Source organism: Rhinolophus ferrumequinum, chromosome 5 (genome assembly GCF_004115265.2).
Source record: "Rhinolophus ferrumequinum isolate MPI-CBG mRhiFer1 chromosome 5, mRhiFer1_v1.p, whole genome shotgun sequence".
NCBI classification, from domain to species: Eukaryota; Metazoa; Chordata; class Mammalia; order Chiroptera; family Rhinolophidae; genus Rhinolophus; species Rhinolophus ferrumequinum.
In genome coordinates this window covers 28,345,114-28,417,202 of record NC_046288.1, presented here as the reverse complement: position 1 = coordinate 28,417,202, position 72,089 = coordinate 28,345,114, and the positions used below count along the sequence as shown (strand labels likewise).

General features: G+C 35.6%; 1 protein-coding gene and 1 pseudogene across 1 annotated transcript; one reads left to right on the top strand and one right to left on the bottom strand.

Moving 5' to 3' along the window:
• Positions 1-41,432: 41,432 nt before the first annotated feature.
• On the top strand, positions 41,433-41,588 carry LOC117021964 (60S ribosomal protein L39-like; annotated as a pseudogene).
• Positions 41,589-48,640: 7,052 nt separating this feature from the next.
• On the bottom strand, positions 48,641-55,369 carry MUC7 (mucin 7, secreted). Its single transcript, XM_033106655.1, has 2 exons — positions 55,311-55,369; positions 48,641-49,951 (listed from the first exon to the last, which is right to left on the bottom strand). The coding sequence occupies exons 1-2, from the start codon at positions 55,365-55,367 to the stop codon at positions 49,262-49,264; spliced, it is 747 nt and encodes a 248-aa protein (XP_032962546.1). The 5' UTR covers positions 55,368-55,369; the 3' UTR covers positions 48,641-49,261.
• Between the last annotated feature and the right edge of the window lie 16,720 nt (positions 55,370-72,089).

The window sequence follows — 72,089 nt, the reverse complement described above, 5'->3', positions numbered from 1 at the left end:
AATTCACTTTTCTCCCCATATGTCCGTGGCACTTTTCAAGCTGCTGGCCCAGCACTAGAGCTCAGAGTGAGTGAGTTTGTCAGTGAGTACATCTGTGTGTGGTCCCTTTAAGAGGAGTATCTGGAAGTCCAGCCACTCTCTGTCTCACTCAACCACAATCTCTGCTGACTTTCACAACCATAAGTTATGGAGACTTTTCTCCCCAGCACTGGAACCCTGGGCTGGTTAGCCTGGTATGGGACTGAGACCCCTTGCTCCTCTGGGGGATACCACTGCAGCTGAAATATCCCTCCTGATTTTTAGTGGTACACATGCGTGTGGGACATGGCCGTTCCACATCTCTGCCCCTCCTGTCAGTTTTGAGATGGCTTCTTTTGTATGTCCATAGTTGTAGAGCTTTGGTTCAGCTAGACTTCTAGTGATTCTCAGTGATGGTTGTTCTGTAGTTGAGTTGTAATTTTGATGTGATCCTGAGAGGAGGTGAGCACAGCATGTACCTACTCCACCATCTTGACCAGAAATCTTCAATTTTAAATGACAGCTTTGCTGGGTAGAGTAGTCTTTGTTGTAGCTCCTTGCTTTTCATCACTTTGAATATTTTGTGCCAGTCCCTTCTGGGCTGCAAAGTTTCTGTTGATAAATAAGCTGACAGTCTTATGGGAGCTCTCTTGTAGGTAACAAACTGCTTTTCTCTTGCTACTTTTAAGATTCTCGCTTTGTCTTTAACCTTTGTCATTTTAATTATAATGTATTTTAGTGTGGGCTCTTTGGGTTCACTTTGTTGGGGCTCTGCAATTCCTGGGTTTGTATGTCTATTTCCTTTGCCGGGTTAGGGAAGTTTTCCATCATTATTTCTTCAAATAGGTTTTCAGTTTCTTGTTTTCTCTTTTATTCTTCTGGTACTCCTAAGTTATGAATGTTGTTGGTATACTTGATGTTGTCTCAGAGGCCCATTAAACTATTCTCATTTTTTTTCTTTTTTCCCCTTCTTCCTCCTCCCCCCCACTCTGGTTCAAGCTTTTGTTTCTCAGTCTGGTTGTGTAGGACGCAACTCCCTGGCCCATGCTGGTATTATGAGCCTTGTGATCTCCCCAGCTGAGGCAGTCGGTTGCCGGTCGTTGGTTGGTTGGCCGCTCACAGCAGCTCACAGCAGCTCTCGCCTGCTGCCGGCTGCTCACGCTGGCTGCCGGCCACTCATGTTGACCTCTGGTTGCTCATGGCAGCCCAGCTCCAGGGAGAGCCATTGTTCACAATCTTAGCTAGAGAGGGCAGAGCTCACTGGCCCATGTGGGAATCAAACTGGCGACCTCGCTGTTAGGAGCATGGTTCTCCTTACCACCTGAGCTACCGAGCCAGACCCTTTTGGTTTTTTTTAGTCTTTTTTTGTTGTTGTTCTTATTGGGTGTTTTCTGCTACCTTATCTTCTAATTTGCTGATTGCACCTCTGCATCATGTAATTTATCGTTGTTTCCCTCTAATGTATTCAGCATTTCAGTTATGGTAGTCTTCATTTATGATTAAATCATTTTATGTTTCCTGTCTCCATTTTTATGCTTCTTAACTCTTGATGTTCTTTCTGAGGTGACTGAGCATCCTGATAACCAGTGTTTTGAACTATGGTTCTGGTAGATTGCTTGTCTCCATTTCTTTAGTTCTTTTTTTGGAGCTTTGTTCTGTTCATTTGGGACATTTTTCTTTGTCTCCCCATTTTGGCTGACGCTCTGTGTTTGTTTCTATGTATTAGGTTGCTGTGCCTCCCAGTGTTAGAAGAGTGACCTTACAAAGTAGGTGTCTTATGAGGCCCAGTGGCACAGTTTCCCTGGTCACCTGAGCCATGTGTTCCAGATGTGTCTCTTGTATGGGTTGTGTGTGCCCTTCTTTTATAGCTGAGACTTTGTTGTTGTTTACATGTCAGTGTGATGGAGTGATGCTCAGGCTGATTGCTTCTGAGGACTGATCATGACTACGGTGGTGGAGCTTCTGTGTAGGGGATGGCCCTACACAGCAAGATTTGCTTTAGCAGGGCTCTGGTGCCTGCCCACTCTGCCCTTTGGGTATGTTGTCCCTGTAGGCTACTGGGTGGTGCTCCATCTCTGTCAGAAGGTGGACACTGGGTATGCTAGCCACAGGCCCTTCTGTTAGAGGACCCAGTGCAGGACAAGTTCAGCAGCAGACTGTGCCCTGCCCAGGGCCACCTGTCATGAGCCACAAAGCAATCCACAGGTGCCTGCCACCTGCAATGGGCTTGAAGTTGCCTTGAGAGGCCAAGCCACAAATCAAACCTGGCTATCACTAGCGCCAGGCTTCAGGTTGCTCAGCCAGATATACCAGACATGCCAAAGCCAGATACTGCTTGTTTGGGTTTTGTGAACCTTTGAGAGATTTCAGGAAAATCTGTCACATGAGCCAAGACAGGTTGTTTGCAGCTTGAGCCAAGCCACTGGAAGCAGTTTGGATGTGCCCAAAAGTTGGGAGGGGCAGGATCTCAAAGAATCACTAGAGCAGGGTGAACGAATGGTCTCAGACAGGTTGATGGAGACTCAGATATGGTGGCCACTGGATCTGCATTCTGGGAGGGGGGATGACGCAACAAAGAAGCAATGGCTTCTGCCAGCTTCTCCGTCCAGGACAAAACTGCCCCTCCAGAACTCCCCCTGAAGCTAGTCAATTCAGTCCCTCCCTGTATGTCCCTGGAGCCTTTGAGCTGCTGCTCCTGTGCTGGAGCTCAGAGTAAATTTGTCAGTAAGTAGGTCAGTAAGCATGTGCCCGTTAAGAGGATCTCCTGGGACAGCAGCCACTCTCTGTCTTACTCAGCCAGAATCTTCACTGGTTTTCACAGCCCGAAATTGTGGGGACTTCTCTCCCTGGCACTGGAACCCTGGGCTGGGGATGCTGGTGTAGGGCTGGGATCCCTCACTCCTCAGGGGGAGGATCTCCATAGCTGAGATATCCCTCCTGATTTTGAAATGTCACATGTAATTTTGAGACCAGTTTGTTCCACATCTCTGCCTCTCCTACCAGTCTTGAGGTGGCTTCTTTTGTATGTCCTTAGTTGTAGAACTTTGATTCAACTAGACTTCAGGTGATTCTGAATGATGGTTGTTCTGGAGTTTAGTTGTAATTTTGATGTGGTCATGAGAGGAGATGAGCACAGTGTTTATCCACGCCACTATTTTGACCAGAAATCTCACTGTCTTCTTTCTCAATCTGTGGCAGCCTGGCTTCTATCCTCATCACTCTGTTGATGTATCTCTGGAATAAGTCCCTCACGCCCTCTGTATTACCATATCCAATATAAATATACTCTTATCTTTTTGGACTTCTCTGCTCTATTAGCTGAGTTGAATACTCTTTTTTTTTTTTTCCCCTGAAAAATTGTCTCCTCCACAGGTTGTGAGATTTGGAGGCTAGAAAGTGTGTTGTATTCGCTGTTTGCATTTATTCTTTCTATTTTTAGTGTTTGACACATAATAGGTACAAAATAAAGGTTTGTGGGACTTTTGAGTATGTCTGCAGCAAAGGGTGTGTATTTAGGAGTGGAGGGAGGTTAGGCAGGGACAAATGATATAACAAAGTATTGAAGATTTGAAAACCACACAAGTACGGAGAATATAGACTGTGAATTAATATAGTGGGCTGGGTGGGGGTGATTGTAGATAAGAGAGCATACAGTTTGTCTAAAGAGATGAGGTGCTATTAAAACTAACTAATGGCTGCTCAGCAGGACGTGTGGTCCAGTGTTGTCAAATCTTATCATGGACCTATGCTTATCATAAACCATGGATCTTATCATCAGACCTATGGACTGATGCTTATGTGATATCGTCTGATGATTACCTGTTGGCTATCACTTAAAAAGCCAATTGAAAATATCATGTAGGCCAAACAAAGCATATATGTAGACTGTATTTGCCCATGGGCTTCTAGTTTTCTATTTTGAGAGTATTCTCAAAGCTAAAGGAAGCCAGAGATGGGTTTTAAGAAAGAAAGTATTATGTTCAAAGTTATATTTCAGAAAGACCACACTGAGAAACAGACCATAGCATTTGTTGAAATGATAATAGTGCGATTTCAAATAAATGTTGACAGGACGTATTTTTTCCATTTAATTAAAGCCATTGGGTTAACTTATAATTATCAGGAAAAAAAGGTTAGCTTTTCCATCATACAATATACAAAAATTTTACAATGCATTATTTGAATATGAAAAACAGAAACATAAGATATCAAGAAGATATAGCTACATATTTCATCTAAGAGTGAAAAAGTTCTTTTAAAGTAAATACGTAAAGACAAACACCAGAGAGAAAGTAATGTAATATCTTCCTTAAATAAAACTGAAAGGCGAAAAAAAAAAAAAAAAGAAAAGAAAGGAAAGAAAAAAAACAGAAAGCAACTCTAAGAGGAAAAGTACAATAAGAAAAGAAAAATATTTATCATATTTATCACAAATGGATCATGTATATATAACTAGCTCTTTTATTATCAGTAAGAAAAATATTGAATAGGAAAGCGAGCAAAAGTTAAACACTAACAATCATCAAATAAAAAATACAAATAGTGAATTAACATATAGACACGTTTCAATATCCTAGTAATCAAAGCGGTACATATTAAACTGTAATAATAAAATGTTTTTTTGTCATAAAGTTTAAAAAAATGATGATGATATAACAACTAATGTCAGTGAGTGTGGGAAAGTGGGAGATTTCACTCAGGTGGGTATGAGGATAAACTGGCACAGTTTTTCTAGAGGGCTATTTGATAATGTGTATCTAAAGCTTTTAACCCAGCAATTTCCCTTCTGGAACTTTAGCCTGTTGAAGTAATAATGTGTCAAAAGACTTATGAAGGACATCCATTGTTTATCATATTGAAAAACAAAAACAGTATCTCCTGGGAATTAGTTAATAAATTGAACATACGAGGTCTGACAATTAAGTTCATGAACTTGTTGCAACGATGTTGCTAACCTTTTATAGCATCAGTGGGATTATTTATTATGAATTTGTACCAACTGGACAGTTAACCAAACTTACTGTTAACCAAACTTACAGCTGAAAAGGCTGTGTGAACAAGTTAGACAAACTTTTCGCCAATTCATGGCTCTTGCATCACGACAATGCACCAGCTCACATGGCACTGTCTGTAAAGGAGTTTTTAGTCAGTCAAATAACTGTATTGGAACACCCACCCTAATCATGTGATCTGGCCCCAATGACTTCTTTCTTTACCCAAAGAGAAAGGAAATATTGAAAGGAAGGCATTTTGATGACATTCAGGACATCAAGGGTAATACGACGATAGCTCTGATGGCCATTCCAGAAAAAGAGTTCCAAAAATGCTTTGAAGAATGGACTAGGCGCTAGCATTGGTGCATAGCTTCCCAAGGGGAGTACTTTGAAGGTGACTGTAGTAATATTCAGCAATGAGGTATGTAGCACTTTTTCTAGGATGAGTTTGTGAACATAATTGGCAGACCTTGTATACACAAACAAAATAAAATGCAACAATTACAAATTATGTTGTAAAAGAAAATTAGATGACCATGGAAATTGTTGTTTACATATTGGTAAATGGACAAAGCAAATTCCAAACTCTGCTGTAGTAATCTCACGTCTGTTAAAATATGTATGTCTGTGCTGAACAAGCACTGGAAGTGCAGATAAGATCATATTATCAATGGTTATCTCTGTGCCTCAGGAATTTTCACATTTTCCTCATTTTTACAATGGTCATGTGTATTCTTTTGCTAGGGTGACCATTGCAAACTTCCCCAGACTGAGTGGTTTAAACAACAGAAATTTATTTTCTCAAAGTATTGGAGACTGGAATTTCAAGATCAGGTGTTGGCAGATTCAGTTTCTCCTTAAGCCTCTCTTCTGGGCCTGAAGATAACTGTCTTCTTATTGTGTCCTCACATGGCCTTTTATCAGTGTGTGTACATTCCTCATGTCTCTCTTCTTATAAGGACACCAGTCATGGGGATTAGAGCCCCACCGTAATGGCCTCATTTTAACTAAATCACCTCTTTAAAGACTATTTCCAAATAGGTTTACATTCTGAGATACTAGGGATTGGGTCTTCAACATATCAGTATTTTGGGGGGCATAATTCAGCCCACATTACCATATATTTGTTTTGTAATCACAGTTATTCGGTACATGAAAGTGCCAATAATATTAGGGACTTATGGGGATAGGAAGATTTTTAATGAAAACATCTTTCATTGTTTACAAATAAGAAAAATATTTTTCCCTTGTAGGAAAAATTGACTTCAGTTTATATGAGAAGGCAAAAATATATCCATTTAAATTATGTTTGGAAGATTGACACACATAGCTTTTGATCTGGCTACAGTGGACGTTATTTGTCAGGCTATAAAGGGAAAGAGAGAGCTCTAATATTTAATGAGTACTTTGTGAGTACTACTATGAGAGTTTAATGCTAATGAATACTACTATGTACTAGACTCTGCATTTTACAAACATCTTGTTTAGCCCTCCCAAACAGGTGAGATAATTTGCACACAGTGACACACATATGAGGACCACAGATAGGTAGTGGGGTTTCATGGAACTTAGGACTGCCTGACTCTGAGCCTGTTGCCCTTACTTGCTGCACTGCAACCACCTATCTAGTTTTGTGATATACTCTATTAATTCAGCACCAATCACTCTTTATTCGAGTATTAAGACTGATTTTCTTCCTTAAAATTTTTTTCATGAAAATTTTAAGTACTGCACTTAGTTTATTGCATTGATTTTTCTCTAAGAGCTCAGAGGACTTTGGGCAAAGAGTTTGATATGTCATTTAGAGATATTATTATTCCTTTTGTTCATTGTTTTGAATTTACCAATCTCAACACACACACACACACACGCACACACACACGATTCTTTTAAAGAATTTATTATCTAGAGAACAATTAAAACAGATTTGCAGAGCTGTCAGAAGTGCTTACAGAAAAGAATGACTACACATTCTTCAGCGTCATGCTGTCTTTGTCATATCAGAGGAAGAGTACATTTATTCTTCAAAGATATATAATTTAAAGTTAGCTTTTTGGAGGGTTGATGGCATGCTGAAATTATAGAAGTGCATTTTTTGGATTGGTGAAGATTTGTGAGAAAGGATGTATAAAGAAAATTTTAGTTACTAGAGCCACATGTTTCTGAGAAGAATACCAATTTCTTTTGCTTGACATTTTAATTTTGTAGATAGAATTTGTTATTAATTGATAAATTGTTTTATAGCATCATGTTAACAGTTCATGGAAATTTACATGGTAATAGTTTTCAACGTAACCAACATCAACTGTTTTGGTTAAAAAAAATACATGATTATAATTTGATTTGTGATTAATGAAGCTTCGCCTATGAACAACATACACCTCTGAGTTTTTACTAACTTCTTCCACGATTAGGATGTCATGAAGCTACTCATTGACAGATTTCTATTTCTTTCTACAGGCATGTTCCATTTTTTAAATGTTAATTGAACATTCCAACCTTATTAACAGATTGCTAGAGGTCTTTGTTATTTATCATTGAACTTATAGAAAAACATATAAAAATACTCAAGAGAGAATTCACTAATATTTCTAATGGTATATGGATCATTCCAGGAATTTGGAGGACAGAGGGATTTCCTCCAGAGTGGCTCCTTTGGCTTGGTGTCATCCACATTCCTATGTGATGACTCAAAGTTTCATTTTTGAAATTTAGCCCAATAGTTTTCTACTGCAGGAATATGTTTGATTTTTCTGGAAAGAAGTTACTCAATTGTGATTGTAGGTAATATAGTTTGGGGGTACAGTAATTACAGCAGGTAAATAAGGACATTATTCTATGTTGTGAGTGGTTATTGTTTTAGTCATTGTGATAGATGGATACTTAACTTTCATGATTGGTTATGATAGAAGTAGTAGAAATTGTAGCTTGCCCTTTGTATTTACGTATCTTTTCTACTAAAAGCTCAAAGCAAATTACAACTATACATTTAACCCAGGAAATTTAACAGCAATGCTTTAAGCTGGGAAAAAGAAAAAGATTTTGAAAGCTTATATTCCACAGTTGGAGTGTGTGCTTGTCTGTATGGATTGACTGAAGAAGTGATAGAGATAGTTAAAGTAGTAAGATCTGGAGCTGTGTTTGTTGTGGTAGCAGGGAATATAATTAGAGAAGTGGTTATGGCTAGTTCAGTTGTGGTCAAGGTAATTATAGTTCGGGGAGTGGATGTTTCAGTTCTAGCACTGGTCATTTCTAGTTTGACATTGGGGCTGGAATTGTTTTGTGTTCAAGTTTGTCAATGAAGTGATTTCAGGTACAGTGATGTGCTCTGGAGTGATTTTGAGTACAGCAGTGATTGCTGGGGTTTCAGGTTGAGTGATTGTTAATGGGTTTTGTTAATGGTTTTGGATTCAGTGGTAGTCTCAAGGGTGATTTCATGTTCAGTAGAGATTTCTGGGGTGTTTGTGGGTTAAGCAGAGGTTGCCAGGGTGGATTGGAATTTGGTGATTATTCTTGGGATAATTTCAGATTCATTAGTGGTCTCTGAGGTGGTTTTTCCATTTGCTGGAGGTTTCTGTAGTAGTTCCATATTAAGATGTGTTTTCTGGTGTGGTTTCATGATCAGAACTCTTCTAGGCACGGGTTTGGATATGGCAATATTTCTTGACTGGTTTCAAGTTTGGCTGTGGTCATTGGGATGGTTTTAGGCTGAGTGGTGACCTCAAAAACCCAAAACCTTGGGTTCAGTGATGGTCTCTTAAATGTATTCATGTTGATCAGTTGTTTCTGGAGTGGTTTTGGGTTCAGCAATAGTTTCTGGGGATGGTGTAGTTTCAGGTTTGGTGTTTTTTTTTTCTTCTTTTTTTAAGGAGATCAAGTTTAGTGATGGTCATTGGCGAGGTTTCAAGTTCAGTTCTCTCAGGGGTTGTTTTGGATTCACTGGTGGTTCCTTGAGTGGTTTTAACTTCAGCAGTGATCGCTGGGGGTAGTTTCAGTTTCTGGAGTGATCTCTGAGATGGATTAGGATTCAGCAGTGTTTTCTGGGGTAGTTCAGTTTCAGCAGTGCTCTCAGAATGTTTTTGTGTTTAACAGTAATCTAAGGAGGTGGTTTCAAATGTAATGACAGTTTCAGGGTTTTTTTCCTGTTTAGGGATGTTTTCCATAGTGATTGTGGGTTCAGTGGTGATTTCTTTGTTGATTGCATGTTCAGCAGTCATTTCTGGAGAGGACACAGACTTAATAGTGGTTTTTTGAATGGTTTCAGGTTCAGCAGTGGTTTCAGGTGTGGTTTCTGGGGTGGTTTTCAATTTGGTGTTGGTCAATGTAGTTACTTTGGGTTCAGTAGTGAACACCGTGTTGGTTTTGGGTTCAGTGGCAGCCTCTTCTGGGGTTTCAAGTACATCAGTGGTCTCTGAAGGGGTTTTGAGTTGATCAGTCATTTCTGGGATAATTTCCAGCTGAGTAGTGGATTCTGGAATAGCTTCAGAAACTTGTATGGCCTCTGCAGTGATTTTAGGTTGAGCAGTGTTTTTTACAATGTTTTGGGGCTCAAGTATGGTTTCTGTGGTGATTTTAGGTTGAGCAGTGTTTTTTACAATGTTTTGGGGCTCAAGTATGGTTTCTGTGGTGATTTTAGGTTGAGCAGTGTTTTTTGCAATGTTTTGGGGCTCAAGTATGGTTTCTGTGGTGATTTTAGGTTGAGCAGTGTTTTTTGCAATGTTTTGGGGCTCAAGTATGGTTTCTGTGGTGATTTTAGGTTGAGCAGTGTTTTTTACAATGTTTTGGGGCTCAAGTATGGTTTCTGTGGTGATTTTAGGTTGAGCAGTGTTTTTTACAATGTTTTGGGGCTCAAGTATGGTTTCTGTGGTGATTTTAGGTTGAGCAGTGTTTTTTGCAATGTTTTGGGGCTCAAGTATGGTTTCTGTGGTGATTTTAGGTTGAGCAGTGTTTTTTACAATGTTTTGGGGCTCAAGTATGGTTTCTGTGGTGATTGTAGGTTGAGCAGTGTTTTTTACAATGTTTTGGGGCTCAAGTATGGTTTCTGTGGTGATTTTAGGTTGAGCAGTGTTTTTTACAATGTTTTGGGGCTCAAGTATGGTTTCTGTGGTGATTTTAGGTTGAGCAGTGTTTTTTACAATGTTTTGGGGCTCAAGTATGGTTTCTGTGGTGATTTTAGGTTGAGCAGTGTTTTTTACAATGTTTTGGGGCTCAAGTATGGTTTCTGTGGTGATTTTAGGTTGAGCAGTGTTTTTTACAATGTTTTGGGGCTCAAGTGTGGTTTCTGTGGTGATTTTAGGTTGAGCAGTGTTTTTTACAATGTTTTGGGGCTCAAGTGTGGTTTCTGTGGTGATTTTAAGTTGAGCAGTGTTTTTTACAATGTTTTGGGGCTCAAGTATGGTTTCTGTGGTGATTTTAGGTTGAGCAGTGTTTTTTACAATGTTTTGGGGCTCAAGTATGGTTTCTGTGGTGATTTTAGGTTGAGCAGTGTTTTTTACAATGTTTTGGGGCTCAGGTATGGTTTCTGTGGTGTTTTTAAGTTTGGTGGTGGTAACTGATGTTGTTTCGTGGTCAGCAGTATATTTTGAATTAGGTTTGGGTTCATTGTCAGTTCCTTGTATGATTTCATGTTGGATTGTGGTCTCAGAGATTGTTTTCAATTCTGCAGGGTTCTGTACAGTGGCCTCTGGGGTGGTTTCAAGTTGAGAAATGTTTTCTTTTGTTGTTTTAGTTTCAGTTGTGGTCTCGGGGGTGCTTTTGTTTTCAGCAGTGATTTTTGATGGACTTTCAAGTTTAATGGTGGTTGTTTGGATTGCTTCTGGTTGAAGGGTGTTATGTGTGGTACTTTTGGGTTTAATGGTGACGCCTTGGTTGGTTTCATGTTCAGTAGTGTTTTCTGGGCTTACTTTAAGTTTGGCGGTGGTCACTGAAAGTACACTGGGTTCAGCAGTAAACTCTGTGTTGGTTTTGAGTGTACTGGCATGTTCTTGTATGGATGCATGTTTACGTGTACTCTCAGTGATGGTTTTCTGTACACCAAATATGTCTGGGACACTTTTCAGTTGATTAGGGGACTGTAGGATGATATTATAAACTTTTGTGACTGCTGGGATGGTTTTATGTTCAGTAGTGTCTTCTATAGTAGTGTGTTTGGTTTTAAGTGTGTTTTCTGTAGTGGTTTTGAATTCGTTGGTGGTTACTGATGTTGCTTTGTGTTCACCAATGTTCTCTGGATTGGGTTTGAGCTCTGTGACAGTCTCATGTGTGCTTTTGTGTTTAGCAATATTTTCTGGGTTGGTTTCAGATTCGACAGTGGTGTCTTTTGTTGTTTCAAGTTTAGTGACGGTATTTTGTGTTGTTGCACGTTCAAGGATATTGTTTTTGGTGGTTTTGGATTCAGTGGTGAACTTTTTGTGGTGGTCATATTCAACATTCAATTCTGGAGGGATTTCAGATCTAATAGTCATTCCTTGTGTAGCTGCAGGTTCATCCGTGATTTCTAGAGTGGGTTTGCTTTCAAGTGTAATTTCTGGGATCATTTTTATTTTGTTAGTGGTCACTGATGTTGCTTTGTATTCAGCAGTATTTTCTAACTTGGTTTTGGGTTCAGTGGCAATCTCTTGTGTGACTTTGTATTCATCCGAAGTTTGGAGTTTGTCAGTGTTTTTTGAGGTGGTTTCAGTACCTGGGGTGGCCACTGTGATGCTTTCAATTTCAGCAGTTATTTCTGGGAAAGTTTCAGTTCCAGCAGTGGTGTCAGGCATGGTTTTATATCTACCAGTGTTTTTCAGGATGGTTCCAAGCTTGGTGGTGGTTTTTGGGATGGTTTTTTGTACATTGGTTGTCTCAGGAGTTGGTTTGTGTTCAGTGTTGATTTTTGGAGTGGCTTTAGATTGGGAAGTGGTTTCTAGGTTAGGTTTGGTTTCAAAGGCAGGCTCTGGAATCGTTTTGATTTTCATGGTGGACACTGAGATTGTTTTTATTTGAGAAGTATTCTCTGTGTTGGTGATTGTTTTAGCATTTGTTTTTGGTGTGGTACTAAGGTTAATAGTGGTGTCTGGGGTGGTTTCAATTTCATCCATGGTTTGTAGATTCTGTTTGCGTTCAAAGGTAGTTTCTGGGGTGGTTGTGAGTTTTATGGTACCCACTAAGGTTGTTTTGGGTGCTGAATTCTTTTTTGGTTTGCATTTTTTTGTAGTCTTTCTTGTGGTCTGTTTTTCAGCATTGGTGTGTGAGGTGGTTTGGGGTTCAGCAGTGTTTTGGGGGGTGGCTGTATGTTTAGAGATGATTGAAGAAACTTCAGTAATAATTCGAGTGCCAGTAGATTCATCTATAGTGCTAATATCCAGTTTCTTGGGCAGAAATGAGGTGATCGGTGCTTCTGAAGGAATTTTTGAAAGGATTGTTGTAAATTGATTTTGAAATACAGAGCTAGAAAGACAAATTACACGACCTGAAGATAGTGTTCGATATGGCCCCTTACATTTATTTTTAGGTCTAAGTTTCTTTCTTTGTGCCAATATAGGTTTTGTATTATTATATATAGTCATTGTGTGTGGGATTATGTGAAAGTGAACAGAGTTATTTTTTGGAAGAAAACCTTGTTTGGGGGCAGGTAAAATACTTTCCTGGCCAACTTTCCATTGAATGAGTACTCTGTTTTCTTTCTCAGTCTTAGTTTGCTGAAAAAAGAGAGGAGAGATTATTATTCATAAATAACACAATTATTAAAGCTTAGATGAATCAAACATCTATATTTGAAAGTCTTTTTATTTTTATTTTTTGGTGAACTACAGCACACATACATAAAATATAATGTATAGTTCAATGAATTAAGAAGGCAAACATCTATGTAACCACACACAGATAAATAAATAAATAGAATATTGCTATTATACCAGTAGACCCTTTTGGCCCCTCCCCCATTTTTACCCTTCCTTTCTGTTAAAAGTAAATCACTTTCTTAACTGCTAACACTTGTGTAGACCTCTTTTGAATTTTCTCTTTGTGGAATCATGCAATATATAATGATTTGTGTCCAGCTTTGTTTATTTGTTTTATTAAATTTATTGGGGTGATATTGGTTAATAAAATTATATAGGTGTCATGTATACAATTCTATAATACATCATCTATATATCGCATTGTGTGTTCACCACCAAAAGTCAAATCTCCTTCTGTCGCTATATATTTGACCCTCTTTACCCTCTCCTATCTTCCTCTCTTCCCGTTCCCTCTGGTAAACACTAAGCCGTTGTCTTTGTCAATGAGGTTTTGCTTGTTTGTTCATCTTGTTCACTTTTTCCTTTCAGCTTTATATCCCACATCTGAGTGAAATCATATGGTTCTCAACTTTTTCTGTCTGACTTATTTCACTTAGCATGATAATCTCAAGCCCCATCCATGCTGTCACAAATAGTAGTATTTCACCTCTTCTTATGATTGAATAATATTCCATTGTATATATGTACTACATCTTTATCCAATCATCTATTGAAGGACACTTCAGGTGATTTCATGTCTTGGCTACCATGAATAATGATACAATGAACATAGGGGTACATATATCTTTAGGGATACATTTTTTTCAGAATTTTTTGGTAGATACCCAGGAGAGGGATTTCTAGGTCATATGGTAATTTTATTAATTTTTTGAGGAACCTCGACACTGCCTTCCATAGTGGCTGCACCAATCTACATTCCCATCAACAGTGTATGAGTGTTCCTTTTTCTCCATAGCCTCTCTAACACCTGTTATTATTTGTCTTGTTGATAATAGGTCTTCTAATAGGTGTGAGGTGATATCTCATTGTGGTTTTGATTTGTATTTCCCTAATAGCTAGTGAAGTTGAGAATCTTTTCATGTATCTGTTGGTCATTTGTATGTCTTCTTGGGAGAAGTGTCTGTTCAGGTTCTCTGCCCATGTTTCAATTGGATTGTTTATTTTTTGTTGTGTTATATGAATTCTTTATATATTTTGGATATTAGCTCCTTCTCAGAAATGTTGTTTGCAAATATCTTCTTCCATTTGTTGGTTGCCTCTTTGTTTTTTTGATGGTTTCTTTTGCAGTGCAGAGGCTTTTTAGTTTGACATAGTCCCATTCAGTTCATTTGGCTTTTACTTCCCTTGCCTTTGAGGTCAAATTCATGAAATCATTTGAATCCAAATCCATACACTTATTACCTATGTATTCCTCTATGAAATTTATTGTTTCAGGTCTTATGTTTAGGCCTTTGATCCATTTTGAGTTCATTTTGATGCAGGGTGACAGCAGTCTAGTTTCTTTCTTTTGCATGTGGCTTTCCAATTTTCCCAGCACCATTTATTAAAGAGGCTTTTTTTCCTGCATTGTGTGCTTTTGGCTCCTTTGTAAAAAAATATTTGCCCGTATATATGTGGGTTTATTTCTAGGTTCTCAATTCTGTTCCATTGGCCTGTGTGTGTGTTTTTCTGCCAATACCACATTCTTTTTTTATTATTAAAATTTATTGGGGTGACAATAGTCAACAAAATTACATAAGTTGCAGGTGTACAATTCTGTAAAACATCATCTATATATTGCATTGTGTGTTCACCACCCAGAGTCAGTTCTCTTTCCATCGCCATATATTTGACCACCTTTACCCTCCATGAAGTACTGCCATTTGCAACAATATGGATTATTAAGCTAAGTGAAATTAGTCAGACAGAAAAAGTCAAGAACCATATGACCACATATATGTGGGATATAAAATTGAAGCCAATAAAGAAACAAGACAAACAAAGAAATGTTTTGATTATTGCCACTTTATAGTATAAACTGAAGTCAGGGAGTGTGATACCTCTGCTTATGTTTTTTTTTCTCAGGATTGCTTTGGCTATTTGGGGTCTTCTGTGATTTCACACAGATCTGATGATGTTTTGCTCTATTTCCTTTAAAAATGTCATTGGGATTTTGATGGGGATTGCATTAAATCTGTATATTGCCTCGGGTAATATGGCTATTTTAACTGTGTTGATTCTTCTAATCCATGAACACAGTATATCTTTCCATTTCTTTTTGTCTTCTTCCATTTCTTTTAATAATGTCTTGTAGTTTTCAGTGTATAGGTCTTTCACATCCTCTGTTAAATTTATTCCTAAGTATTTTGTTCTTTTTGTTGCAATTGCAAAAGTAATTTTTTTTTATTTCTGTTTTCTGCAATATCATTGTTAGTATATAGGGATGTAATGAAATTTTGTACGTTGATTTTGTATCCTGCAACTTTACTGTTTTTTGCTTATTGTTTCTAATGGGTTTTTTGGTGGAGTCTTTAAGGTTTTCTATGGAAGGAATCATGACATCTGCAAAAAATGACAATTTGACTTTTTCATTTCCAATTTGGATACCTTTGTCTTGCCTGATTGCTCTGGCTAAGACTTCTAATACTATGCTGAGTAATAGTGGTGAGAGGGGACATCTTTTTCTTGTTCCTGATTTTGCATCTAGCTTTTTTTCCCAATATAATGTTTGTGAGATTATTCGTATTCTTGTGTGTAACTGTAATTAATTTTTAAAAGTCATCATAGAGTAGTCTCTCATATAAATTCACCACACATATATCCATTGTGCACTTTATGGACCTTTAGGATATTTTCTGTGTTTGGTTATTAGAAATGATGTTACTCTGAACTCCCTTGTACATATCTGTTGGTATAGATTTTTATCAACACTTGCTATAGAAATTCTTTTTAATTATAATCATATAATTTTAATCATTCTGATTAATGTGAAGTATTATTATGCTTTGTATTAGCATTTCCCATAACATATGAAGGTGAATTCTTTTACAGATATTTATTGGCTACTTGAATATAACCACGGTCTTGAAAATATTTTATTATCTTATAGACACTTTAATGTATTATCTTTTACTTTGAGGTCGACAGTTAACTCGTTTTTTTTGGGGGGGAGAATGAGACAGGTGTCATGATATGAATTTGGGATCAGGCTTCATTTTTTGTCTCATTTTCCCCCCCAATTTGCATTCTAATTTACTCAGTACCTTTACTGAAAAGTATATCCTTTCTCCATTGATCTGTAATATCATCTTTGTTATAAATTAGTTGTCCATACATTTATTGGTCTGTATCTGGGCTTTCTATTTTGTTCCAGTGGTATCTTTGTTTAGCCTTTGCCAAAACCATACTTCATAATTATTGTGGCTTTATATCATCGTAATAATCAGTAGAGAAATTCCGTGAAGAAACATTTTCCTTTCCTTTCCTTCCTTCCTTCCTTCCTTCCTTCCTTCCTTCCTTCCTTCCTTCCTTCCTTCCTTCCTTCCTTCCTTCCTTCCTTCTTTCGTCCTTCCTTTTCCCCTCCCTCTCTCCTTCCTTCCATCCCTTTGATGCTGTTTGCATGCCAGGGGGAGGGATTGACCTTCAGGCTGATCGGTTGTGAAGACTTGCTATGACTATAGTGGAAGAGCTGTTGTGCAGGGGCTGATCCTACAGAGCAGGATGTGCTTTATCAGGGCTCTGGTGCCTGCTGAGTCTGTCCTTTGGATATGTCATTTGTGGACATGGTTGGGTGGTCTGAAGATGGCCACTGTGTGTGTTGGTTATGGTGCCTCTTGAAAGGCTGTCTGTTGTGGGCCAGGGTCAGTTGTGCCTTGACTTGGCCACTTGGTCTAAAAGTGATCTGCAGGTGGCTGTCCCTTTTTCTGGAATTGGAAGCTGAGCTGTGAATTGAGGCTAGACGTTGCTAGTGCCAGGCTTGGGGCTGCTTAGGAAAAGGTACCAGGCAAGCTTAGGCCAGATGTTGCTTGTTTGGAGTTTGTAAACCTTGGAGAGATTTTAGGAAACTCTGCAGCATGAGCCAAGACAGGCCATTTGTATGGAACAGCCACTGGAAGCAGCTTGGGTGGGCTAAAATGTTGGGTGAGGTGGGGTCTTAGGGAATCACCAGGGCAGGGAAAACAGTGTTAGCCAGGTTGATGGAAACTCAGATATGGAGCCTACCTATTTGTGCAGGCTGGGTTGGGGGAGGGTTCAACAAAGGAACGATGGATTCTGCGAGAACTTTTGTTTAGGAAAAAGCTGCCCCTCCAGCCCTTGCCATGAAATCAGACAATTCAGTTCCTCCCCAAATGACCCTGGTGTCTTTCAAACCACTGTCCCAGTTCATCAGCAATTAGTCCATCTGCATTTCATTTAAGAGGTGTGTCTTGTACTCCAGCTGCCCTTTGTCTCACTCAGCCACAATCTCTGCTGGATTTCACAGCCAGAAGATATGAGGACTTCTCTCCTGGCATTAGAACCCTGGGCTGGGAGTCTGGCATGAGGCCTGGACCCCTTATTCCTCAGGGGGGATATCCCTCTGACTGAGATATCCCTCTCTATTTTTAACCACTACATATGTGTGTGGGACTAGCCTATTCTATGTCTCTGCCCCTTCTACCAGTCTCTATGTGGCTTCTTCTGTATATCTTTAGTTATAGGGCTTGTGTTTAGCTAGAATTCAGGTTAGTCTTGTTAATGGTTGTTCTGTAGTTTAGTTGTATTTTTGAGGTGCTTTGGGAGGAGGCAAGCACAGTCTTTACCTACTCCACCATCTTCTGCTCTATAATTTATTTTTTTGGGTAAATCTTTGTTAGTTTGGGGACTTAATATTATACTCATTTAATAAAATAAACTTGCAATATTATTTTCTGTGCTGTCAGATACTTTAAGAAGCTTTGAAATTTCTAATCTTTTAAGGTATAGATTTTCCTTGTGAAATCATTGGGACTAAGTGTTTTATGTAGGAGAGCTCTTTAATGCATTTTGTGTATTTTCTATGTTAACTTATCTGTTTAAACATTGTCTCTATAGGGGCAAATTTTGATAAGTTGTATTCGTCATGAAGTATCTGTTTAATCCATTATTTATTTATATAAAATGGCCTATTAATTAAAAGATGGTTTTTTTATCCTTGTTATTTTTAATTTTGTGTAATTGTTTCCTTCCCTCTATTATAAATGAGATTTAAAAATTTATCTTTTTAAATACATTTTTTCAAAGAACCCATTTTTGGACTTTATAATATTAGTTTTTATTTTATTGTATTGTATACTAACTCATTAATGCCTGATTTTATCTTTTATAATTCTTTCTTTATGCTTTCTTTTAAGTTGTTCTTTTTCTAACTTTTCAAGTTGGTTGTTTAGTTCATTATTTTAATTTTTTCAGTTTAATTACTATTTAGGGCTATAAATTTTCCTTTGAGCATTACTTATGTTTTATTTCATTTATTTTAATGTTTGTGTTTCATTATTTTATTTTCTGGAAACCTGAGATTTCAGCTTGTATTTCCTCTTTGATTCCACAGATGTTTATTAAAGTATATTTCTTTTCTTCTTTCCACGCTGAAGGTCCTTTTTGTTTGTTACTTATTTTTAGGTTTATTGCATTGTGGTCAGGTTAGTCAGTTTTGTATTATGTTTAGTCTCTGAAGTGTTTTGTTTTAGAATTTCTTGTGGCCTAAGATATGCTCAATTTTGGGAAACATTTTTTTGGGTACTCGAAATGAAGTTATATTGTGTTATTATCAAGATTTAGATTTAAATATATACCTAAGAGATCTACTTTAGTAATTAAATTACTTAGTAATAAAGTTACTGTTTAAGCCTTTTTATCTACTTGATCTGTCTTAAATGAAGAGAGATTTCTTTAATTTTTCTATTATTGATGTGTTTTTTTTTTCAATTTTATCCTTGAATCTCCTCTAGTTTCTGATTTATGGAAGTTCTTACAAAAATATTAATAATATATTTTTGCTGATAATTATAACTTTTAGCATTATAATGTGTCTTCCTTCGTCTCTCTTATCTTCTTTTTGGTTGCATTCTACCTCATTATATAGCAGTATTGTGACCCCTTCTTTTCTTTTATTTGCATTTACCAGGTATATTTTGCATATTCTTTTATTTGTCAACCTTTCTGCATATCTTTGTTTCAGGTATCCCTTGTTTATAGTATCGTCGCTGGGTTTTGCTTTGTTAGGCAATCTGAAAATCTTTTTCTTTTTATAGGTGAGTTAAACTCATTTTCACTTATTGATATGATTCACATATTTGGACAAATGTTGATTTAGATTGACATATTTAGAATTTTTATTGTAATAGTTATCTGTTAGTTTTATACTGATTCCTTATACAATATACTTAATCTCATTTTTTGAATATGGTCTATTATTTCACTACTATGAACAATATTGAAATAAGCTAGTAAAGTTTTCTTTTCCAACCCTTTTCCTCTGACCTAGAATCTAATTTGAAATATTTTTTTTATTCTCCAATAATATCTAGAAGGCAACCAATGAGCTTATTTTACTTTCTGTGTGATCTTCTATGATTGACTACATAATATTGAAAGTTGTACTGTACCCACATTATGAGAGCATATAACCATTGCATACTATATCTTCTCCCTTATAAGCATAATTAAATCTTAGTTATATAGGTAAATACATATCCAATGCTCACCATGAACCCTTTTTTGTATCTTTCCTGGTATTGTGTTTTTCTTTTATTTTTAAATTGAGATATAATTGACATATAACATTGTGTTATGTATACAACATAATGATTTGACATATGTATATATTGTGAATTTATTACCAAGACAGTTTAGTTAACATCCATCAGCGCATATAGTTATGAAATTTTTTATTACTATGAGAACTTTAAAGATATACTTTCAGCAACTTTTAAATATACAATACAATACTTCTAACTATAGTCACCATGCTGTACGTTACACCTCCAGAGCTTATTTGTCTTAGTATTGGAAGTTTGTACCTTTTGATCATCTTCACATTTTTTACCACCCTATAACCTGTATCTGTTCTCTGTTCCAACCACCATTCTGATTTGTTCGTTGTACCTATGAGTTCAGGTTACTTTTAGATTTCATATAATAGTGATATCATATAGTATTTGTCTTTCTTTTTCTGTCTGATTTATTTCACTTAGCATAATGCCCTCAAGGTCCATCTATATCGTTGCAAATGGTAGAATTTCCTTCTTTTTTATGGCTTAATAATATTCCATTATATCAAAGTCTATGTTTATATCTATATATCTATCATCTATATCTTATCTTAGCTCATCTATCTAATCTCTCTCTCTATACATATCACATTTTCTTTATCCATTCATCCATCAATGGACACTTAGGTTGTTTCCATGTCTTAGCTACTATAAATAATCCTGCTATGTACATGGGGGTGCAGATAACTTTTCTTTTTCTAAAGACCCTAGTACAAGATCCAGAGACCTCAACCTAAAATAGTTACAGAGGTGTGACAAAAGAAAAAAAACTAAATTAATCATTAAAATTTCTCCAATATGTATAAATAATGTGAATATGAGAGGTGTGTATGTGCAGATATGTAAAGAAAAGGAAAAAACAAGAGGAAAGAGAGGAAGTTTCTGTTCCAACTTCACCTGATTGCTTGTAATTCCATGTCACTGAAATGAGCAAATAAAATTTGCCAAGCAAGAAGGTGGAAGTTAAGGATATAAATGTAATATTTAGTTTTTTAGTGCTTTGCAAAAGCACAAAGACTTTATAGCATATGCTCAACAAGTTCTACATTGTCATGCTGGGTTCAAGTTGTGGTGAATTTGGCCACTTTGGATATTTTTCATGGCTAGATTCTTAGCATCTAGTGAAAAGGGGGACATATTCTGATACACTCAATCTCCACTTATACAATAAGTGTTATTTCTTATTTAATTATATGATCCATTCTACTGTACCAGGTGTTGGCAAACTTTTCTGAGCACCATTTTAATGCTTTATGATATAATTCTTTTATGATTTAACATGTGTCACTTTATATGCATGTGCGTATGGAGAATCTATAATGCCCTGTGACTACTACAGAGGACAGGCACTATCGGTAGCCATGACTCAGTACAACTCTAGCTGTAGGCAACGACAGTTTGCTATCATTAAACTTTGCATTATCACTCCATAAAAACACTTTCGATAATGTACATACTAACCAAAAGTCCCCAAATCAGGTTTCTGAAATCAGGGCTTCTTTCAATCAACCGGAACACTTGTAGCTATCTATTCTAGAATGAGAGAGATGCTGGGGGAAAAAATCACTGACTGCCACTTGTAAGTTGTTTTGCCAGAAACAACTTAAGAAGGCTATTATAGACTCACACCTGTAAGCTAACTAAGGGATTTAGTCACTTAAAATGTTTCTAGATTTTTTAGCTAAAGACAAGGGAGTTTTGATTGCACTCTTGAGTTATGATCTGAGATAGTCCTCATTCTTGACCAGGGCCCAGATCCAAATACACTTGTACCTCAGTTAACTGATCGTCACAACGATACAATGTAGGTGTTGGGCAAGAGCGACAGGCAGTGATGGTTGCAGGGACAAGGGAGTATGGTCAGCCTAAGTTCACTGTCTAGGACTGGGTTTGAGGCCCAGCCGTGTCATTTAGTATGTTCCTGAGAAGTGAGATAGAGACCATTCCACCATCTGGAAAGTGGGGAATGATATTTGCCACATCGTAATACACATATTGTATTCTGCAAAGTGCTCAGTGAAATTTTCTGTTCTCAAAGTGTGTCAGTTCTTTCTCTTTCTCTCTTCTCCTTTCAGCAATTCCAGCTATATTAGTACACCAGCTTTCAAACAGTGCACAGAATGTCCTATTTCAAGAGGAAGCACAGTTGGGTAGAAATAGCTTAAGAAGTTTAAGAGGAAGAGAAATCCTTGTTCTCATAGATAATATGACCGTATTAATTTAGGAAATGTGCTTTATACAGCAATTTTGAGGAGCATAGGAGAACTGCCCTTTGCTGATGGTAATTTCTTTAAAAATATGTATAACTTTGTAGAGGTAGATTGAGATTATAGGAGGATATTTCTTTGGATGCCACTTCTACAAGTGGCTTGATTTCTATCAGGTAGGACAGAGATTGAGGGGGAGGGATAAGGCTGCTGAATATGAAAGGCAAAATTCATTGAAATTTTATTAACATTAGGTGACTATAGCCTGTTTAGAACCCACATATTAGAGAGATGACATGTTCAGTCCTAAGATTGCACACTGCATTGTATCACATTTATAAAACGTTTTTAGATTGTATATGTACACTTCTTTATTTCATCTTCATTTCTTGAACGACAACACTAGACTACAAAAGTTCTGTGTCCTACTCTATTAATAAAACTTAAACCATCTAGAAAGAATGTTCTATTATATAGAATAGAATAAATAGCTCATATTTATATGTCTTAATTCCTCTCTTTTTGTACAGTGCATTTTTACTAGTGAGCCAGGATGACCAGCTCATGAATCTGTGTTTAAAGGTCATTGAAAGCAGGAGTTAGTCCAATTTTTCAGAGCACCCCAAGCCAATTCTTTCTTTTTTTCTGGATCTGTGTATTCCATTCCATTTGTTACCAGGTTCATACCTCGTGCTACTGCTCTTTGTGCTTTGGAATGATCTTGATTTCCCCATTTTCATCCCCTGTGCCCTCTAAAAGACTATGGCTTGGGTCTAACCCTGTGGATCTTTGGATTCCAGGCTACTTTGGGTGGGATATATCACTCTGGCACCTAAGACCCAACCAACTCTCCTTGTACTCCAGCCTCTCTCAAGAAAACGCAGCCCTCAGATATTATATTTCTGCCATATTGATACAAATCAAAGAGCCACATTAAATAAGTTTTTATTGTTCTAATCAGTGGCTAGTAACCATATTTTTAAAGGTGATTATAAGCATCAAATTTATACTAAAGGGTTTTACAGTAAAAATTGAAGTTACAAAATCCAACTTTAATAACTAACAAATATTTCAGAGAAAAATTAAAGTATCTAAAATTTTAAATATTAGAGCTACTAAAATCACTGGGGAAAAACAATACTGATGTAAGATTTAACCACGGACATCACAGAGATGGCAGAATGAGGAATGATTCTTGAAATCTCCCCTGAAAGTTACAACAAATTGAACAGCTATAATTCAACAAAGGATTCCCTCCCTGTGTAACACCATCACGTCTGAGAAATCCACACATCAAATCACCTGAAGATGGGCAAATCAGGTGAGCAGGGGAGGAGGGAAGGGAGAAGTACAGAGACAAGGGCCATGGGCCTTAGGATGCAGACCTGAGCTCACTGCAATTCAGAGCTCACTTCAGTCCCAGAAGAAGAAAGAATTCAGGCTGCAGGTGCACCCCTGTGGCGCACAGTCCTGCCTGAGGGCTCAGCATATAATACGGTTATTTGGGGCAGAGACCTCAGGTGAGAACCGTGGTTTAAGCTTTCATTGCCAGACAGAAACAGAAAACAAAGACACAGAGCCTGGCCACGTCCCCCCTACCCTCCCAGAACTCACCCCATCCCCACCATCTCAGTGTTAGAAGTGGGCTCCAGAGGAAATGGAAGCAGTGTCAGATTAAAGAACAGAATATCTATAGCCCTGAGAATGCGGGCGATGGTCCCGCAGCCACAGATTCACAGTGCAACTAATTCTGGTGAAAGGGAAGGAACTATAGGAGTAAGACAGCGGTGGGCTGACAGTTGCTGTTGCTCAAAGTCACAAACACACCAGCCACCTCTCACAGCTCACCCGGCCCCACCTTTCTGAATGGATCCCTGCGGGGGCAACCAGAGCCACTGAGACACACAGGCTTTACATTGGGCTGCAGGGCATCATTGAGATTTCAGAAGCTCAGAACTCTGTCACCCTCCACATCCTCTCATGGAGGTGGTGACCTGAGACCCAGGAGACCTGCTCACAGAGGAGAAGCCCACCTTCCAGGGAAACCCCCCCATTGTGTGAGAAGCCGGAACATTGCAGAGAAAATGAAAAGCTACAGTCTGAGAGAAAATAAAAGGATGCAGCAGAAGAGAAAAATAAAATATTCTAGTCACACCTACTGGAAAGCAAAAGAAAGACCTCTTTATATCAACCTGCTGCAGAAGCCACTCCAGGAAGAGAAATAATAATTCATTAATTGCCATGAAGAACCAAGGTTACAAGGCAGCTCAGAAAGAAAATGAAAAATCTCCAGAAAATGAACTTAAAGACATGGAAATATATGACTTAAATGACAGAGAATTCAAGATTGCAGGTCTGAAAGTACTCCACAAGATGCAAGAAAACACAGATAGGCAGTTTAATAAACTCAGAAACACAATCAAAGAACAAAACGAACATTTCACCAAGGAGATTGAAATTTTATAAAGGAACCAAATAGAAATTCTGGAGAAGAACTCAATAAAAGTAATGAAGAATGAAATAGCCAGCTTAGGTAATATTGCTTACCAGATGGAGGAAAGAATTAGTGATATCAAAGATAGAAATGTGGAAATGACGTTTCCATATTTGGAAGAGAGAGACTTGAGAGTTTAAGAACTTTCTGACTCCATCAGAAAACACACTATAAAAATAATGGATATACCAGAAGGAGAAAAGAGGGAGAAGGGAACAGAGAGTATATTCAAACAAATAGTTGATGAGAACTTCCCAAACCTATGGAAAGAACTGGATCCTTGAATCCAAAAAGCAAATAGAACATCTAATTACCTCAATCCCAACAAGCCTTCTCCAAGGCACATTGTATTGAAGCTGTCAAAAATTAATGACAAAGGAAGAATTCTCAAGGCTCCCAGAAAAAAAGACATTAGTAACCTAGAAAGAAAGGCCCTTAGATTATCATCAGATTTTTCAGCAGAAACTCTACAAGCCAGGAGTGAGTGGAATCAAGAATTCAAACTATTGAAAGAGAGAAATTATGAGCCAAGAATAATATATCCAGCAAAGATATCCTTTAGATATGAAGAAGGAATAAAGAGCTTTCCAGACATAGAGAAGCTGAGGGAATTTTCTGACACATGACCTGCATTACAAGAAATACTGAAGAAGTCTATATGTCCTGAAACAAACAAACAAACAAACAAACAAACAAACAAACAAACAAACAAAATGAAAAGAATACAAACCATGAGCAATATTGTAAACAGACAGACAGAAGTAGAAAATGGCAACCCCTACACAAAACAGGATACTGTCCACTTAAACATAACATAAAGGGTAAAGAAGAAAACACATTGGAAAAAAAGGAAAAAGAAAAGAAAAAGACAAGTTTCTACTGCAACTCAGAAATCAACTCATAGCATAACTAGGGGTAACTTGTGACAACAAAGAAGGGGAGCGAGTAAAGGTCTGAATCTGCAAAGGGGAATGGAGATAAGAAGCATGCTGAAAAAAAAAAAGGGACTACTGTATATATGAAACTTTCTTTTACACAAACTTAATGGTAACCACTCAAAAAAAAAAAGAACTGAGATATATAACATAAAATAAAGAAGGAACAGAGGGAAAAATCGTAGAATACCACCACACTGAAATAACAGACAACAACAAAAAGGCAAAGAAACAATGGAGACACCATGCTACTAGAAAACAAAAGACAGAATGATAGGAAATCCTTATATATCAATAATCACCCTAAACATAAAAGGACTGAACTCACCAATAAAAGACACAGAATAGCAGATTGGATCAAAAAACAAAACCTAACCATATCTTGCCACCAAGAGATGCATGTTAGCTACAAGGGCAAATATAGACTGAAAGTGAAAGGTGGAAATTGATACTCCAAGTAAATGGTATTCAGAGAAAATCAGGTGCAATCATACTTATATCAGATGAAACAGACTTCAGGATAAAAAAATGTAACAAGAGACAAAGATGGACATTTCATAATAGCAAAGGGGACAATACAACAAGAAGACATAATACTCATCATACGTATGTCCCCAATCCAGGAGCACCAAAATATACAAAGCAACTACTAACAAAAGCAACTAATAAAGGAAGAAATTGACCGAAACACAATTATAGCAGGGAATCTAAATACATAATTGACAGCTATGGATATATCATCCAAACAGAAAATCAGTAAGGAAATATCGGCCATAAATGACACATTAGACCAAATGGACATAATTGACATTTATAGATCATTTCATCCTAAAACATGAGACTATACATTCTTTTCCAGGATACATGGAACATTCTCAAGGATAGACCATATATTGGGACATAAAACTAGCCTCAGCAAATTTAAAAGGACTGAAATTATACCAAGCATATTCTCTGATCACACAGCTTTGAAATTGGATATCAAATGCAAAAAGAAAGAAAGAGAAACGACAAATATGTGGATGTTAAACAACATGCTTTTAAGGAACGACTAGGTGGAGAAGAAATAAGAGGAGATCTCAAAGGATACATAGACACAAATGAAAATGAAAATACAACCTACCAAATTATTGCAAAAGCAGTTATAAGAGGGAAATTTATATCATTATAGGCCTAGGTTAACAAACAACAAAAGTCCCAGATAACCTAACATTACACTTAACATTAAAGCACTGGAAAAAGAAGAAAAAAATCAAACCCAAAGTCAACAGAAGGAAGGAAATAATAAAAATTAGAGCAGAACTAAATGAAATAGAGAAAAAAAAGATAATAGAAAAAATTAATGCAACAAAGAGCTGTTTTTTTGAAAAGATTAATAAAATTAGCAAACCCTTGGCTAGACTAAGATAAAAAGAAAAAAGACATAAATAAACAAATCATAAATGAAAGAGAAGTTACCACAATACTACAGAAATACAAAGAATCAGCCAAGAATACTATGAAGGACTAAATGCCAACAAATTCAATAATCTAGAAGAAATGGACAAGTTCTTAGAAACTTACAGCCTCCCTAGACAGACACGAAGAACTGGAAAATCTGAATAGACTGATTAATAGAAGGGAATTGAATCAATCATCCAAAACCTTCCCCAAAGCAAAATCAGGACCAGATGGCTTCACTAGTGAATTCTACCAAACATTGAAAGAGGATTTAACACCTGTCCTCCTCAAACTCTTCCAAAAAATTGAAGAAGAGACAATACTTCCTAACTCATTTTATGAGGCCAACATTACCCTGATACCATAACCTGGTAAGGATAACACAAAAAACAAAATTACAGACCAATATCTCTCACGAATACAGATGTAAAAATCCTAAACAAAATTCTAGCAAATCGAGTACAGCAATGCATTAAAAAGGTTATACATCATGATCAAGTGGGGTTCATATCATGGACACAAGAATGCTTCAACATATGCAATTGATCAATGTGATACTCTACACAAACAAAATAAAGATAAAAATCATATGATTATATCAATAGATGTATAAAAAGCATTTGACAAGATACCACATCCATTTATGATTAAAACACTTAATGAAATGGGTATAGAAGGAAAATACCTTAACATAATAAAGGCCATATGTGACAAACCCTCAGCTAATATCATAATTAATGGTGAAAAACTGAAGCCTTTTGCTCTACATTCAGGAACAAGACAAGGTTGCCCCCTATCAGAACTGTTGTTCAACATAGTTTTCGAAGTTCTCGCCAGAACAATCAGGCAAAAGGAACAAATAAAAGGCATCCAAATTGGGAATGAAGAAGTTAAATTGTCACTTTTTGCAGATGATGTGATTCTTTATATAGAAAACCCTAAAGACTTCACCAAAAAGCTATTAAAAACAACAAACGAATACAATAAAGTTGCTGGCTACAAAATCAATGTACAAAAACCATTGCATTCTTATATACTAAAAATGAAATTACAGAAAAAAACAAACCAAAAAAAAAAAAACAAAACCAATTCCTTTTGCAATTGCAACAAAAAGAACAAAATACCTAGGAATAAACTTAACAAAGGATGTGAAGGGCCTATATACTGAAAATAATAAGATTTTATTTTTTTTATTAAAGTTTATTGGGGTGACAATTGTTAGTAAAGTTACATAGGTTTCAGGTGTCCAATTCTGTAATACATTATCTATATATCACATTGTGTGTTTACTACCAAGAGTCAGTTTCCATAGGAATTGAAGAAGACACAATGAAATGGAATGACATCCGTGTTCATGGATTGGAAGACTCAACATAGTTAAAATGGCATATTACCCAAAGCAACATACAGATTTAATGCAATCCCCAATAAAATCCTAATGGCATTTTTTAAAGAAGTAGAACAAAAAATCATCAGATTTGTATGGAATCACAAAGGCCCTGAAAAGCCAAAAAAAAATCTAAGAAAAAAAATAAGGAGATATCACACTCCCTGACTTCAGTTTGTATTACCTAACAACAATAATCAAAACAGCATGGTATTGGCAGAAAAACAGACATACAGACCAATGGCATAGAATTGAAAACCCAGAAATAGACCCACATAAATATGGACAGATAATTTTTGTTAAAGGAGCCAAAATCATACAATGGAGAAAAGAAAGCCTCTTCAATAAATGGTGCTGGGAAAATTGGAAAGCCACATACAAAAGAATGAAACTAGACTGCTATCTGTCACCATGCATCAAAATTAACTCAAAATGGATCAAAGACCTAAGCATGCGACCTGAAGCAATAAACTGCATAGAAGAAAGCACAGGAACTAAAATTATGCACCTTGGGTTCAAAAAGGATTTTATGATTTGACCTCAAAGGCAAGGGAAGTAAAAGTTAAAACAAATGAATAGGACTTTATCAAATTAAAAATCTTCTGCACAGCAAAAGACATCATCAACAAAACAAAGAGGCAACCAATTGAATAGGAAAAGATATTTGCAAATGATGCTTCTGATAAGGGGCTAATATCCAAAATACATAAGAAACTCTTACAACTCAACAAAAAAAAAGACAATCCAATTAAAAAATAGACAGAGGACATGAATAGAAACTTTTCCCAAGAAGACATATTAATGGCCAATAGATATATGAAAAAATGCTCATCTCCATTAGCTATTAGGAAAAGGCAAATCAAAACCACAATGAGATACCACCTCAAATCTATTAGAACGGCTATTATCAACAAGACAAATAATAACAGGTTTTGGACAGGCTGTGGAGAAAAAGAAATGCTCATACACTGTTGGTGGGAATGTAGATTGGTGCAGCCGCTAAGGAAGGCAGTGTGGAGGTTCCTCAAAAAAATTAAGGGTAAACTTCCCATATAACCCAGCAATCCCTCTCTTTGGTATTTACCCAAAAATCTGAAGACATTTATCCATAAAGATATATGTACTCCAGTGTTCATTGCAGCATTATTTATATTTTGAATATTAACCCCTTATCAGATATATGATTTGCAAATATTTTCTCCCCTCCATAGGTTTCTTTTTTATTTTGTTGATGGTTTTCTTTCCTGTGTAGAAGCTTTTTAGTTTGATGTAGTCTTACTTGTTTATTTTTGCTTCTGTTGCCTTTGCTTTTGGTGCCAAATCCAAAAAATCACAACCAAGACCAATATCAATGAGTTACTCAGCATATTTTTTTCTAAGAGTTTTACAGTTTCAGGTCTTACATTCAAGTTTTAAATTTATTTTGAAAATTTTGTAAGGCTGTGGTCTAGTTTCATCATTTTGCATGTTGTTTTCCAGTTATCCCAACACATTGAAGGAACTATCTATCCTTTACCCATTGTCTATTCTTGGCTTCTTTGTCCTAAATTAACCATATATGCGTGGGTTTATTTCTGGGCTCTCGATTGTATTCCATTGATCTATAAGTCTGTTTTTATGCTACTACTGTGCTGTGCTGATTACTATAGCTTTGTAATATTGTTTGATATCAAGAAGTGTGATACCTCCAGTTTGTTCTTTCTCAAGATTGCTTTGGCAATTCAGGGGCTTTTGTGATTTTATACAAATTTTAGGATTTTTTTTTCTGTTTCTGTGGGAATAAACCTTGGAATTTTGAGAGAGATTGCATTCAATCTATAGGTTGCTTTGGGTAGAATGGACAGTTTAAAAATATTAATTCTTCCAATCCATGAGCATGCACTGTCTTTCCATTTATTTGTGGTTTTTTTTTCCATTTTCTTTCATCAATGTCTTAGAGTTTTCAGTGTACAGATCTTTCACCTTCTTGTTATATTTATTCCTAGGTATTTTATTATTTTTGATGCAATTGTAAATGGAATTGTTTTCTTAATTTCTCTTTCTGATAGTCAATTATTAGTGTATAAAAAGGCAGCTGATTTTGTACTCTGTAACTTTGTTGAATTTGTTAATTAGCTCTAACAGTTTTTCAGGGCATCTTCAGGGTTTTCTATATATACGTCATCTGTAAATAGAGACATTTTATTTCTTATTTACTTTGATGCCTCATATTTATTTTTCTTGCCTAATTGTTCTGGTTATGACTTGTAGTACTAATACTTCTAGTACTAATAACAATGGTGAGACCAGGCATCTTTGTTTAATTTTTGATCTTAGAGGTGATTATAATAATAATCACCATTATTATTATATTTGTTATGGTGATCTGTGATCAGTGATCTTTGGTGTGACTAGAGCAAGACTCTCCTACCAGCAAAAAGATTACAACTTGCTAAAGGCTCAGATGTTCATTAGCATTTTTTTTTATCAATAATGTATTTTTAAATTTGGGCATGTACTTTTTTTTTTTTACACATAGTGCTATTGCACCCTTAATAGACTACAGTATAGAATAAACATAACTTTTATATACACTGGGAAACCAAAAAAATTGTGACTCACTTTATTGTGACATTTGCTTTATTGTGCTGGTTTGGATCTGAACTCAGAATATCTCCAAGCTATGCTTGTGCTGAGTCAGTATACCTACTAGTAAGTGGTCTGTTCAGATTTTATATTTCTTCATGGTTTTTCTTATTTGGAGCTCTCTGGGCTTCCTGGGTCTCGACGTCTGTTTCCTTTCCTAGGTTTGGGCAGTTTTCAGCTTTTGTTTCTTCAAATAAGTTTTTTGTCCCTTTTTATCTGTTCTTCTTCTGGTATCCCTATAATACAAATGTTCATCCTCTTGATGTTTTCCCACATGTTCCTTAGGCTATCTTAATTCATTTTTTAGTTTTGATCCTCTAATTGGATGAATCCCATTGCCCTGTCTTTGAGTTTGATGATCCTTTCTCCTGCTTTACCTAATCTGCTGTTGAACCCCTCTATTGAATATTTTCAGTATAGTTATTGTATTTTTTAGCTCTGTGATTTCTTTTTGGTAGTTTATTTTTTATACATTTTTAAAATTTTTTGATTACAGTTGACATATTAGTTTCAGGTGTATAACATACTGATTAGACATTTATATAACTTATGAAATGATCACCCTGTCTAGTACCCATCTGACACCATACATGGTTATTGAAATATTATTGGCTATCTTCCCTATGCTGTACTTTAGATCCCTATGACTATTTTCATAACTGCCTATTTGTACTTCTTAAACCTTTCACCTTTTCCATCTATCCTCCCACCCCCTTCCCTGTTTGGTATTTTCTTATATTTTCTAGCTTTTTGTTGAGATTCCTACTTTGTTCGTGCGTTGTTCTCCTGATCTTAATAAGCATCCTTATGACTATTATTTTGAACTTTTGATTGGGTAAATTACTTATCTCCATTTCATTAAAGTCGTTTTCTAATTTTTCATTCTTGTTCTTTTTGTTTAGAATCTATTTTTATTTATTTATTTTTTTGGATTCTTCATTTTCCTTGACTCTCTTTGTTGATTTCTATGCATTAGATAAAGCAGCCACCTCTTTCAGTCTTGAAGGAGTGGTATCATGTAGGAGATGGAACTTCTTGTTAAACCTGCCTTCAGTCTTGGTTGTTTCTCAAACGTTTGTGATTATCCAAGCAGCACCTTTGTTCCTAGTGGCTCTTAGTAGCTGATGTGTACCAAGACTTGTCAGTGTCCCAAAGGGAAGGTCCTCAGTCAATATCTAGATACAGACTGATTGGAAGCCAGATGATCAGGCAGCAACTTTTAGAGTATGCAAATATAACTTTTTCAGGGGAACACTGGGGGTGTTCGTATTTCTGTCCCCTCTACATGAAGCACTGAGGGGATAGCCCATTAAGAATTGTTTTTTTGCTACTGTCCCATTGAAACTGTAAACACAGACCTTCTGGCTACCAGATCCAGGCAGTTAAGAGGTGTACCCTGGGTGGCAGCTGCAAAAACTGGGGTGCCAGACATGTGCACAAGCTCCTTTCTGGGAGATTTGGCAACTTGGAGTGAGGCAGAGGGAGAGCACAAACGTGGCACCCACTGTCTTCTGTGGTCTTTGGAGAGTATTGCACTGAGGCCCTTTGATTTGTGTTAAATTAGAAGCCCATCACACAGGTCAAAGCTTTAAGAAAATAGGCCTCTTCCACAGAAAGACTGGATGTTTCAGTCTACTGCCTCTGCATTGGGCCCTGAAGTTAGCCATGATGAGTCCAGGACAGCCCTTTAAAAACTATTCTCTGTAGCCTTGTGGGTCTCATGGATGCAAGTCCCATTGGGTTTCAAAGCTAGATGTTTTGGGGGCCAATCTCTCAGGTAGAAGTCTTAAAAGTTGAGGAGCCAGATATGATGTCCAAACCCTTCACTCTTCAAGGACAAGCTGGGAGTTGTGAGTTCCTCCCATGTTGTGTGTTGCTGCACAGCGGTGGGTTCTATGGTGAGATTGTGTCTCAGCCTCTTTTTTACATTCTGTGTGGGTTTTCTCTTGGTTGCCTGATGTGCCGGAGTAGCTCAGCTAGTTTCTGGATTTTTTTAAGAGGGAATTTTCCTGTACATAGCTGGAGATTTGCTGTGTCCATGGGAAGAGGTGAGCTCAGAAGCCTCCTTAAACACCATCTTGAACCAGAAGTCCACATTTGTTTTTTTCAAGCTTGTTCTCTAGTCAGATTCATCAGATATAATTCATGGGAACAATATATTTGGGGTTCCTTAGATTCCTAACAGTATGTATTCAGTCTTACATTTGGAGATAAATTGGACTGAATATATTTTGGTTAATATTTTATTTCTTTAAGTATCTCAAATATTTTACTTGGTTGTCTAATACAGCATAGTCAATGAAAAGACTGATATCAATCTAATTTTCTTTTTCTTAAAAGTAATTTGTTCTCTTTATCTGAATGCCTAAAGGAATTTTGGTTTTTTAATCAAAAAGGTGAATACTTACAAAGAATATAAGTGTTTCCTGCTCTGGGTTGATTTTCCCAAGTACATGTGTGGTATGCCTTTCCATCAGTAGTTTCCATTCTTCTCTTATTTAATAAATGTTTCTTGAAGTATAACTTTAAGCATTTGTTCTTAACCATTGCATTGCTTTTCTCTTTTAAGGACACCTATAATATGTATGTTGGCTCTTCCCTCCTTTCGCTATTTTCTACATCTATTACTTTCTCTTAAATCTTTTAATCTCCCCTTAAAATTTTCATTTTTGATTTAAATGTACTTTATTCCTGTTCATTTCTATTTCTCTTATGTATTTATTTGCTCATGTTTTTCTTTCCTTTTTTTTTTTAATTGTAATGCTTTTCTGAGTTCTGTAAGCTCTCTTTTAAAATTTTGGTTTTGTCCAATCATCTATTTCTAAGTTTTTCTGTTTCTGATTTACATAGTTCTTTCATAACCTTCCCCCACCATTTTGTAAACTTATTTTGATATATAGGGCCAAATTTTCCACCTGTTTTGGGGCATGTCTTTCTGGCATGCCTTCCTTAGCCATAGGATTGTTATTCTGACCGTTATTCCCTTTTGTTTTTCCTTAACAATGTTTTGAATGGGTTCTGCTATCATAATTTTTTTGCAGCTAATGCTGAGTTGGGTAGCCTGTATTGTCCTATGAAGGAGAATGTAAAACACAATAGATTTCTTAGCTTCATGGCTCTAGGATGCCCTCTTCTATTGTTATCATAAAATGTTTATAAATTATGACCTGAAAACTTTTGAGTTCTACCTTCTCTGCTCCCCTCCTCCCCCTTCATCAGCAAATTCTCTTTCCTTGACTCTACTTGTCCCTTTCCTGCTCAATTTAGATACTACTCCCAACAGTTTCTTTTTACTGTAGGGCTTCTTTTTTCTGGAAGGGAGCTTTGGTTGGTTAATTTACAGAATTCACAGAGCCTAAATTTTCTCATGTAGTTCGATGCTTTCCTGATCCTCTTGGCCTCATCAGCAAATTAAGGACATTTTATGTCTTTATGGTAAAGAGGCCACTTATTTTGCTCTAGTTACTTTCTTTAATTCTACAAATATTATTTTTTATAAAACTGGATATCATTTATTAACATACTAATGCTATATAACAGTGACAGCTGGACCCAAACATTAGCTTCTTGTAGATATGGGAAGCTGACTTTGTTAAAAAAGAAAGCTTTTCCAAATAAAATGCTTAAATAATACAAGATAGCTTGACAAATTTATGTCAACAATGATAACACTCTATCAGAAGGACCAAATATTAATATGGCAAATGCAAATGAAATGAAGTTACCAAGCTAGTCAGTATTATAAATTGTAGAAAACTTTTCTAGATTCAATGTATATCAACACAAATTATTTATGAATCTTTACAGACAAGGTCTATTCAGATTTGAAAACCAAAGGAAACGCTTATGTCCAAATTATTAAGACTCAAATATTTTACTTAAATAAAGAAAAGCAAAGAAAATGAAAATGACAACTAAATTATTTTATTTCAAAGAAGAACCACACTGTGGTGTAGCCATTCTTTGCTAGTGACACTTTGGCATAATCTAAACCTTTGAGTGAACTCCGCCCATCACTGAACAATCTGACATTTTTTGTTATACAATATTATATATAATAGAACTAGGTGCAATTTGATTCTAGTAAGAGAGAAGGCATGGCACAGCATCAAGCTGTCTCCAAAGGAAGATGATTTCTTTTTTCTTGAATATAAATATCTTTGATTCTTGAAGAGAGAGAGTTATCAGGGGTGTAAAATTTTTACTCAAACAGCAATTTTGAACTGAAGGGTGACAAGTGAATAGCTCAACATATAGATGCAATTCAATCCCATTATGTGTGCTGCCAAAAGTTCTAGCATTTGGAAAGTTCAGAGAATACAAGATTGAGAATTATCACTGTGGCTATGCAATGATGGCTGAATAAAATAAGAAGGATGAAGGATTGCAATTAATGGGACTTACCAAAAAGCTGGCAGTCAGGACCCAAAGTCCAAGAGTCAGGGATAGTGTTTTCATCCTTTCCTGTTATGCACTGAAAATGATCAGATAGTTAGCCCTCTTAGTCACATTGACAGATATACTAGTTAGGCTCAAGTTATTTAATTGAAAAAAATGCATTTGACATTTTTAAATATACTCTTCAAAGATATGGCCTTCTGGATAATGATATGAGAAAATATTCAGAAATTTTACATAAAGAAATGAAACATTTTTAAAAGTAATAAAGCCACTGTATAAATAGGTACTGGTATTTCTTTTAAAAATTATAATAGAGAGTTTGATAAATTTATGGTTAAGACTTTTTTTTTGTTAGATAATGCACTTATATCATTGTCTTTTCTAGGAATTTATTCATGAATAAAAGAAAATCATTGCCCTGTTTTCAAGTGGTGAAAACTTATTTTTCTAAAAATTGTTTAGTCTCTTTTGAAGAACTTGTCTTATTCCCCAAGAGTCTTACTAATTAAGAATTTTAAAAGTTCACATTAGTGTAGAAAGCATTTTTACATTTCCTGTACCTCCCTCCCATCACTAAGAGGAGAATCAATAAGCTATCCTCTCCTCTGTACAGCGGACTAAACTTATACACTAATCTATTTCTTTCATTGCTTCTAGATATTTTCTGTAAAATAACTAGATGGCCTTTTAAGGTTGATATAAGGAGAGAGAAAAGGTGAAAAGTACATAGATCATTAATCTTATTTTTGAATTGTGATTTTTCAACAGGGTATATATACATATATATATGTGTATATATATGTATATATACTTATATGTATACATACATACATATATACATATATACATGTGTGTGTGTGTGTGTGTGTGTGTGTGTGTATATATATATATATATATATATATATATATATATATATATATATTTAATCTCCAGATGGGGTCTCTGCTAAGTATGACCACAGATAACTATGTTTATACAATATTAATGATAGAAAGTATATCCTCATAAAAAATATGTAAGGTGAATAATTCTGGGCTCCCTATGCAGGGTTGCAGGGCAGGCTAGTATGTCATAAAGCTGGAGAAGACAATCTTGGAGGATGTGGTACTTGAGTTGGTAAAGCATAAATTCCCATGGCAGCACTGAAGAACAATCTCCTCCCACACTCCATTCCACAGTGTGGGAATCAGGTGAAGACCAAAAATGTTTCTTTATTTGTAAAAGAAAAAAAAGGACATCTTTTTCATGGACTCACCATTAGAAGTACATGTTCTAATAATGTGAAGTCACTTTGAAAGGTGTAAAATGATTTCCAATTTTAAGACCCTCATATGATTATGATCATTTTAGATATCTCAATTCCCAAATCCCCGGCTTTTTAGATTATTAAGGAGATTTTTTTTTTGCATGATTTCTCTAAGCCAGGCTCTCTGCTAGGCACAGTAGGGAATGTAGAAGTATCTAAAGCAAGTTTTGTAGTAAGAAGTTCAATGTCTAAAATAGGAGTTGTGTGTAAGATTATCTATAACAAAAACAGAAGGAAACGCAATTATTATAGAGGTGCTGGCAGAGGTATGCTTATCACTCTCCTGGCTCAGGGAAGCCTCAGATGCATTTCATCTGCTAAAGATTTCTCTTTCATATAATCTTGCTACGTGACTCGGTCCTCCCTTAATTAATGGAGTTTACAATTCTGCTTCTAGGAATTCTTTGTATCCCTTCAAGGAAATTACACTTTTTTTCAGTTTCCCTTATAAAAATTGAAAACCAGATTTCTGCTTCAAATTCTTCTCTTCAGCATGTAACTTCCATAATTTTAAAGTAAAAAAAATAGTAATAGTAATACTATAAAGCTGTCAAATTTGTATGCAAAAAGATTTGAGTAAAAGTTAAATCCAGAAATCTCAAATCCAGAGTTCCCCATGCCTACCTGAATAGGTGGGATGCTTCTTCTCATGGATAGGGCAAGATGTTTGTGAAATTCGATGGTGGCCAGTTGTCTTATGTCTCAGAATGGAAGCTGAATCAAACAACAGAGGTTTAAAAGGAACATACTGCTTCTTATAGCCTTCAGTATTTATTAGAGATAGGAGAAAGTTTCGTTGAAAGGGGAAGTCACTTCTCTGTTGATAATCTTTATCCACATAAATAAATGATGGTTACGATGTTTGGCAGCAGATCTTTTCATTCTATTCATTGCTGAGGAACACTGTGATTCTCTGAGTCACGTTCTTGCAATGAATTTTATCTTGTGGGATTAAGCTATGTAAATTCTTTTGGGTCATTGAATTACCACTGCCATTAGTACTAAGGTGCCCAGTTATTTATGGTAGCTTTGCACCCATAATATTTAATTTACCTTCCAGATAGCTAGGGACTGTGGCAAATATTTACTAAATCTTTCAAAAGCACACAGAATAGTTCCATGAGCTATCTTATTGTATAGAAAAGGCATGGAGACGTTGGCTAGATGCTCACCAAACCCATTTTTAGTTCTTGGAAACACAGCTAAACTGAATTTTCCATCATACTTGTATCTAGGGACCTTGTGTCTAGTTCTGGCCAATGGAATATGAGCAGAAGAAATGTGTGTCACTTCTAAGCTTAGCCACTAAAATATGGTCCACTTTCTCTTTCTCCATCTTTGAGCAAAATATAAAGGAAGGGAAGGAGCCAGCTAAGCAGATATCTGGGTCAAGTGAGTTGCAGGCACAGAGAATTCTGCATAGGCCCTGAGGTCAGAGAATTGTGCATAGGCTTGAAGAACAAGGAGACCAGTATAACTGAGGTGGAATTTTTTACTTCCTATCTTTACCCAAATGTTATTTTTTTTCTCAATGAGGCTTATCTTTACACTGTATTTAAAATTGCAACATGTTCTTTTCAGCATTTACTCTGTTCTCCTTGATCTTTCTTGTATGTACTTATTCCCTTTGACATACATGATATGCAGAATAATGGCCTCTAAAGATGTCTATATTCTAATCTCCAGAATCCATAAGCATGTTAGGTTGCATGACAGAAAAAAATTAAAGTAGATGCAATTAAGGTTATTAATCATTCAACTTTTAAAGAGGAAGATTATCCTGGATTCCTGGATTACCTGGTAAACCCAATCTAACCACTGGGGTTCTTAAAATTGGAATAAAGCTGTAAAAAAAAAAAAAAAAAAAGAGGTAGAAGAAGTAGACAGAAGAGAGTCAGAGGAAGAGTGACTCTGAAATAAGGCATAGAAAAATGCAACACAGCTGGCTTTGAAGATGGAGAAAACATACTCTAGAAGTTGGAAAAGGCAAGGAAATTATTCTCCATTAGAATAGTACAGAAAATACTTCAGCCCTGTCAATACCTTGATTTTATTTTGTTGAGACCCATGTCTGACATTCAACCTACAGAGCTGTGAAGAATAAATTTATGGGAGAAATTTCCAGTCAAGATAGAAGAGTAGGTAAATGCCATGCTTGTCTCCTTTCACGACCACATCAAAATTACAACTAAACTACAGAACAACCATCATTGAGAATCACCTGAAATCTAGGTGAACTGAAGCTCTACAACTAAAGACATACAGAAGAAGCCACTTTAAGACTGGTAGGAGAGGCAGAGATACAGAATGGGCTGGTCCCACACCCACATGTGACCATTCGAAATAGGGAGGGATATCTCAACTGCAGAAGTCCAAACCCTAGAGGAGTGAGGAGTCCCAGCCCCACATCAGGTTCCTCAGCCTAGGGTTCCAGTGCTGGAGAGAGAAGTCCCCATAACTTATGGCTGTGAAAACCAACAGAGATTGTGGCTGAGTGAGATGGAGAGTGACTGGAGTCCCAGGTGTTCCTCTTAAAGAGCCTATGTACAAACTTACTCACTGATGGACCCATGGGCTGTGAACACCAATGTTGGGACAACAGCAGGAAAGGTGCCTGGGACATAAGAGGAGGAACTGAGTTGTGTGGCTTCAGGGCAAAGGCTGAAGAGGCATCTTTCTCTCACATGGAGGAGCTGGCAGAGGCCATGTTTTCTTTGTGGAGTCCTCCCCCCTCCCAGCAGGCATACACAGGCAGCTTCCATCTCTGAGTCCCCATCAACCTGGCTAACACCACTTGTTCACCCTTAATTATTCCTTAAGATGCTGCTCCACCAAAGTTTGGGCACACCAAGCCACTTCCAGTGTCTTTTCCATATGAACAGCCTGTCATGGCTCATGCTGCTGACTTTCCTAAAATCTCTCAAAGTTTCACAAAACTCAAACAAACAGCATCTGGCTTCAGTATGTCTCATATCTCTAGCTGAGTAGCCCTAAGTCCACCACTAATTACAGCCAGCCTTGGTTGGCAGCTAGGTCTCTTGAGAAACCTCCAAGCCCAACACAGGCAGTGGCCATTTGTGGATTGCTTTGTGGGTCATACCAGGTGGCCATGGGCAGGCAACAAGCTGCTGCTGAACGTGGCCTGGGGTGGGGCCCCTCTCAGGAAGCCCTGGGACTGCTATGCCCAATGGTCATCTTTGGCCTGTGCTGGAGCATCACCAGTCACCTCCAAGAAAGACACACCCAAAGGGCAGACAGGGCAGGCATCAGGGCCCTGCTAAAGTGAATCTTGCTCTGTAGGGTCAACTCCTGCACAATAGCTCCTCCACTGTATTCATGGCAAGTCCTCAAAACCAATCAGCCCTAGGGTCAATTCCTTTCATTGATGTGCAAATAATAACCAAGGCTCAACTACAATAGGAGGGCACACAAAAAACACACAAGGGACTCACCTGGGGCATATGGACCAGGTGATCAGGGAGACTGTGCCACTGGTCCCACAGGATATCTACCTTATAAGGCCAATCTACTAAGACTGGGAGGCATAGCAACCCTACCTAATACATAGAAATAAACACAGGGAGGCAGCCAAAATAGGGAGACAAAGAGACATGTCCCAAATGAAAGAACAGAACAAAGTTTTGGAAAAAAAAAAAACTAAACAAAATATAGCAAGCAATCTACCAGATACAGAGCTCAAAACACTGGTTATAAGAATGCTCAGTGATCTCAGGGAGAACTTCAACAATGAGATAGGAAACATAAAAATGGAGATAGAAAACATAAAAAAGAACCAGTCATAAATAAAGAATACAATAACAAAAATGAAAAATACATTAGAGGGAATTAATAGTAGATTAGATGAAGCAGAGGACTGAATCAGTGATTTAGACGATAAGGTAGAGAAAAACATCCTATCAGAACAGCAAAAATAAAAAAGAATCCAAAAAGATGAGGATAGTTTAAGGGGCCTCTGGGACATCGAGTGTACCATCATTCACATCATTGGGGTACCAGAGGAGAAGAGAGAGAGAAAGAAATTGAAAACTTATTTGAAGAAATAATGTGGAAAACTTCCCTAACCTGACAAAGGCAATAGACATACAAGACCAGGAAATGCAGAGAGGCCCAAACAAAATAAACCCAAAGACTCCCACACAAAGATACATCATAATTAAAACGTCAAAGGTTAAAGACAAAGAGAGAATCTTAAAAGTAGCAAGAGAAAAGCAGTTAGTTACCTACAAAGGAGCTCCCATAAGACTGTCAGCTGATTTCTCAACAGAAACTTTGCAGGCCAGAAGGGATTGGCAGGAAATATTCAAAGTGATGAAAACCAAGGACCTACAACCAAGATTTTTTTTTTTTTACTGACACAGTGCTACTAACATGATCAGTTATGTTATTTTATTAGAGATAGTCTAAAATAGAGACTTCTGCTCAGTTGATCAAAATAAGGGAAAACTTACCCAAAGTGACCAGAGAGAACATTCAGAGGAGTCAAGTTTGGAGCTAGAAAAATACTGTTCATCATGAAATTCCAAAGGGCCAAGAAAGAACAGAAACAAGCAAAGTTTTATCCAGCAAAGTTATAATTTAGAGTCAAAGGACAGATAAAGAGCTTCCCAGACAAGAAAAAGCTAAAAGAGTTCATCACCACCAAACCAGTATTGCAAGAAATCTTAGAGGGACTTCTTGAAGAAGAAAACAAAGAAGGTCAAAAATATGAATAATAAAAAGGCAATGACTACATATCTATCCATAAAAGGATTAAATGCTCCAATCAAAAGACAGAGCGGCTGAACGGATAAGAAAACAAGTCCCTTACATATACTCCCTACAAGAGAATCACTTCAGACTGGTACAAAATATTCAACAGGATGAAAAGCAAGGACCAACAACCAAGATTACTCTATCCAGTAAAGCTATTATTTAGAATTGAAGTATACATAAAGAGCTTCCCAGACAAGAAAAAGCTAAAGGAGTTTATCACTATCAAACTAGGATTACAAGAAATGTTAAAGGACTCTTTCTCATGACCATTGTAGTGTGCGAAGTTGACTCTTCCTCTCCATGTCTTTTTACAAGACTTTCAGGGAAAAGCAGTTCCTGACTAAGAAACAAAAGCAGAATCAGCCCATTACCCAGTGAATTTGGATGAAAACTAGTAATAAAATCAGGTGGAACTCCAAGAAGAGACATTGGAGAAGAACTAAACTGAGTCTCTAAGGAATTGCACATGAGATGGGACACATATTTATGCTGTATCCAGGTTGCTTGGATATTACCATAACACTGAAAATTAGTTACTGGAAAAAAGAATTTTCTCTTACTATGTTTCTGCACTAGTAGGTTGGATCAGTAATAAATATGTGAGTCCTTCTTAAAAAAAAAAAGAGAAATGTTAAAAGCATTTCTTTAAGAGGAAGAGTTGGGGGGAAGAAAATAAAGATGAATAATAAAATGGCAATAACTATGTATTTATCAATAATCAATTTAAATGTAAGTGGGTTAAATGCTGCAATCAAGGACATAGGGTAGCTGAATGGATAAGAAAACATAACCCATACATATGCTGTGTACAAGAGACTCACTTCAGATCAAAAAACACACGAAGACTGAAAGTAAATGGATAGAAAAAGATATTTCATTCCAATGGAAAGGAAAAAAAAGCTGGGATAACAATGCTTACCTCAGACAAAAATAGACTTAAAAACAAAGGTTATAATAAGAGATAAAGAGGGGCATTACATAATGATAAAGGGATTAATCGTTATATCCAGCAAGAGGATGTAACCCTTGTAAACATTTATGGACCCTACACAGAAACACCCAAATATATAATGGAAATATTGACAAATAAAGGGAGAGATCAACAGTAACACAATCATAGGGGATTTTAACACCACATTGACACTAATGGACAAATCTTCCAGACAGAAAATCAACAAAGAAACAGTGGACTTAAATGACACATTAGACTGGATTTATTTAATTGATATTTTTAGAGCATTTCACCCCAAAGCAGCAGAATATACATTCTTTTCAAGTGCACAAGGAACATTTTCCAAAATAGACCACATATTGGGCCACCAAACAAGTCTTAATAAATTTAAGAACATTGAAATCATATCATGTGTCTTCTTTGACTACAATGGTATGAAACTGAAAATCAATTACCAGAAAAAACTGAAAAACACAAACACATGGAATCTAAATAACATGCTAATGAATAATGAATGGGTCAACAATGAGATCAAAGAATAAATAAAAAGATACCTTGAGACAAATAAAAATGAAAACAAAATCACCCAAAATCTATGGGATACAGTGAAAGTAGTCCTAAGAGGGAAATTCATAGCAATATAGGCCTACATCAAGAAACAAGAGAAAACTCAAATAAACACTCTAAGCTTACAGTCAAAGGAACTAGATAAAGAACAGCAAACAAAGCCCAAAGTGAGTAGAAGGAAGGAAAATATAAAGAGTGGAAATAAATGAAATAATATAAAAAAATATAATAGTTCAATGAAACCAAGAGCTAGTTCTTTCAAAAGATAAACAAAATTGATAAATTTTTTAAAAATTAAAGTTTATTGGGGTGACAATTATTAGTAAAATTACATAGGTTTCAAGTGTACAATTCTGTAATCACCATATATATATCACATTGTGTGTTCACCACCCAGGGGACCTGAATAGACATTTCTCCAAAGAGGATATACAAATGGCCAATAGACATATGAAAAAATGCTTAACATCACTAATAATCAGATAAATGCAAATAAAAACCACAATGAGGTATCACCTCACACCAGTTAGAATGGCTATCATTAACAAGACAAATAATAACAAGTGTTGGAGATGCTGTGGAAAAAATTGATAACTTTTAACCAGACTCATCAAGAAAAAAAGAGAGAGAGTTCTCAAATAAGTAAAATCAGAAATGAAAGAGGAAAAGTGACAACTGACAACACAGAAATACAAAGGATTATTAGAAAATATTATGAACAATTATATGCCGAAAAATTGGACAGTGTGGAAGAAATGGATAAATTCCTAGAAATACAATATTTTAAGACTGAATCAGGGAGAAACAGATAATCTGAACCAATGGATTACTCCTGAGGAAATCGAATCAGTAATCAAAAAACTTCCAAAAACAAAAGTCTTGGACTGGATAGCATCACAGGTGAATTTTACTAAACATTCAAAAAAGAATTAATACCTATCCTTCTCAAACTATACCAAAAAATTTCAAGAGGAGGGAAAATCTGTCACCCTCATTTTATGAGGACACAATTACCCTGATTCCAAAATCAGTCATAGACATTACAAAAAAAATTATAAATTGATATCCCTGATCAACATAGATGTGATATTAGTAAACCAAATTCAGCAGTATATTAGACCATACACTGTGATCAATTGGGACTTATTCCTGGCATGCAGCATTGGTTCAGTATCTGGAATTCAATCAACATGATATACCACATTAAAAAAAAGAAAGATAAAAATCATATGATCAGATCAATAGATGCTGAAAAAGTGTTTGGCAAAATCCAGCACCCATTTATGAAAAAAACATTCAGCAAAATAGGAATAGAGAGACCAGACCTCAACATAATAAAGGCCATATATGACACCCACAGCTAACATCATACTCAATGAGGAAAATCTAAAAGCATTCTTCTTAAGATCAGGAATAAGACAAGGATGCCCACCATCACCACTTTTATTCATCATAGTATTGGAAGTCCTAGACACAGCAATCAGACAAGAAAAAGAAATAAAAGACATCCAAATAGGGCAGAAAGAAGCAAAAATGTCATTTTTTTGCAGATGATATGATACTATATAAAGATAATCAGAAATATTCCACCAGAAAACTATTAAAATGGATAAATGAATTCAGTAAAGAAGCAACGTATAAAATTAATATTTAAAAAATCAACTGCATTTGTATACACCAATAATGAGCTATCAAAAAGTAAAATTAAGAAAACAATCCCATTTACAATTGCATCAAAAAACCCCTAGAAATAAATTTGACCAAGGAGGTAAAAGACCAGTACTCAAAAAACTCCAAGACACTGAAGAAAGAAATTGAAGAAGATACAAATAAATGGAAGCATATACCATGCTCATGAGTAGAAGAATTAACATTGTTAATTGTCCATATTACCCAAGGCAATCTATAGATTTAATGCAATCTTTATCAAAATAACAATGACATTTTCCACAGAACTAGAACAAATAATCTTAAAATTCATATGGAACCACAAAAGACCCTGAGTAGCCACAACAATCTTGAGAAAGAAGAACAAAATTGGACATATCACAATATCTGATATCAAAATATACTTCAAGGCTATTGTAATCAAACCAACATTGTACTGGTATAAAAACAGACACATAAATCAGTGCAACAGAATAGGGAGCCCAGAAACAAACTCATGTCTATATGGTCAATTAATTTATGACAAAGATGGCAAGAATATATAATGAGGTAAAGACAGTCTATTCAATAAATGGTGCTGGGAAAACTGGACAATACATGCAAAAAAAAAAAAAACAACAAAAGAAACTGAACTACCTTCTTACATCATATATAAGAATAAACTCAAAGTGAATTGAAGAGTTAAAGATAAGATCTGAAACCATTAACTTCTAGAAGACAACATAGGCAGTAAACTTTCTGACATTGCTCTTAGTGATATATTTTTTGTCCTCTCTCTGGGGCAAGAGAAACAAAGAAAAAAAACCAAATGAATGGGACTACATCAAACTAAAAAGTTTTTGCACAGCAAAGGAAACCATCAACAAAATGAAAGACAGCCTACTGAATGAGAGAAGATATTTCCCAGTGATATATCTGATGAGGAGTTAATATCCAAAATTTATAAAGAACTCATACAACTAAACACCAAAACAAACAAAAAAATCAATTAAAAAAATGGACAGAGTACCTGAACAGACATTTCTTCAAAGAGGACATACACATGGCCAATAGATATATGGAAAGACGCTCAATATTGCTAAGCATCAGAAAAATGCAAATTAAAATCACAATGAGATACCACCTCACACCTGTCAAAGTGGCCATCATCAATAAATCAACAACAAGTATTGGTAAGGATGTGAAGAAAAGGGAACCCTCTTGCACTATTGGTGATTGCAAATTAATGCAACCATTATGGAAAATGGTTTGGAAGTTCCTTAAAAAATTAAAAATAAAACCACCTTTTGACCCAACAATTCCACTTCTGGGTATTTATCCGAAGAAACCCAAAACACTAATTTGAAAAGATAAATGCACCCCTATGTTCACTGCAGCACTATTTACAATAGCCAAGAGATGGAAGCAATTCAAGTACCCATCAGTAGACAATTGGATAAAGAAGATGTGGTACATATATACTATGGAATATTGCTCAGCCATATAAAAGAATGAAATCTTTCCATTTGTGACAACAGGGATGAACCTAGAGGGTATTAGGCTAAGTAAAATAAGTCAGACTGAGAAAGACAAATACCATGTGATTTCACTTATATGTAGACTGTAAAGAACAAAATAAATAAACAAGCAAAATAGGGACAGACTTATAGGTACAGAGAGCAAACTGATGGTTGCCAGAGGGGAGGTTGGTTGGAGACCTGGGTGAAAGACGAGAAGTGATTAAGAAATACCAAGTGGTGGTTACAAAATAGTCATGGGAATGTAAAGTACAGCATAGAAAATATAGTCAATAGGGTTACAACAACTATGTATAGTGCCAATTGGGTACTAGACTAACCGGAGGGATCATTGCATAAATTATATAAATGTCTAACCGCTATGCTGTACACCTGAAATTAATATAAAATAATATTGAACGTCAACTGTAATTGAAAAAAATAATTAAGAAAATGTTCTTAAGGAAAAGAGAGAAGCTAAGAGTCCTAGTTAAAAAAAGTGACGTGAAGACAAAGCAGACAGAGATTAAAAGATGCTATGTAGCTGTCTTTGAAGAAAGACGATGGGGCCATATTCCAGGAATGCAGGTGTCCTTGAGAAGCTTGCAAGGAAACATTTTTTTCCCCTAGAACTTCCAGAAAGAATACAATCCTACCAACACCTTGATTTTAGGACTCCTGGCCTTCAAAACTGTAAAACAGTACATTTATATTGCTTTAAGTCCACTATGTGTGTGGTAGTTTGTCAAAGCAACAATAGGAAAGGAATCATGTATTATCATTAAGAGTGGTAATTTTTAATTCATTAGCTGGTTTATCTTTAAAAATCATAAACACCGTATTCATACACACTAAAAGGAAAATTTTCTGAGCATTTTAATGATCCACTTTTTTCTTCCATAATGTACAACTAAATAAAAAATATAATTTTATCTTATTAAAAGTCATGGAAGTCTTAGAAATTTTGCCTAAACTTCTAATTTTCTTTCTTTGAGGGCATTCAGTGGTTTTATTAGGAAGTAAAGTGTGCTAAGTTCCAGTGTCTTTTAAAATTTGCAGGTTTTAAGCTTTCATTTTCAGGACAATCATTATGAATAATGCATTAGATTCTGTAATTTTTGTTGCATTTTGCACATTTTACTTTCTTCCCTCAGTGGGGCTCAAATTTTAGCTGAGGTTTGTTGATTATAGTCAAAAATTTTAATCAAATTTATCACCCTTTATACTTTTAGATCTAGCAATGGAACTTAAACCATGCCTCTATATTTCTTACTTCATTCTTTTCTTTCAGTAATAAAGTGAGCTATTTTAAAGGCAATTTCTAAAAGTTCAGTTAAAATATTGTAATTGTCACAAACTTTAAAAATGTTGATCTGTATATTCTCACAAAAAATAGTGAAGTTTTGAGATTCTTTTGTCAACAAGAGATAAAATTCTCCCTCATTTTGCTTCCCATCTATTTAGTCACATCATGTTAGTAAACAGAATTTGTATAATATTAACCTTCTTTCTACAATGATAAAAAACATAATCATATACCAGAAAATTAATACTAATAAGCCATAGATCAACTAACCCATTTCTGATCAATGCATGTATCAACCACTTCCCTTTCTCTGTCTCTCACAATGCTCAAGGAAATTGGGTATGTTTGTTGTAATGGACACAGTTCTTACTGAGGATAATGTGATTAATTCTTCTATTCTATTCTATTCTATTCTATTCTATTCTATTCTATTCTATTCTATTCTATTCTATTCTATTCTATTCTATTCTATTCTATTCTTTTCCATTCCGTTTCATGCCATGCCATGCCATGCCACGCTATGCCACGCCACTCCACTCCCCATGTTGACTTAGAATTCCAATTCATATAAATGAAGTGTATGCTGATTATTGTGAAGTCCTTAGTCAAAGGATGTTATATTTTAGCCATTCTAAACCTGGGGAGTATTCCTTAAGAAAGTTACTATTCTTCTTTTAAAATAATTCAAAGGTACTCTGAGGTACTCTAAGATGAAACTGAAAGGAACAGAGTTAAGTGAGAGGGATGGGGGTTTTTAATTGTCAGTCTGAGAAGCATAGGGCAAATAAAGAATTTGGGTTGGAAACATAAATTAATAAGTAAGATTAAGTAAAGATTAAGTTAATTTAAGTAAATAACCACTTTGTTTGAAAGATGAAAAAAAACTGATGTTCAGAGATATTGGGTGCTCTATCCAGGTCACTGGCTAATTAGTGGCAAAGTTGACAATAATGCAAATCTTTATTTAGGACTCTTTTTACCCATCTCAGAATGGAGCTTCCAAAGAGACACAATGAAAACAGCATGCTGAGTGATTTCTTTATTAGTTGGCAAAAAATTTACGAACAATCATCAGAGTTGTTAGTAATATTGACAGAAAATAAAAATACCTCCATATTCCAATTAACATTATCTCTATATACCAACTAGATAGTTTTTATTCTACTGACTAAAATCCGGGTTTATTTTCAGACGGTTTTGCAAACTTGACGCCAGAACAGTACTTTGGCATGGTTTTCTTTAAAACATATACAAATATATGACCAAGAGTTTTAGAAACTATTTCACTGTTGAATACATATCACATTGAATTACTGTAAATTAATTGAATTAGTAATAAGTTGAATAAATTGAATAGTAAAATATTATGAGCAATATGTGAACATACACAAAAAGTCTTCTTGTAGTTCACAGAGGCTAGAATCAAGCACATCAGATTGAAATTAACTTAGATATAATACAATAAATGTTAATCATGAAAACTAAATGATTAAATGCTCTCAAAAATTTAGTGTCGGAATTGTAGTTTGTGCTTGGCTGCCCATTTTTTTCACTCCAAATCTTCACTTCAAATAAATTTTCCCTGTTCTTGGTTCACATTTTGTGGAATGGAATTTTATTTTGAGTTTTAAGATGATGGTTTAAAGGTTTAAAGGGTTTTTGTCATTAATCAGTAATACAATGACAGGTCTATCTATAGAAAATTAGATGTCTTTGTTCATTTAGGAGACCTAATTTTCCCCCTTTCTATTTGTGGGATTAGATAATTTAGGTGGGTTTTTGATTGGGGGATACATTATAGTTACCTTATCATTTCCAAAATTTAGGAAAAAGTAAATGATTGCCAATCAGTATAATTTTCTCTTTATATCTAATGGCCTTCCACCCCCACCCTACAGGGTTATCTCTGTAGGTTCTACAAATTGATCTTAAGTCCTGGTCATGTGATTGATTTGTGGGCTAGAGGTGGTTTTTGTTGTTATTAGGTCATTTGAGGTAAATACATTCAAAGATTAGTGATAGTGCTTTAAATTTAAGAAATATTATAATTTCACTTTGAGATTAGTGGTAAAAGCAAAGGTGGTAGTTCTGCACTCATAAATCATATCTAATGACAGAACACTTCACAATGTGTGATGTACTATGTGCCATTTATAATATCAGAAATGTGCTTTGCTATCTTATAAGTATATTCCCAGAAACGAAAAATTGCCTTTTGGACAGAAGGTGAAGTTGTTTGTTCAAGTGTAGTAATTTGAATAGTGACTGGAATCCTAGTTTGGGTTGTGGATGCAGCTGTAGTTTTGGAAGTTTCAGGTTCAAGGGTGGTTGCTGAAAATTTAAGAGTGGTATTTGGGGAAGCTGTGGTCTCCGGTGGAACTGAGGAAGGTTGTGGTGCAGCTGCAGAAGAGTCTGTGGCGACATCACTTTCTCCTGCAGATACAGTGCTAACATTCTGAACAAGAGGAGTCTCAACTGGAGAGGGAGCAATTTTGGCAGAAATAGATGTGGGACTACTTCCCACTTCTAATTTTGGTAGAAGTAGATGTGGGATTTGGGTGGTAGACTTTAAGGTATTCTTGTTGACTGCCATATCATTTTCAACTGAACACTTAGGTATCCAGGGATATTTTGGGAGTATGAATTTTCTCCTCTTTGAGTTTGAAGGTTTTTGGCGTTTGTATTGATGAAAAAGGGCCTGCTTTTGAATTAGTTGTATCAAGTGAGATCGGAATTTGGGATGAAATGGTGGTTGATGGTATGAAATAAATCCAGGGTTATTATTTTTTTTGTGATATATTTTCCATCGCAGATGTTGTCCTTCACTGAGCTGTAGAGAAGAAAGAAAGTGCATAAGTGAAAACATTTATTGATTTATCAACTATGGGTTTATTGCTGAATGTGTGATCGGCAGTATTTGTGGAGTTTTGGGATTGGAAACAAGATTGCAGTGGGTTGAGTGATTTTTTTTTTTCTAAGTTCATCAAATCTCAGCAACGATTTGCTATAAGAAAGTTTTATTTTGTCAAGTGCTTTGTTTTTTTGCAGCTAGCTAGGATGGGTACATTCCTGTGGCCTGAAGTCTGGAGGACTAGCTAGATCTGCGTTTTTGCGCTTGTAGTTTCTGCTTTCTTTGGTAGAAACAGTCAAGTTATTGCCTGAGGCCTGAGCAAAAGGGTTCCCTCCCATAAAACTTCAGTGAAAGATAGTCAACTGAAATCCGGGAGTCTTTTCTGAATCACATCCCTCATATCTATCACCATCAAAGAACAAAACAAAACAAGCAACAACAAAAACCCAAAAAACCAACTTAACAAATATCCGACCTCAATTTCTTATCTTCCATATCACAGCAAACTTAGGTTTTAACCTTTTTAAATTAGGGAAAGAACTTTATTACCTTTTACCTTTATCATTATAAAAATCAGAATTACAGAAACTCAGGGTCCATGAATCCTATGATATTGTGAAAACCTTTTGAATGTTTATTCTTGTCTACATAGAGGACCTACGGCTTTCATGATTTCGCAAAGGTGTTCACATCTGAAAAGAACACTGATGTTGCCCAATTGTACATGATACTTGATCTTTATCTAATACACCTGGATGGCATTTCAGCCTATGCTTGTCAAGTTCTGATTGGGAACTCACTACCATATCTCCCAAGGTGGCCTGCTAGAGAGTTCTTGATACTGAGTGGAAGTTTGTTTCTTAGGATTTTCATTCTTAACTGAATAGTGATTTATTTCTTCAGATTTCCATTCCCGGTCCTAATTTTATGCTTTGGCAGCATATAGAAGATCCCGGAGCACTTCAAAATTTGAAAATATATGCCATGTCATCTAGATCTATGTTCTGCAAGATAAACATTTTTAGTTCCTTTATCTGTTGCAGACTTTGAGTTAGAGTATCATCACTGTTTTAGTTTCTTATCTCTAAACATACTGCGATTTGTCTATATATTTTTTTCGTATATTCTGTCTTATACTAGAATTTTGTTTATTTATTTTTAAAATTAGTTTCAGGTGTACATAGGAACATGATAGACATTTATACCCCCTCACAAAGTGATAACCCCCACCCCCCAAGCTACTACCCCTCTTGTATAGCAGTTACAATACCATTGACTATCTTCCTTATGCTATACTCCATACTAGAATTTTAAATTATCAATTATATTAACTCAAATTGCAGAAAAGAAATTTAGCATACGGATAAGGAGGCATATCCCAAAGTTACAAGCAAGGATAGGTTGCGTTTTTCCTCCTGAGAATTTCTACGTAAACCCTTTTTAGACCACCAAATAGATCAATCATTCCAGTCCTGCACTGTAAAGTTGTCTTCAAAGACAGAGTTTTGCACAGGTAATGTGACAACTTCTGAGAGACTACCAGAGTTGTTCAGCTAAGATAGCTTCCTCAGAGGCTAATATACCCAGACTTGAAAATAACTTCAGAAAGCATTAATTGTTTCTTTAAAAATTAAATTATCCAGGACATTTTAATTCCTAAGCAAGAACATTCAAGAGTTAAAATAATGGGTTTTGATCCACATAACGTTGATGTTTTTCAGATCTCTCTTAAAAGGGTGTAGAATTCCAGAATCTGTAGCTCTGAACCCAGCTGCTCCGCGTATCATGGAACCTATCAGGAGATTCTCTCCATTAGAGGGCAGTAGGTCTCTAAGATAAAATAAGCAGGTCATGTCATTCAAGCAAATCTTTCCCTGGAGATTCAAATGGAATCCAGATAATCACAAAACTGCTCTGATGGAAGCAGGATTGGGGGCTTTGCATCCCACCGGCTCAGTCTCCGCCTTTTGAGGTGGTTTCTGAGGGTGACGTAAAGATCTCCCATATGTTAAAGGAACATGTTTGAAACACACTGCTGTAGACCAACAATGTCCTGTGTCTGCCATTAAATAATTGAATGACTTTGGGCAAATTGCTTAATTTCAGTAGATCTCATTTTACTTATTTATGAAATGATTAAGAGTAAATTAAATTCCAGATCCAAAATATAATTCTATGACATCTATGCTTTTAAAAAATTATGGTGTTCATTTCCTTAGTGAGATTGATTGGCTTCAAGAGAGCAGGGATTTTGTTCTGTTAATCTCTGTATGCCTATACATAGAACTATACTTGGCACATAACAGACACCTTTAAATATTTATTGAATGACCAAATACATGGAATTGATAATAAACAAAGTGATTTCTCATTGAATAAAATCCTAACATTTAAAGGTGTTTATTAAGATGTGAAATTCTTTCAGCTATTTTAATTTAGGTGACCAAAATAATATCTACCATGTTTTGATATGAAAGCAAATTAATTATATTTTAATGTTAGCTTAACATAGAACATATATCAAATGATCAGTTTGGCTAGTTTATTTAAAATATATTGACGAATTATTATGATTGGCAGTTATAGATGGCTTTAACAAAACTTATTGAGTAGAATTGGGCTTAGGCAAACTTGACAGGGGGAGCTGAAAATGCTAAGATTTTGAGATTAATGACTAAAGAATCAAGGTGCTTATAATCAATATAGATAAACCAGGAAGAGAGTATTAAAGATATCTCATTTGCCTATTCACATCTGTTATTTTTTGTAAACAAAAATCCTTATATAGCACTTAGTTTGTGTCAGGCCCTATTCTAAGTGGTTTACAAATATAAATTTACTTAATTCCTTAGCAACACCATAAGGTGGGTGCTATTATTATCCTTATTATACAGATGAGAAAACTGAATCCCAGAGAGTTTAAGTAACTTTTAGGAGAATGTGTCTGCACATGCAAACTACACTTTTGATGGGAGAAGTGTGGGAGAAGAGGTGAGGTGAGGAGCGAGGGGAGAATGGACTGGAGTCAGGGAGGGGGAAGTGCAGAGGGGTACATGACACCTGGAGCAAGAAAGGAGGGGTAGAAGGGAGCTGAAAATTGCTAAAATAGCTAGAGGAATGCTAAATTTTGGGAGATGAAAGAGTAGGAAAAAATTGGCCATGAAAGAAATAGAGAAATAGAAAGAAAGAGGACTAGAAGAGTACAGGGTCAAAATGGCACTTACTTGAAATTAGAAAACACACTAAATGTTTTCATTTTTGGTTACTAGCCTATTTTAGTGATCATTTGAAAACCTGTAATTCTTTTCCAAATAGAAAGAAAGCAGTATATTTAAGTAATGTTATATTTAACAGAGTTTCTATCTGATTCTAGAATACGTCCCCTTAGTCTTTTGGGGGGCATCTGAAAGAAAGGGTCCAGACTATCTGTTCCCTGAAATCACTCCACAGAGGCAGTGTAGGTTGTTACCAGAACTCCAGGGCTGGTCTTCTCTGACTGTGGGCTGGTGCCAATCTCTGGTACATGCTGTGTTTTCTAAGGATCAAGTCAAGGTATTCCCGCACTACCTCCTCATAGTCAATGTCTTTGGAAATTCTTTCTCTCACTAGAGGCATTTTGAGAATTGGGCAGTTTAAAGAGTTTTATTGATCCCGAACTTGTGGAGGGATGATTCGTTAGATACCTGGATTTATAGAAAGCATCAAGGGCCTCCTTAAAACAACAACAAGCTTTAGTCATTCCACAACTACACAGTTATTTGTGTTGATAGAAACATCATTTCTTTCCATCTAAAGGTGTTCAGTAACCAAAGTAATAAGTAAACTTTGAATTATTAAAAAGTTAATATCACCAGGCATATTCAGATCTTAAATCCTTATCAGCTAATATATAAATACAGATTATAAGAATTTTACAGTCATAATTTTTACATCTATGCTATGCTTTTCAGTTTATAAATACATGCATTCTCATTTACTGTTAAACTGCCTAGTAAACCATATACTATTATTCTATTTTCACATGAGGCAATTGGGGCCCTATAGATAGATTGTAGTTCAAGATTCATCTGGATGTTCAGATAATGAGCTTAAGCCCACATCTTCTGAGCTCAATTTTAGTGCACTTTTTGCTACAAGCACAGAAATCAGCACTAGGGTCCAAGGAAAAAACCCAAGATGTTTTCTTCCCCCTTGAGGGGGGATATTTTGTGATAAGAGGGGATATGAGAGTATCCAAGAGAAAATTCTATCTATCTTATCAGTTCTCCTGCTTTCTCTACTTTTTACAGTCATACTGTTCTGAGGCTATTCAACCTCATTCAATAAATCTACATTCCACTTCTTGACGCTTCCTTCAAATTTGTCAAAATAAAAGTGAACAAATACATACAGGTATGTAGTCTTAGAAATAAATATGGTTATTTGTTATACTATGTGTCATCTTGAATCATTAATTTTGATCTTCATTTCTGTAGACCCTAAATATCTTAAAGATAGGGTCTATTTTGTAATCTTCTCTTTGTTTTGGAAACCATACTTTTCTGTCCCCTTTTGTGATTCCTCCATTTTCTCTACTGTCCATTTCCAAACTTTTTACATTTTCTCTCTAAGTGATCTTGTAAGGTGCCATGCTTCAAATATGTTCGAAATATAGACTTCACCCCTTGACTTCTTTGTGAACTGCAGACAGTATATATCCAGCTGCCTCTTAACATCTCCTTGTAGGAATCTGATAGCCATATCAAACTTAACATGTTTGAAAGAGAACTCTTTTGTTCATTTCTCTTTTACTACACACCAAATCCAGCAGAAGTTATGGTAGATTTAATCACCAAAACTTATCTTAAATACACACTCATGTTTTATTTTAGTTGCTGATATTTAGTAGAAGTCATTATTTTTTATCTGGACCACTGCTATATCCTCTTGACTGGACTCTTTACCTCAACTTCTGCCTCCGATAATCTGTTTTCTCCCCAGAACCCATGTCATTTCCCTGCGGACACCCTAATCGTTCTGAGGTGTCCTAATATAGTGAGAATGGAATCCATATTCTACATCAATAAGGCCCTATAGGATCCGTTTTCTGCATCTCCATACAATTTCATCACATCCATGATAAAGTTGGTACAACATAAATGATTATCATAAATGATTAAATGAAATGAATAATTTCCTTGTGCTTTAATTATCTGTTGTCTTATGTTTCACAGAAAACAAAATATACCAAGCTTCTTAGATTCAGGAAATTGCATGTTATACTTTTGAAGTCTCAAGTATACACACTAAATATTTGTTACTGATGCATAAGATAAAAGTTATTTGGGAGGGTACTTACTGTGAAGCAAGCACTGAGTGCACAAATGCACACTAGCAGTGGCACAGTTTTCATCATTTGTGGTTGGCTCCTGGAAAAAGCAGAAGAATGGCTCACTATTAGTTATATTATTGAGGGACAGGGACACATTTTGGTAAATGACTTGTTTTTGTTAGAAAGTACAGTTTCAAAGAGAGTAATTGTTCCTGAAAATTATATTTTTTATGTATGTATTTACTCCACAGTGGTGAGGCAAAATTGCTTCAAGATAATACACATTTTTTCAGAGAGAAAGCAATAGAAGAGAGTCAAGAAATTCTTACTGTAATTAGCTCATAGAATGAGCATTTTCTACTGCTACTAAAGATTGCCTAGGAAGGGCAAAGTCTTAGGAAGTTTAGCAATAAGATAGGAAATATTTTCTTCTCATTTCTATTCTTATTCTCTAAGCTATCCTGTTTTGTGAGCCATCAAACTGTCTGATATTTACTAAACATGGTTTTGTAAATATTCCATGATGCTATTTTAAACAAGGAAGATGTTCCTTGTCTCTGTATTATGAACTATTACTTAGGACAAAAGCATGTCAAATGAACTCTTCCTGAAACTTTATTCTACTGAAGATTTTGCCATTTGATGCCCTTTTTCTAAAATTCCGAATTACAGGAATTATGTTTTATTCATTTAATATCATCATACTTGGCATATAATGCAGATTTAATCATTTTTTTTAAAAAAACAATAAGTATTTCAAAAAGATTATTTTACTTTAGGCTATGTGTTATAGGAGGGGGGAGTGAAAAAAAGACATAACCTTATATTTTTCTTATTCGATCCTGTATACAGTATATATGTGTCAGCTTGATTTCAGAAAACAAAATAAAGGTTAAATCATTATGTAGATAGAATAAGTATTAGAACAAGTAAATTAGTGTGCATATGTCAGTGTGGTGGGCTGTCAGACCAGATACATTTCACAATATAGCCCAGTGATTTATCAAACTGGTATTAGATTCAATCAAACTTGGTCTGAATCCCAGCCCTGCCACTAACGGCATGACTGAATGAGTTGCAATCTTACGTGTGAAGATTGTCATGAGGATTGACTGGAATAATATGTATCACAAATTATACTGAGGACAATGTCTGTTCCATCATAAAAGCTCAGTGGTTATTACTTTGGTACTAATATACCAAGAATAAAAGCATCTGGCCCAGTTGGAGAAAGGAATTGTTATTATTATTTTATCAGTTTCCTAATATCCTATCATATTTTCTTATCTTCAAGGTTAAAAAATATTCCCCACTGATAATATTTTCTTCTAATAACATATGAGCTGAGTCTGTTATCACATAGTTTAGCAGTTTACAAGAAGAGAGAATAACTGTATTAGCACAACTACTGCTATTATTTTATATGTATATAAAATATATATATATAAAATTATATATATATATATAAATTTATATATATATAAAACTTGAAAGCTGCTTAGTTTACATTAAAATACATTAGTCCCCAATATATCTAAAATATTCATATACCTGGCCTGGTGTGACTCTTCTTAGAATGTTCGATCCAATTGATTGCCTTCAGCTGATACTTTTAGGAAACTGGAAACAAAGACAAGAAAGCACAAGAGAATTTTCAGATTTTATAGCTCTGCAGTTGAAGTTTTTGGAAATAGGAAATTTATCAGATTTAGGATAAGGTCACTTCTGTCAAGGAATTTGATTTCAAAGACAAATAAAGGATAGTTGTAATTCGCTGAGGTTGACAGTAGCCCTTTGTGCATCAGATTCTTCCTGATGAACATGGTGACATTAAGAGGTTCTCAATGAATAATTTACTTGATTGATAGGAGCATGGTAGTGATTGATGACACTTAAGGTGACTTGAACAACCACAGACCAAGTCTTCCAAGTAGGAACAGATCGTCCACCCTTTCCTGTTGGCCTCTCAAAGTAAGCAGAGGGATTGCCTTCTGATAGCTCATGTAAGACAGCATCATTTTTCCTCTGTCAAGAAATATGGTTTACCAAGGGCAGAGGATTAAAAAAACAACATAATGCTAAATATTGGTGAAGGACAATTGCTTCAGAGCTGAAAGATAAACATTGAATTGTTTAATATAGGCAATTAAAAAGTGTTTGACTTTTTATTTTGAAAAAAATTCAAACATACAAAAAAGTGAGTAGAGTAGTATAAAGCACAACCATTGTTAGATTTCACAGTTGTTAACATTTTGCTATAGATCTTAATTGATTGTTTTGTTGAAATATTTTAAGGTAAATTACAGAAATAATGCTAGCCAATCTATACATATTTCAGTATTTACCTCTAAAACAATCTTTCTTTTATAACACAACACAAGCAACATCTAACAACATTCATAATTTACATACATATACAATCTAAAACTCAGTCCATATTCTGATTTCCCAAATTTTGCCCAAAGTACTTTTACTTGTTTTTACTGTACACAAATAAGGACCATACATTACATTTACTTGCTATGTCTTTAGTTTATTTTATTCTATAACATTCTCCTCACTTTTTCCCCATGATATTAATCTTTTGAATGACTAGGCCAATTGTCTTATAAGTACTTGTCTTTAGAAAGAAATTTAAAAATGATTTTCATAAAAGTTTTCAAAATGATTTTCATAAAGGTTTTCAAAATTAGATATTTCTATTATCTAAAATCAATCAAAATGGAATACAGTTTTGAAGCTGTGATTCCAGTTCTAGCCAATTTTTTTTTTCCACATATGTTCTCTTAGGGCAGTTTCAGGTTATATTGTTTGGGTTTCATTTCTTGCTTCTTACTTAGTAGCAATGTAATATTTGGCAAGTTATCTAACTTCTCTAAATCGTTTCCTCATTTATCCTATCTGCAAAATAAGGGTGTTATCTACCTTACAAGATTGTTATGAGCATAACATTAAATAATTTAAAGGGTCAGATATGGTATTTTTAAATTATAAAATCTCAGTTTTTGAATTGCCATCAGTGGGAAGTAATAGTTTTGGATATAGCATTCAGTTAGCAGATATGGGTTATAATAACAATGTATTTCCCTTTATTTTGCTAGTAACCAGTGATATACATTTACAACATGCTTGCGGTGGTCAAAATTGAATGTGGAATAAAATTTTTATTGATTTGAAACAAGTTTTTCTGAGTCCATGTCTTCATTAGAGCAATTCGCAAATCTCCTTAAGTTATTGCTCACTGAGTTGATTATAACGACCTGATAAATTAATAAGATTTCCAGAAATGTCTAATTACTTCTAGTCTTGATTCGCACATGAAGGTAACAAATTCAATTCTTTTTAATACTGGAAAACCATAAGAATAACTGAACATATTATAATTTGATCCAGTGCCTTTCAAGTTTTATTTTCCAATAAATAATGAGTATCATTTATTCTTTTAATGTTCTTCCAGTGTTGGATTCCCTTTGCATTCTAGGAACTCATGATTATGCCATAGCATTGGTAAGCTGTACAAATTTTAGACATAACGAATAGAAATTACTAACATATAGACTATAAATCACCATTATGCTATATTTTAAATTAGCACTGGGTGTTGTGACATGAGGCACAACATGATAATCTCACAGTGTACTGTCCATTGAATTCTTCTCTTCTGGAATAAAAAAGTTACACGGCTTCTTCTCACTATACTCTCACCTCTACCCAAAATGCTTCATATCTGGAAAAAAAGTTTCTTTTCTCATGCAATCAGGATCATGTGTTTGTTAATTGAAAAGTCCATTAAAGTAGAATTCAAAGTAGAAAGCTATTACCAACCTTTTTTTACGCTGACTCAATCCCATGACTTTTTCAGGTTATTTTATGCTTTCTTATCCTGTGTAAAACATAATTAGAATATGAAGAACATCAATTATTTCAATTGTGCATTAAGACAGATTTTGCTGTATTGATATAATTTTAGGCTGTTTCTGTAGTTTGAAATATATCTTCTGGTTTTACTAAAGTTGATAGTTGACTTCCTTTAGAGTTTTGAGATGTTCTTTGCAGAATAGGTGAGTTTATGGAATCCACTTTCAGGTTTAGAAAAGTTATCTGGATTTAAGAATAAGAGAATTTGGAAATGGCGCAATGGAAAATTGACCTGGAAAATTGGTGGAAAGCTTTGTTTCAGCTTTGGCAGCCTTCGCAGGGTCTATATAATCTAATTTTTATGTCTGTATATTCAAGAAAAAGGAAGAGAATTACATTCCTTTTCTTTAGTTTTTGATTTTGTACTATTATCAGTCCTAATATTTTAATGCATCTCAATCCTTGTCATTTTCAAAGTACTTCTATATACTTCATAATTATCAATTATCTAGAACAATTATTGAAAGTAAATATAGTGTTCAGAAATCTGTTGGGGGCACTCATTTTGCTTAATGTAACAAAGCTAGTGGACTAACAATGGATAATGATGACACTGATAGATTCTTTTTTTTTTTTTTTTTTAGATTTTATTGGGGAAGGACTTTATTGTGGAACAGTATGTACTTCCAGGCATGTTTTCCAAGTCAAGTTGTTGTCCTTTCAATCTTAGTTGTGGAGGGTGCTGTTCAGCTTCAAGTTGTTGTCCTTTCAGTCTTAGTTGTGTCGGGCGCAGCTCACCTCCAGGTCCAGGTCCAGTTGCCGTTGCTAGTGGCAGGGGGCATAGCCCACCATCCCTAGCGGGAGTTGAACCGGCAACCCTGTGGTTGAGAGGATGCACTCCAATCAACTGAGCCATCCGGGAGTTTAGCGGCAGCTCAACTCAAGGTGCCGTGTTCAATCTTAGTTGCAGGGGGCGGAGCCCACCATCCCTTGGGGGACTTGAGGAATTGAACTGGCAATCTTGTGGTTGAGAGCCCACTGGTCCATGTGGGAATCGAACCGGCAGCCTTCGGAGTTAGGAGCATGGAGCTCTAACCGCCTGAGCCACCGGGCCAGCCCCACTGATAGATTCTTAATACTGCTTTCTCTAAGTATTAGGTTGGTGCAAAAGTAATTGCGGTTTTTGTAATTATTTTTAATCTTTTAAATCACAATCACTTTTGCACCAACCTAATACAATCTTTCTTTATCATGACTGCCTTTTGTATCAGCTATGATACAACACTGGATTCAGTTTTATAAACTAACCCTTTTTAACCTGGAGATATTTTTCTCCTTTTTTTGATTTCAAAGTTTCATTTTGATTGTTTCCTTCTGGTTTGGGTTCAGCAAAACCTAACCTAAATCATTCAATTGAGTAAGGGTCTTCTTCATTGAGAGAAATTACAATTATTTTTGTAATTGCCATGTCTGCCTCTGGAGTTTTAGGTCTGCCTTTGGGATGGCATTTTGTACTGGAATAGGAGACAAAGACAGACTGAGAAACTCTTGAACTGAAAAGGCAGGGAAAGGAACAGGTCATTCTGTAGGGGATAGCAGGACCAGTTAGCATGCATAGCAAGCATGGGAGAAGTGATTCTCACATCTGTCCATAGTTAGGCCTTCCCCATAAAACAATTGCTCAGATTGAGTTGTGAAGTGAATTAAGAGCATTGGTATTCATTACCTTGTCACTTAAATTCAGATTTGTAATAAATAGAACAGTAGATGAGGAGGAAATGATCTTTCTGGCATATTCTTGAATCCTGTGAATTTTTATAAAGGGTAGGATCTTAATTTCTGAGCACAAGAGGAAGGTGAAACTGATGTCTGTGATGAAAACATTTTTAAAAATATGGTATAATCTCTTAAAAACCTAGCCTGAAAACATTTTTTTTCTCTTCAAACCTCATTTTTTTTTTTTTCCAGGAAGGGATAAAAAAACTGAAAATAATGTTATGGAATATATTAAAATGTTTGTAATTTCAACTTCTATGTAATAAAATATTTTTAAAAATCTGATCCTCTGTCTAAGCAATTGCTGAGAAAAAGATTGTGCTTAAGTTCCACAGATATGAGACAGATTAAGTAAATATTACAAAAGGAGAGACTCAGAATTTCTTTACAATTAAAACATAACACAGACATCTAATTAAAAAAGATACTCATTGGGCACTTTACATAAAAATACTGGAAATTCATAATTTTTCTTTTATTTTGTGCTAAATATAAAAAAGGAAGCAAGATAAGAGTTCTGAATGTGGAGAAATCTTTTATCTGATTAGCTGAGCACTATCAAAAAAGAAAAGGAAAAATACTGGCAAAGGCAAAATCAACTTGCAATGATTTTGAGGCGTTTCTCTGCAATCATAGAAAGATGGACCCTAATATGTCTCAGGAAGGAATTTGTTTTCTAAGTAAAGAGAATGAATAATAAAGAAAGGTCTAATTGAGATTATGAAAAAAATTACAGAATGAAATGTGTATTATAATTTAGGTTTAGTAAAAATGGTAACTGATTTACTACCAGAGAAGGGTGTGATAAACTGTGGCATGTGGGCCTGATTTGGCCTCTGGCCTGGTTTTGTATCCAGTAAATGAAACATGGTTTTTATAAATTTAAAAGATTATAAAAACAACAAACACACAATAAAAAATATCCACAAATTCCTAAAGTATTTACTACCTGGCTCTTTACAGAAAAAGTTTGCTGATCCCTGTTTTAATTAGAGGAACTTTTTAAAGAAAGTCTATTTCACCATTTATTGTTTGCTATTGCCTATTTTTAAAAGTCCTTTAAAAAAATAAAACAAATATTTTCTGGGAAACATTGGTGTATTTCTGTAGTTATTGGTGTACTACTGGGCTCTATATAAAATTGTCTGGGCTTTACCCTTTGATGTACTTCCTGTATGACCTTATGTAAGTTATTGAACTCTTCTAAGATGTAGTAATCTCAGTTACTGATTTTTCTCACTAGTGATGTATGTGCATGATTATGAAGTCTATCTATGGGCTTTTCGTGAAGTTTAAAAGGGGTACTGAACATTACATGTGTAGCAGTATCTGACACAAAGTAAACGCCCAATAAGTGTTAACTATTATTATCTGTGAAATTGTTAGATACAAAAATTCCAGAATTATTGCAATAAGGAAGCAAATTTACCATTCTATACAGGTAGAGTTTTTTGTGACATCCATGTGTCTGCCCAATGGGGAAATTTATATTAATTTTGGAACCTATTGAGGATTTTGTCTTCCACTCAATGTCGTGGAAATTAACTCACAACAGTGTCACCAGTGTGCAGACAACATTTTGCAGCTGGCTAGAGACCATGGCACAGAGCTCAAAGTAGAAAAGTAGAGAAACAGATGTACAACCACAGAACCAAAAAAAAAAACAACAAAAAAAACCAAAACTGTTTTCAGATTAAGTAAAGCAAAATTGCCAATATTTTATCGAGTTCGCCAAAGAAATGAACACCTTTCATTTATATCCGAGCACAAGCAGAAACTGAAATAAGGCATATCTCACCCCACATTGGCTTGGAACAAGCCTCAAAGCTTGTCCTCATTGAACACTGAGATATCTCTAATGAGAATAGCTATTCTCCAAAATAGGATGGCCTTGGGCATTACTACTGCCTCAAAAGGAGTCACCTGTATCATTATCTGAACAGTGTTGTGTACTCATATGATGAGTCTGCTTATGTGTCGTTTTTATTAAATCACATGAGGACACAAGTGAACACCCTGAATGATCTGACCCCCAGCCTACGGGACTAAATAAATCAGTGTTTTGGATCATGGGACTCTTAGTGGAAACTTATTTTGGTAATCATTGTCTTAATGTGTTTTCTCTTATATGTATCTACATTGTTGCTATGGCTGTCTCCAATGCACCAGATAGCTGCCAAACCAGCCACTTCCATGCTAGTAAAACACTCGCTGACTGCTCAGGACATGGTGCAGGAGTTGGGGGGTGGGGTGGGCATGTACATTGTAAGAGCCAGTCACCAGGGGTGGAATGTTGGAGGATGTCATTGAGGGGACATGACCACTAGTTGACCTGTGAGCTGGATCCCGGCAATCTGAGGCTCCTCACCCCCTCCTTTGTCCTTGGAAAGTACATTTTCCCACTGTTTCCCCACCTGGAGCCATTTCAAGGATGGAATCTTGAGAGACAAAGGTTTTATTGAGAGCATCTGGACTGAGTATGTGACAAAACCCAGTTAAGGCCTCTATATAAACTTTTCAGATTCTGGTGGGCATGGAGAGCTACTCATTTAGCTGCCACTAAAGACAAGGCTCATAAGTTGCCTTAATTATTAAACCTGCCAGTTACCAATCTGGAGAGGTTTTTATCTTATTTCGGTCTCTCCTTGCTCTTCATGTACAGGGGCTTGTTTGAAAACCAATAATATGTTAGGTATGGCTGTTTTGTTTGTAGATACTTTTTGTTAGTTTGAGAAAAGTCCTTTCTCTTAGTTTTGTCACAAATGAGTGTTGAATTATGTGGAATGCTTTTTCTGCATTAATTGAGATGATCATGTGGTTTTTATCTTAGGCTTTCAATAGGCTGAATTGCAATTTAGTTGACATACAATATTATATTAGTTTCAGGTGTACAACATAGTGATTAGACATTTATATATCTTACAAAGTGATCACCCCAATAATCTAGTGCCCATCTGACACCATATATCATTATTACAATATTATTGACTATATTCCCTATGCTAGACTTTACATGCCCATGACTATTTTATAACTACCAATTTGTACTTCTTAATCCCTTCCACTTGTCACCCACCCCCCAAAGCCCCACCCATCTAGCAACCATCAAAACCTACTCTATGTCTATGACTCTGTTTCCATTGTTTGTTCATTAATTTTGTTTCTAAGATTCCACATATAAGCAAAATCACATTGTATCTGTCTTTCTAGGTCTGACATACTCCACTCAGCTTAGAACCCATCAGGTCCAAATCTGCCACCAGAGAGGGCAAAATCCCATTCCCTTCTATGTCTGAGCAATATTCCATTTTATATATGTACCACCTATACTTTATCCATTCATCCATTGACAGACACCCAGGCTGCGTCCAAATCTTGGCCATTGTAAACAATGCTACAATGAACATATGGATGCACATGTGCCCTTGAAATAGCATTTTGGGTTTTTTTGAATAAATACCCAGAAGTAGGATTACTGGGTCCTTTGTCTTCTGTTATAAAGCCTTTGTTTTAGAGTCTTTTGTCTGGTTTAAGTATTGTTACCACAACTTTTTTATTTATATTTTTTTGCCTTTTTATGAAATATCTTTTTCCATCCCTTTACTTTCTGTCTGTGTGTGTCTTTCAATCTGAAGTGAGTTTCTTGTAGGCAGCATATGTAAGAGTTTTGTTTTCCTATCTATTCAACCTTCCGATGTCTTTTGATTGGAGAATTTAGTCCATTTACAGTGAAAGAAATTGTTGATAGATACATAGCTATTGCCATTTTATTATTCATAATTTTGATTTTTTTCCCATCTTAAAGAAATCCCTGTAACATTCCTTTTAATCCTGGCTTGGTTGGTTGTGATGAACTTCTGTAGCTTTTTTTTTTTTTGTCTGGGAAGCTCTTTATCTGTTCTTTGATTTTAAATGATATCTTTGCTGGATAGAATAATCTTGACTGTTCATCATGTTCCAATATTTTGTGCCAATCTCTTCTGACCTGCAAAGTTTCTGTTGAGAAATCAGCTGACAGTCCTATGGAACCTCTCTTATACGTTACTACTTGCCTTTCTTTTGCTGCCTTTAGGATACTCGCTTTGTCTTTAACCTTTGCTATTCTAATGTGTTTACTTTTGGGCCTATTTGAGTTCATCCTGTTTGGGACTATCTGCACTTCCTGGGCTTTTTTGTGTTTGTTCTTTTCCCAGGTTAGGAAAGTTTTCAGTCATTATTTCTTCAAATAGGTTATCAATCTCTTGCTGTCTCTTTTCTCCTTCTGGTACCCCTATGATGCAAATGTTGTTACGCTTGATGTTGTCCCAGAGGTCTCTTAAAATATCCTCATTTTGGGGGATTTTTTTTTTTTCCTCTTCTGATTAGGTGTTTTTTACTACCTTGTCTTCCAAACCACTAATTCAATCCTCTGCTTCTTCTAGTCTGCTGGTGATTCCTTCTAGTGCATTCTTCATTTCAGTTATTGTATTCTTCACTTCTGACTGTTTCTTTTTTATGGTTTCTATGTCCTTTTTTATATTTGCAATCTCTTTGTTGAAGTTCTCACTAAGTTCCATGAGCATTTTTATAACCATTGTTTTGAACTCTGGTAGGTTGCTTGCCTCCATTTTGTTTAGTTCTTTTTCTGGCTTTTTCTCCTGTTCTTTCATTTAGGATGTATTTCTTCATTTCATTTTAGCTGCCTCTCTGTATTTGTTTATATGTATTACGTAGATCTGCTGGATCTCCCAATCTTGGCCTGGTGACCTTATGTAGTAGGTGTCCTGCGGGGCCCAGTGGCACAGTCTACCTGGTCACCTGAGCTCAGTGCTCCAGAAGTGTCCCTCATGTGGGTTGTGTGTGCCTTCTTGTTATAGTTCAGCCTAGATTACTATTGGCACATCAGTAGGTGAGATTGACTCTCAGGCTGACTCACTATGGGATTTGGCCTCATCCACAGCTTATGGGCTGCTATGTGTGAAGCTTAACTCACTGAGTGGAACTTGCCCCAATGGGCTCTGGTGCCTCTTGAGACCACCCATTGTATGTGCCAGTTGTGTGGCTAATTGGGTAGTGCTCTGCTATGGTCTGAAACCAACCTCCAAGTATGTTGGTTCTGTGGCCTCTTGGGAGGGGTTCTGGTGCAGGACCAGGTCACCCACTGCCTGTGACTGGCTGGGAGCTACCTGGTAGGAGCTACAAAGCAATTGTCAGATATTTGTTGCTTTTGCTAAACCTGGAGGCTCATGAGAGAGGGTTGAGTTTTTTTTTTTTTTAATTATAGTTGATGTTCAATATTACTTTATATTAGTTTCCGATGTACAGCCTAGTGGTTAGATATCTATATAATTTATGAAGTGATCCCCCCAATAAGGTTAGTACCCATTTGATGCTACACATAGTTTTTACAATAATATTGAATGTATTCCCCATGCTGTACTTTATGTCCTGTGGCACTCCTGTAATTACCAATTTGTGCTTCTAAATCCCTTCACTTTTCTCACCCAGCTCCGCAATCCCCTCCCATCTAGTAACCATCAATTTGTTCTCTGTATCTATGGGTCTGTTTCTGTTTTGTTTGTTCATTTATTTTGTTCTTTAGATTCCACATGTAAATGAGACCATACTTGTCTTTCTCAGTCTGACTTATTTCACTAAGCCTAATTTTCTGTAGGTCCATCAATGTTGTTGCAAATGGTAATATTTCATTCTTTTTCTGGCAGAGTAATATTCCATTATATGTACATGACACAGTTTCTTTATCCAGTAGTCTATTGATGGGCATTTTGGTTGTTTCCATATTTTGGCTCAACACAATGGCATAGTTAACATAGTGGTGCATATATTTTTTGAATTAACGTTTTGGATTTCTTCAGATAAATACCCAGAAGTAGAATTGCTGAATCATAAGGTACCGCTATTTTTAAGTTTTTGAGGAGCCTCTGTACTGTTTTCCACTGTTGCTGCACCAATTTGAAATCCCACCAACAGTGCATGAGAGTTCCCTTTTCTCCACATCCTTGCCAACACTTGTTTGTTGATTTGTTTATCATGGCCATCATGACAGTTGTGAGGTAATATCTCATTTTGGTTTTAATTTGCATCTATTCAGTTCTTCCGCCCATTTTAAAATTGGATATTTTTAAATTGGATTTTATTTTTAAATTGAATTTTTGTTTTCTTTTCTGCTATTGAGTTGTTTGAGGTCCTTATATATTTTGGTTATTAATCCCTTAACAGATTTATTATTTGCAAATATTTTCTCCCATGTTATTTTTTTAATTTTATTGATTGTTTCTTTTGCTGTGCAGAAGCTTTTTTAGTTTGATGTAGTCTTGTTCACATTTGCTAATAATGTAACATTTAAGATTACATTTTTCTTTGATCATAGATAGCCTTGATTTTGGAACAAATTATTCAACTCTTCCTAATTATATAATTTGTAACTACAGTGTTAATTTTTTCTTTGTCCCAGTGATTATTTAAGAAAATGTTTCTTAATTTCTAGTAGATGTTTTCCCCCTGAACTCTATTCCTCTGTTGGTTTACTTTGCCCTGTTATGATATGGGAAGAGGCTCTTGGCTTATGCAGGGTTAATTTGAGTCCAGGAACCAGGTACAGATAAAGGCAATTAATTATGGGACAAAGAAGCTGCTAAGAGCAGGAGGGTAGTTGAAAAGTCTGTAATAAAAATGTTGAAATTGGAATCTGGGTCAAAATAGGTTTGATGATTATATTGCTAGGTCAACTCCAGAGAAAAATGGAGTTAGGTTTGCTTATCCAAGATTTGGATCCCTGCCAGCAAAGAAAGGAGGATGACCATGCCAATCCAGACTCAAAGACTGGAACAAGGATGGAAAGGAGAGGTGATTGCCAGGGGGGAGCAAATTTTCAGAAAATTAAATTCCAAACATCTGTGTTAATGGCTCTTACAGCTTGTGACCCATGATCATTGGATAATTTATTAGTCTTGCCTAAATGCAACTCTTTTTTTCAAGAAATAGAAATATTCATTTGTCCGAATGCAATTCTTAAGGCAGTATTTTTCAAACTGTAGTTGTGGTACATTAGTGGTGAGTGACTAGCATTAAAATACTAAAGGCAGCATATATATGATATGAGATATATTTCATGGTGTAGCAAAGATGAATCTGAAGAGTTTGAAGAAAATTATGAAATGTGAGAATACAAAAGAACATTATTTAAAAATTGATATCTTTTTCCACATAATATATGATTTTAAACGTGTATGTAGATCTAATTAAATAAATTATTATAAGCAGAATGTGACAATTTTATTTACATTTTTAGAAGTTTATGTATTTGTTTACAAATTTAGAAGCTTTTAGTTATCCCCTCACCTGAAAAATGTGTGAAATGTTTGTATTCAGAGTTTATGCAGGCAATATTCTAGTTAAATAACTGCCCACATTGAGGAGCTATAAGCATGTAAAAAAAGTATTGGAAGTGGATCTGAGTGCTTTGTTTATGTGTGGCTGGATGTAATCATTGCACTTAATTTATCTCACATATCCTTTCTATTGAAACTGAGGGGTTGGAGTCTCTTCTATGTACAACAAATAAAAGAAGCCCTTATTTCAAACTTTTATTAGCTAGGGAAAATCAAGAAGAGAGTTTCTTTGTAGATTTCCCATCAGTGGTAGGCACTTCTGTTTGGTAATGCTAATACACACTGTTTATTAGAACTTTATGCTTAAATAATGGGATTTGAAGTAAATTTTTTAGTGTTTGATACTGTTGTGTATATTCTGTGAAAGTTTCATAATCATAATCTCTAGAAATAAATTTGCAAATACTTATTTTTTGTGCTTTTCTTGACACTTTTTAAGGCATTCCATGAATAAAAATTCAAAGTTTCCCAGCACATAAAACACAAGGTGATTTTTTTTCTTATTATTTGTATTTATTATTTAAAATACACCATATAATTGGCATCTTTAGTGGTCTTAATATGATTGATTAAAAAGAGTCAGCTTACATAAAACTTATTAGGAACACATTTGTTGGGTAAAGAATATTGTACTCTACATTAAAATTTCTCCTACATAATTAATTTAATTCATTTTAGCATTATATCATCACCTTATGATAAGTTACTTTTTTCCATTTCATAATGATTAATGAATGATTAATCTGTGCCTCAAAGCTGCAAATAATCTTTTAAAAATTTTCTTTTCAGAGTCCAAGGGAATAAAATAAATATGTCATTAATAATATATCTTCAATTTTCTCATATTAGCTTTCAATTTTATTGAATTTTTGTTGCTTATAACTTATTCTTTCTGGACTACATTTTCATCTCATCACTGAAATGAATGCTGGCTAAGCAGCAGTTATGTGTAAGTTAATGCCCAGTTTCATCTGAATGGGAGCTCAGATTATTTTCATTCTATGATAGTTCCTGTAGTCATATTGATATTTCTAATAATGATGCTGGATCTTTTTGATTCATTTACAAATTGTTATATGGCTGGAATCATTTTTCCTAAAGCCAGTAGTCTTGACTCCTTCCTTGGTGATTACAAGTATGTAAATTGTTCTTCCGGTGTAATTCACATTCTATATACTTGTACACCTCTAATACACCCCACCTTCTATCTCATTTAAAATTTTTCTTAACCCCCAACTCCTGCTGAAATTCTCAATACCCTTTCAGGATGCTTTACAATAGTACATAATGTTTATTTGTCTGCAATCTTGAGCATAATATTATTTTTCTGACCTAAGACTGATATCACTGAACACCAGCCACTATGAAATGTAGATGAAATAAATGCTCATAAAAAGTTGCGTAGAAAAGTCTTCAATACTTTTTTAGAACACCAGAAAAACATATGCAGACAGAACAAAAACTGATATGGCATGCAAACTGGATTCCAGTATTAAAGTATTTAATCAAAGTTAAGTAAAACGTACTGAGAAAATTCACTCCCCAGCTAAAAAATTTCCCATAATGAAAACTGCAACCAGAGGTATGCTGTGTATGGTGGAGGGCCCAGGGCTCAGACCTTGGACCTCTCCTCTGTTCCATCTGTATTTACTCTCTAGGTGGGCAACTCAGTTCTGCCAGACAATCACATATCCCTAATGCCCTCACTCCTCCACTTTCCTGTGCAGTTAATTCTTATTCTGTCTTCTTTCCTAAGATTCCCGCAAATCTCTTCCATTCTCACTGTCAGCTGACAGATAACTTTGCTTGCTCCTTTACTGAGAAAATTGGATAATCAGAAGAGAACTTCTTCAAACTCCTGCCACAACATCTACCTACCTACCAACATCTGCACCCACCTGTTATCTTCCCACTTGTCACCATAGATGTATATTTGCTCCCAGCTAAAGCTAATCCACTCACTTGTTTTCTAAATTCTACCCCCACTTCCTACTCAGGAATGTTGCTTCAGCTGTTCTCCTGCATCAATATTTTGCTCCTCCAAGAATGTTTCTATGAGCATAAAAATACATTTCTTGACCCACTTTTCTCACCAACTATCATCCACTCATGTGCTCCCCTTTGCAGAAAAACACCTGGAAAGAGTTATTTATTCTTGTTCTAAATTCACTTTTTCCATTCTTTCTTAAACTCATTACAGTCAATCTTTTATTCCCACTATTTCACAGAAATCATTGTTGTCAAGATCTAAATCCAGTGGTCAGTTCTTAGTTCTCATTTTGCTTGACTTGTTATCATCACACAGCTGACACAGCTGATCACTCCTCTTTGGAATACTTTTTTTTTTTAAGTTGGTTTCATAGATACTCGTACAAACACTCTCTTAGATTTCCTCATATATCCCGAGTTATTCTTTTTCAGTCTTCTTAACTGATTCTTTCTTTCTCCCTGATGTCTTTCCCTATCTACACTCACTCACTCACTCCACTCACTTCTTTGGTAATCTCATTCATTCTCATGACACTCAAATTTATAACTTCCTCCCGATCTCTCTCTGAACTCAGAATCTTCCATACAACTGTCTCCTTGAAATCTCTACTTGCATTATTTATTACCAATTTTATACTTATTACATCCAAAAATGATCTTCTGATATTTTTCTCCAAAACTTATCCATATGCAGCCTTCCACATCTTAGGTGATGGCAACTTTCACCTTCTAGTTGCTCAGGACAAAATTTCGGAGTCAAACTTGACCTATGTCTCACAGCCCCACTCAATCCATCCTGTTAGCTCTATTACAAAATATAGGCAGGATTTGATGACTTCTAACCATTTCCACTGCTACCACTGTGCTCTAAGCCACTGCCATCTTTTACTTACTTACTGTGGTAACTGCCTACCTAGTCTTTCTTCTTCTAATCATATCATCTTGGAGTTAATTCTCAAGATAATAACTAGTATGTTTAAAACATAGGTCAGATTAAAATGTTACTCTTAACACAGCATCTAGTGTATTTAAAATATAAATCAAATCATGTCATTTCCTCACTGAAAACCCTCCAATGGCTGCTCACTTCACTGAGTAAGAATTAAAGATTTTACTATGACCTCTAAGGAATTATGTAATTTAGCTTCTATTGCCTTTATGACATCATCTCATACTAATTTCTGTCTCATTCACTCAACTCCAGCCTCCTTGCTATTCCTGCAAAACAGCAGGCACACTTTCACTTTAGTGCTTTTGCCCTTGTTCCATGTGCCTGGAACAGTCTTCCTCCAAGGAGCCTCACATTTAGCTCCCTCATTTGCTTTAGCTGTTTCCTTAAAAGTCACTTTTTCAGAGGTGTTCTCTGGCTACCCTACCAAAAAAATTTAAGTTGATTTTCTTATATAGCACTCTTCCTTGCTTAACTTATTTTCCCTTAGCATTTATTACCACTAGCATATCATATATTTTTTTATTGTTTATTTGCTTATTACTGTATCCTAGTCTCTAGAATAGTACACGGTACTTGGTAGGCACTCAATAAATGTTTGTTGTAGACAGAATGATGTTTACAGTGGTTTGTTCCACCCTTTAAAAGAATAAAAGTAGCTGCTTGGTTAGCATATGTAAAAAAAATTCAAATTACATATTAGTGACTTTAAATTGCATATGAATATCTTTAAATCATATATGAGGGCAGACTAGACTCAATGGAACTTACCAAGAGGCAGGTCACGAGCACTAAGAGGCCTATGGTCAAGTAGAGCCCTTTCATCCTTCCCATTTGCTCCCT

Bases quoted from the DNA above. Each gene is read 5' to 3' on its own strand.
- MUC7 (XM_033106655.1), bottom strand. From the start codon at position 55,367: ATGATGAAAACTGTGCCACTGCTAGTGTGCATTTGTGCACTCAGTGCT. The intron at 49,952-55,310 runs GTAAGTACCCTC...TCTTCTCTACAG, and splicing joins CACTCAGTGCTTGCTTCACA to CTCAGTGAAGGACAACATCT.